Source organism: Marmota monax, unplaced genomic scaffold (assembly GCF_021218885.2).
Source record: "Marmota monax isolate L192 unplaced genomic scaffold, Marmota_monax_Labrador192_F-V1.1 WCK01_AAM20220418_F8-fsc00074, whole genome shotgun sequence".
Taxonomy (NCBI): Eukaryota; Metazoa; Chordata; class Mammalia; order Rodentia; family Sciuridae; genus Marmota; species Marmota monax.
Window position 1 is genome coordinate 7,051,516 of NW_026694232.1, and position 60,948 is coordinate 7,112,463.

A 60,948-nucleotide genomic window follows, 5' to 3' on the forward strand; every position below is an offset into this window, starting at 1 on the left:
CTAAAGAATATGTACAGAAGATAAATAAACTATATATATATATATATATATATATATATATATATATATATATATATATAAATGGGCTACACACCCTATGAATACAATTACATGATATTCTAGAAAGACCAGAATAGAGAGAGAAATCAGAGCTGTGCAAATAAGGAGTGAGGAGGGAAAATTGTGCAAAGAAGCATGAGGAAACTATTAATGATAAAATCTATTTAAAGTAAGGAAGAAGAAAGGCTAGAATAACCTTTGTGGGTCTGGAGTAGAATTGGAGTTTTTAATAATAAAAATAATAAGTGTGTGTGTGTGTGTGTGTGTTTTCATACACATAATTCCTAGATTTTTTTGGTTGGTTGATTGGTACTGAGAATTGAATCCAGGGGCACTTTACCACTGAGCTACATCCCAGACCCTTTTGACTTTTTATTTTGAGACAGGGTCTCCCCATATTCCTGAGGCTAACCTGGAACTTAATATCTTCCTACCTCAGCCTCCCAAGTCACTGGGAGTGTAGGCATTTGCCACAGGTCCAGCCAATTCCTAGGTTCATCTGCTGAGAAGCCTCAGAGGCAATGACACCCCAGTACTAATGGATATTAGCAGAAAGTTAGAAATTACTCAAAATGATGGGAACTTGTCAAAGAGACAGAAGAACTGGGCACAGTGTTGTGCACCTGTAATTCCAGCTACTTTGAAGCCTGAGACTGAAGGATCAAGGTTTAAGGATGACCGTGGTAACATAGCAATAACCCATCTTAAAAAAAAAAAAAAAAAAAAAAAGCCATTTGAAGGGATCCCCAGTGGCCAAATCAGGAACAATATGAGTAATGAAATAAATAATGACAGTAATGGGCTATAACTCCCAAATTAAAATAAGTATCCATGAGTCATACTGATATAAATAATTGAATTTATAAATAAAGGGAGAGAGGCAAAAGTTGTTGCTTATGACAGAATCCCACCAACAAATGTTAAAGCAAAATTGAAATAGAAAAACATTTGGCAAACCACAGAGTAATGATTGTCTCAGGCAGGAATCATCAATGAATGCTAAAATTTATGGGCAAAAATATGATGAAAGGGCTGGGGTTGTGGCTCTGCAGTAGAGCGCTTGCCTAGCATGTTTGAGGCACTGGGTTCGATCCTCAGCACCACACAAAAATAAATAAATAAAATAAAGATAGTGTGTCCAAGTACAAAAAATATTTTCAAAAATCAATAAATATAATGAAAAACAAGATTTATGTAATTTTTTCCCTTTTTTATTTGTTTATTTATTTAGGTACCAGGGAATGAACCCAGCAGCATTTGACCATTGAGCCACATCCCCAGGCATTTTTTTTTTTTTTTTTTTGAGACAGGTTTTCACTAAATTGCTTAGGGCCTTGCTAAGTTGCTGAGGCTGACTTTAAACTTGCAATCCTCCTGCCTCAGCCTCCAGAGCTGCTGGATTCCAGGCATGTGCCACCATGCCTGGCTAAGATTTTTGTAGTTTAAGATTTGTTAATTATAAAGAGGAACTATTATACTTAGAACAGAGAAGACCTGTCAGACACCACCTGAAGAGATCAGAATTAGGATTTTAAACAAGTGTGACAAAATGCTATCCTGATACAGTGTACTAAAATGGAACACCAGCACATTTTTGGGTATTTTTGACAAAATAAGAAGGAAATATGAAGCAAATTGAAATCAAGAAGCTTTTTACAAAATAACTAGCCTGTATCCAAAAATGTCTGAGATATGTAACACTAAGAAGGACAATGTTACAGATTAAAGGAGATGAAGAAGATGTGATCCCCCAGCAGAAAGAGGAGAGTAGTCAGAACTTTGGTGAAATTTGATAAAGTTTGGAGATTTGGGAATAGTACCAGATTGGCAATAAAGTCCTGCTTTTGAAAATTGAACAGTGGTTATTGTTGAGAGAGAATTCTCCATGTCTTTTGAACAGAGGCACTGTCTTTGTTTTGAAATATCTTTTCAAAAAGGTTTATATGGTAAACAATCTTGGAAGATGGAGATTGTCTCTCCCTTGGGGGCAAAAGCAAGCATGCTACTGTGCACGATGGGAGATCCAGTTTCCCTAAACTTAAAATTCTTTACCTGTAATGCCAAATGCTGAATATGCAGGCATCTGTCTATCCAGCCCTCCTCGCATGACCCTGCAGGGACCAGGGCAATGGAACCTATGCAATATTGATAATCTGACTGTCACCATTGCTATAAGGAGTTAACTTTCCTGAAACTCTGACCTAGAAGTTACATCTCATTTACCAGCATGAGACTGACAAGTTCAAGGAACTATGGGAAGGTTTTAGGAGCTGAGACAGCCCCGGGCTCACAGCCAAAAGAGAAAATGGTGACCTAAGGTCTGCAACCATAGTGGTCTGAATTCTGCCAACAAGTGAGCTTGGAAGGGAACCCTGAGCTCCAGCAAGGAACATGTGTGAGCCAACACTGGGTCCTGCCTTACGGGACTTGGAGCATACGACCTAGCTAAGCCACATCCAGTCTCTTGGCTTACAGACACTGTGAGTGATACATTTGTGGTAATTTTTTTTTTTTTTGGTACCAGGAATTGAACTGAGGGGCACTCACTCAACCACTGAGCCACATCCCCAGCCCTATTTTGTATTTTGTTTAGAGACAGGGTCTCACTGAGTTGCTTTGTGCCTTGCCATTGCTGAGGCTGGCTTTGAACTAGCAATCCTCCTGTCTCAACCTCCCAAACTGCTGGGATTACAGACGTACACCATTGTCCCCACCCTTCATGGTAATTTGTTACAAAATATTTTTTTAAAAAAACCACTTATTACCCCATGAAATTGAACTCCACTCTATCAAAATCCTTAAAAACCTACAGAGCAAGCAGAGCATAGAGGCATATCCCTGTCATTCTCGCTGCTCAGGAAACTAAGGTATAGCAGAAACACAATTTCAAGGACATCCAGGACAATTCTGTCTTGATATAAAAATTTAAAAAGGACTGGAGATGTAACTCAGTGGCAGAGCATCACTGGGTTCAATTCCTAGAAGCAGAAAAAGAAAAGAAAAGAAACCCCACAAACCTGCAGGCTAGCATGTTCCACAAGGAGTTCTTTCATCTGAAAGGAATCTGCTCTTCAGGAGTTAAGAAGCCTCAGTCCTAGTCAAGGTGTTAATGGTAAAATCAGTGTTGCTTGGTTGGCTTCTTTCCTTCTGTCCCCATATTTTTCCCTTTGGTGCATTTTAGTACATAATGGTGGGATTTGTTGCTACATATTTGTAGATGCACAAAATATAATGATATAATTTGGTCAATATCATTCCCCAATCTCCCTTCCTCTCTTCCCCTGGTCCCTCTCCTCTGCTTTACTGATCTGCCTTCAATTTTCATGAGATTCCCCCTTGCCACCTTTCTTTTCCTTTTTCCTCTCTAGTTTCACATAGGAGAGAAAACATACAATTCTTGTCCTTCTGAGTTTGGTTTATTTTGCTTAATATAATGCTCTCAAGTTCCATCCATTTCTCTGCAAATGACACAATTTCGATCTTCTTTATGGCTGAATAAAACTCCATTGTGCATATAAACCATATTTTCTTTATCCATCCATCCACTGGTTTACTACTTTAACACCTCCATGCAGACTGCTATGTGCTGTGATTTCAGATGTACAATAATTTATACAATGGTTTATTCTCAAGTATGCTTTAAGCTGAACCAATGTTATTTTTTCTGTATAGTTGCTTATCTAAACAAATGTATAATATAGACTTAAAGAGGCTTCTATTTTCTATATTTGTCAAAGTTTAAAAAAAAATTTTTCAAGTTTACATTTTGCATACTGAAGGTGAGAATCAAGCTTTCAATAAATCTATAATATTTTATCTAGGAAAAAATTAAGTCTCTGAAAATATTTCATGAGCAATACGTATGTATATGCTCTCCACAGTAAAAATTCTCAGTAATTATACCTTCTCATCCACTGCTCCACGGGGAAGGAACAATGCTTTTCTTCTTTGTGTTTGTTTGTATGAGCATGGACTACTTATTTAGCAATGCTTCTGAGTAGCTGGAATGAAAATTACATTAAAAAAAGAAGCAAGGAAGCCAAGTTTATTGAGATGGGTTTTTTTTGATAGCCCACTTCTGGATAGACTCAAGCCTGAGAAGGCTTCAGTCTGCATGGGGAAATGCTATTTTTCAAGGGAAGGAAAAAAAACTGCTTTGAAAAATAAAACTGTGTGTGGTAAGAAGAGAAAAATAATGATTAAAAGTTTGTTGGAGCAGATCAGGACAGGGAATGGAACAGAAGATACACAGAGTAACTTGTAGTTAGAGAAAATTCCTGAGAGAAGAAATGGTTCATGATGATATTCTTCTGGAGAAATTCTGAGTTTTTGTGTAAGAACCCTTTCATGTGAGTTCACAGATCTCCAGTGAAAGAGGCAAACATTTTTACTGGAGTTGGCTAGACTGGATTTCTTGTGAATGCCTCAAGATTAGTTGATGAAGATACATATGGTCAGTCAACATCCAGCTACTGTTTGTGGGTTTTTAGATGAAAAAGATCTGGAGGTATACATACAGTGGCTACAGTTGACCCAGCATTTTTACCATGGGTAACTTTAAAGATATGACAATGTTGAAAAACAGTAGCCTTTTCTCCTCTATCCTCTTTATATCAATTTTATGTATTTATGGAACCCAGGGCCTGGTGCATGAGAAGCAAGTACTTTATGCTGAACTACACCCCCCCAGTCTTCAGCTTTCATCTTCAGAGAAATAAAAGCAGAGAAGCTTTCCTCAATCTAGGGAACCCCTTATAGTTTTTAATGTCTTTTGTGATGGTAAAAATGGAGGGAAAAAGAGCAGGAGAAATCAATGAGTGTCTCTATACCACCTGAGACTGATAGAGTTTACATTCAACAAATTTCATTCTCAATTTTAGTTGAGACGCTACCCCTGACCCCGACCCCATCCACTTCCTTTTTGGAAAGCAAGTCTTCCAGGTCTTCTTGGCATCACATCCTGAACACATAATTACTTCCTTCTGTTTTACTAAAATATGATAGTGCCTTCAATTCTCAAATTTGTCCTTGCGTTATTTGTGAAAATAAATAGATAAAACATGCAATGTGTAACCTTAATTAGTAAACTTGCAATTATTACTTAAACAAACTATACTTTTAATATATCAAAATGGATTTTTTTATGAAATCAAGTTTTGAACCACATTCTGTTTCCAAAATTTATTTGTATATCCTTTTGGAGTATGTGTCGAATAATTTCCATTCTATCTACCCTTCTTTCCATTTCTTTTGGATGAAAAGGAAATCGTGTTTTTTGAGGTTTCAACTTATCCAAAAAATTCTATAATATTCCCATCCCACTCAACCTCATTCCACCTTACCTTCATCTCTCCATTTAGCCATTCATTTTTCTTAAAATACACTCTGGAAGTCAAATGATAGCATGAGGCTCCTAGCTTAAGAAAAATGCCAAGTTCCAGCCATATGGCATGATAAGGCTAATACGGGTACCACCACTGAATCTCAAAGAGAAGGATTTTTTTTTTCTGATATGGAGATTGAACCCAGGCACATTCTGCCTCTGAGCTACATCCCTTTTAAATTTTCTTTTGAGATAGGATCTTGCTAAATTGCCCAGGCTGGCCTTGAACTTGCAATCCTCCTGCCTCATCTCCCAAGTAGATGGGATTACAGGTGTGCACCATCTCAGCAAGCTAGATTTTTTTTCAATTAAGATTTATATTATAATTATAACCTGTTATAACTGATTATACAAAAACCCATCTAAACTTAAAAGGTAGTTTAATTAGAAAATTGAAACCTTTTCTTGCCTAGCATGGATGAGGTCCTAGGTCCCACTCCCAGCATCGAAAAACCAAAAATGTCCAAGAAAATTGAGATCTTTCTGTAAAGTAATAAAAATTTCACTTTAAGACCTCCCTTTAAAAGTTGTTGTAAACATTGCAGTTTCTAGTTGAAAATATAAAAAAGTACAGATGAATAGACTTAACCAAGATTTATGCTTACAGCCTTGTACTCTTTCCTCTTTGTGAATTTTAGAGTCTAATCTTTTAGAGATTATAACCTGTTATAATTTTTGGTTTTTCGATGCTGGGAGTGGGACCTAGGACCTCATCCATGCTAGGCAAGAAAAGGTTTCAATTTTCTAATTAAACTACCTTTTAAGTTTAGATGGGTTTTTGTATAATCAGTTATAACAGGTTATAATTATAATATAAATCTTTAGAGAATTTTAGAGTCTGGTGACAACTTCTATAAGAATAGAAAAGTGTGACACAGACCCCCCTTTTCATAATGCTGTTTTTCTTTAGAAAATGCAAATTGAAATGATTTAGATAGGCATGGAATAGCCTTCACTCTTTCTGCCCTGGTCTCACTGAATGAGCCCATGTGAAGTTTTATATATATATATATTTTTTCCATTTGTTTCTCTATCTCACAAATATTAAATAATCATCTTGGAAATAACAAAGTGATACCATGAGTATGACCTTCTACATCTTCTACCTTCAGCTTTAATTTTCTTTTTTTTTTCCAGCCTACTTTCATTTTTTTTTTCTATTTGATTCATGAAGAAACGAAAGGACGAGCGAGCATGGATGTTGCTCCTTTATGTCCCTGCTGTCTTTTATGCTACACAACACCAACCGACCTCAGGCTACCCTCATTTGAAGAAATAGTGTCTATTTGCAACGCACTCCTGCCCCAAGACCTACAGTAGAATTTGAGTCTTGTCTAACAACAGACAAAGAAAACGCCTTGGATTCACTATACATGAGCTATGACTATCAATCTGAAGGAAACACTGTAAATGATTTTTTTCTTTGTCTTCTTCTAGTAAAATTTCTTGTTTTAAGATCAAAAGACCCACGTAAATTTTTATAAATCCAATGAAGTTTAAAAAAATAATAATATTTTTTGCCACCAAAATTCTGGTGAAAATAACTTCTTCCTCCTAGTTTTTTTTTTTTTTAAGCAAAGATTAGATAATAATAGACTGTAGTCTTGGCAGAGGGGAAATAGGAAGAACCACAATGGCTACTCATGAGGTAGGTCTACTCCCAAATATAGTGTTACTGGGATGGCATTACTAGGAGAGCATTACTATTCTAGTACTTTTTTCTCTTTGGCAACAGCTTGTAGTATTCCATAAATAACTGCCACCTAGGGAAAGTCATGTACCTCTGTGTGCCAAGTGGGCCTGCCAATCTGTCTGCTTGTGTCTGATTCGTCCATCAGCCTAACCTCAGGGTCTGATATTCCTTGTGGTTTGAGATACAATAAGAAGATGGGAGAATGTTGAGAACATAAAATAGTTCTGAGGGGTTTTTTTTATTGTTTTCATCATTGTTCAAAACTCATCACAAATAGTACTGGGTTTGTTGTTGTTGTTGTTGCTGTTTTATTGTTTTATTGTTTCAACTTTATATTTATTTAAAACCTGCCGTGGGCATGCTTATACTTAGAGGATCAATGTGCTTTCACAGAATATTAGCCCCGTGAAATGCTCCATGAAATTCTTTTTAAGAATTCTTCAGTCACATAAACTTGAGAAATAGTACAATTATATCTCTATAGAAGTTCCTGAGAATAATAACTTAAGAGTTTCAGAGTAGTCTGATAGGAAAGAAAAGTGTTTAATTTACTAACTCAGGGTCACTCAAAATTAGTTGATCACAGAGCACTGTTCTTTCACATACCACTCAATATCAAGCTAATGTTCAAAGGCTACACTTTGGGAAATATTGATTTTATAGGCTCATAGTCAGCAGGTTTTATCATTTACTGGATAAGAGTTATTTTTCACCAGGCACAGTAGTGTACGCCTGTAACCACAGCAGCTTGGGAGGCTGAGGCAGGAGGATCTCAAGTTCAAAGTCAGCCTCCAAACCAGCAAGGTGCTAAGCAACTCTGTGAGACCCTGTCTCTAAATAAACTACAAAATAGGACAATTGGGAATGTGGTTCAGTGGTCAAGTGCCCCTGAGTTCAATCCCCAGTACCAAAGAAAAAGAGTTCTTTTTCTTCACATGTGATGCCCATGTGTATTTATTTGTAAACTCATTAAAATAAATCTGGGGTAGTGGTTCTTAACCACAGATGATCTTGTCCACCAGGAAGCAGTTGGTAATATATAAAGACACTGCTGGGTGTTTTAACTTGGGAGTTGCTGTTAGCAGGTATAGGTAGAGATCAGGATAATGCAAAACATTCTAAAGTGGGTAGGACAGCTCCCTACAACAAAAAAATTATCTGGCCTATATGCCAATAGTGCCAAGATTTTGAAATTCTGACCTAGACAGTGATTAACTATAAGAAGTGAGATTAGAAGCAGGGGGTGAAAAGATAGTTTCACTTTTGTACAAATATTATTTAATGATGTTTGTAGTTAAAAATAAAATTAAGCAGGCCTGGGGTCACAGCTCAGTGGCAGAATGCTTGCCTCGCATGTGTGAAGCACTAGGTTCAATACTCAGCACTGCATATAAAAAAAATATTAAATAAAATTAAGCAATCAATATAAATGACAATAATATAGTCAAAGTATAATTAAGTAAACTAACGTTAATGCTTTATAAAAAAATCTTTAAAAATATACCAAATGCTAATTAAAATTACCCAGATATAACCACTGTTAAAATGCTAGTAGAAATACTTACTGAATGCACATTCTAACTGCACATCCCATCCCAGATTTCTAGAAATAAAAAAATAATATGAATAAATCCATAACAGCCTAGGATAAAAACAAGAGGTGGTAATACTAGTCTAGAAATCATATAATATCTCTGAACTATGGGAGGCAAAATAGGTACTGAAGGAGGAAATTACAGCCTCCGATGAGAAGGAAAAGATGTGCAGATGCAGTTCAAAGGGGGTTTCAAGACAGAAGTGGTGTACACAGACAGCTAGAGGAGGCCTGGAGAAAACCATCAGGTGATAATTTAGAAGTCCACAGAAAAAGCAGCTGGGTAAGTCTAACTTTTCCTATTCTACCCCTAGTTATCTAAGGTGGAGCAGCAGAGGACTCAGTCCCCAGACAAGAACTATGGTAGTCCAGATGTGCACGTTAGTGTCCAGTGAAGATGGCAATTCTCTGAAAGTGTGAAGAGCTCCCATACCTAAAGTATGCCACTCTGCAACCCATGCTGCCCCTTCACTAGATGAAAGTTGGAAAAGAAAATTCACAGCATTCATGGAAAAGGGGATAATGAAAAATAAGATTCCAAGAAATATACATCAAGTATTTGAGCAAAACCAATTCTAGTCCTCACAATGACAGAAGCAAAAGTAAAGTCACTTCAGAGGGATACACCTTCACCACAGGCTATGGATGAGTGGCCCCCAATTTGACGAAATACAGAAGTTACTTTTGAAAAAGGTGTGGTTTTAAATTTAAAGTACTACAGTTGTGATACATTTTAGGAGTATCTTAACCAATTTTTCTTGATACTATTTTTTTCTGTGTATAAGAGTAACAAATAATAAAATCTATGTTTAAAGAAGCCAAAAAAGAGTTATCCCAACAAACATGAAATAAAAAGAATGAAAACAATGTATTGTGTCATAGTTTAGTTGGCAACATTTTTGTTTTCATAGTGCCTTAAAATAATGGTATCTTATATTCAAAATTTGCAATCTAAGTATTGGCACACTAAATCAATCAATACACATAAAATGCTAATTTATCATGTCTAAATTGGGTTTTAATTCCACAAATGTAAAATTTTTTTAACCTAAAGTCAATTAATGTGATTCATCACATTAACAAATTAAGAAAAACAGTTCTGTCTCGTGTGTGTGTGTGTGTGTGTGTGTGTGTGTGTGTGTGATGGGAGGGATTGAATTCAGGGCTTTCACATGCAAAGTAGACATTCTACCACTAAGCTACATCTCCAGCCCAAGAGAAATAGCATTCAATCTTCTACTTAAATGCAGAAAAAAGCTTTGATAAAATTTAACATTGCAAACTAAAAATGATGAGAGTTTCTTTAACCTAAGAGTATTTACAAATAAATAAGTAAACTATTGCAAATAAAATGTATAATACTCTTGAAAGTTTCCCCTTTGATCAGAAATACGACAAATGTGTCTACTATCATCACTCCAATTTGACACTGTATGAGGATCCAGCACAGCAAGGCACAAAAAAAAGTAAAGTAAGATAGGAATTAATAATTAGTTGCTCAGACAGGAAGACACAAAACTGTTGTTATTCACACATACGATATAATTATCAAGGTTAAAAATCCAAAAATCTAGGCAAGTTTAAATTTGGAGAATTTAACAGAATTACTGAAAATGAATCAATTTATAGAGATAAATTGTAATACTCTTCTACACCTTCAAATTTATAACAGTATTAAGCAAACCAAGTCCCTAACATCAAAGAAGTTTTTGAGATTTTTATGGAGAAAATTATAAGACTGTATTAATATATATAAAGGAAGACCTAAATTAATGGTGAGATATACCATATTCATTGAGTAGAACACTCAATATTTAAAGATGTAAATTTTCCAAAATTAATTTATAGATTTAATAAAAAAAACCAATTAAAATCTCAATTCATTTCTGTGAATTACTTACATGTGTGCATGTGATGCTGGGGATTAAACTCAAGACCTGGCACTTGCTAGGCCAACATTCTACCTCTGTGTTACATCCCCAGCCCTATATTTGTGAATCTAGGCAAACTGATTCTAAAATTTATGTAGAAATATATAGAACCAAGTATAGCCAAGACATTCTTAAAAAGAACAAAGTAAATTTGCTTTACTAAATAGCAAAACTTACAAAAAATTAATGTAATAAAAGAAATGTAAGTATTGGTACAGAAACAAAAAAAGCAGATTAATGAACAGAATAAAGCTCATACATACTATACGTGGATTTGAATACTTGGACTTGAATCACTCCATATCATGGTAGAAATTGCAGATTTTTTCAATGCATGGTGGTTAGCCCACTGAGTAAACATATGGATTTATTTATTTATTTGTTTGTTTATTTATTTATTTATTTTGGTACTGGGGATTGAACTCAGAGGTACTTGACCACTCAGCCACATTCCCAGCCCTATTTTGTATTTATTTAGAGACAGGGTCTTAGCGCCTCACAGTTGCTGAGGCTGGCTTTGCACTCGTGATTCTCCTGTCTTAGCCTCCCAAGCTGCTGAGATTACAGGGGTACATCACATATGGAAAAAAAGTAAAATTGTGTGCCTACCTCACACCATACACAAAAATCAACTCCAGAAGTACTAAAAACCTAAGCATAATGAACAAACTAAAATGCTCTGAGAAGTGAGGAAAATGACTTCATAACTTTGGATTAGGGAATTATTTCATTACTAGGACATGAAGAAAATTAAATGTAAGGAAAAAATATTAATAAGTCAGATAATATTAGAAATTTTGCCTAGGCATAGTGACACATCTCTATAATCCCAGCAACTCAGGAGGCTGAGGCAGAAGGATCACAAGATTGAGATCAGTCTGAGCAACTTAGACTTTCTCAAAAAAAAAAGTAAAAGGACTGGCTGGGGATGTAACTTGGTGGTAAAGCACCCCTGGGTTCATCTTCAGTGTGTGTGCACACACACAAAAGAAAACAAGAACTTTTGTTCATCAAATGCCACCATACAGTGTCAAAATAAAACTACAGAGTAGGCTAAGATATTTGCAGCACATATAACTAAAAAAGTTTTTATATTCAGAAAATTTAAGCAATTCCTAAAATTCATTGTACAAATGGGCAAGCTAATTATACACTCATAAAGGGTCTCCCTCAAGACTATTTATTAGTTGTAAAGAGAATAGCAGTTACTATATAGGGGAGAAAGTAGACAATACCTTAATTGCATGATCAAAATCTACATCAATGAGAGATGACATATGTGCTTCCAAATGTCATATCTTAAGAGGAGTACAATGTTACATATGTAGTAGTCCAGCCTGCAATGCATAACCTGAACTAAGTCATAAGGAAATTGCCAGGGCTCTCACCCAGGGTTCCACAGCAGAATTAACTCTTAGAGAAAATGACCTGAATGACTATTTTCTCAATCCTCCATTCCAGATTCATAAGAAAGAAATTCGTTCATTCTATACACTGGATGTTCCAGATCTTAATTTGCTTGAGAAACCCCAATTGAGAAGAGACATCTTAGGCAAATTCCAATCCAGGCATTTTATTGTAAATAATTAGCCATATTCTTCAAATATGTAATCTCAAGAATGACAGAGAAATATTGAGGAACTAGGAGCTAGGAAAATCAAATGCTATATGTGATCCTAGATTGGATTCTCTCTTGGAGAATAAATAAATATAAACAATCTGGGTGCTGTGGTTCATGCCTATAATCCTAGCAATTCCAGAGGTTAAGGCAGGAGGATTGCAAGTTTGAGGACAGCCTTAGAAATTTAGTGATACCTTGGCTAAAAAGAAAAAGGTTTTGAAAAGACTGGGAATGTAGCCCCATAGTAAAGTACCCCACGTGTTAAATCCCCAGTACAAAGCTACACACACAGCTGGACATGGTGGTGCACGCCTGTAATCCCAGCAACTCAGGAGGCTGATGCAGGAGGCTTATGAGTTCAAAGCCAGCCTCAGCAACTTATCGAGGCCCTGTGAAACTTAAAAAGACCCTCTCTCAAAATAAAACATAAAAAGGGCTGGAGATGCAGCTAGTAGTCAAGCAGCCCTGGGTTAAATCCCCAATACAAATAATAAATAATAATAATAATAATAATAATAATAATACACACGAGAGAAATATTGGGACAGTTTACAAAATGGAATATAGACAGTAGATTAGATAAAATACTATACCTATTTAATTTTTTTCATTTGATAGCTGAACTGCTGTCATAAAAATAGGATATTGTTCATAATAAATACGTACTGAAATAGTAAGATAGTAAAGGGGTAATGATGTAAGCAGCCTACTCTCAAATAGTTCAGAATATAATGACACAGACTGACACACATATAAAATCAAATATATTCTTAAAAAGAAGTACAGTAATGACATTAGACTCCTCCATTTATCTTGGAAATGCAAATTAAAACAAAGAAATACTTTACCTATAATAGCAGTAAATATTAGAAAATCAGATAATACCAGATGTTGTTGAGGCTGTGGAAAAGGGGGAGCCACATGCCCGGCTCTGAGAGCACAGGTAACAGAGAAATTCCGGAGAGAAGACTGACAATACTTAGTAACACATACCTTGATCCATTAAAAATTCAAATATATCACCAGTTCCAATGTATCTAAAAGGACTAACTTCTCCAAGATCAAAAAACTACTCCAATGTCTAATAACAACAAAGTAAAAAATAAATCTAAGTAAAGTGCTATAGTAATGTTGTATAGTAACAAAGACAAATTAATTACAGCTATGCACATTGATACAGGACAATTTTAAAGACACTTGAGGAAAGCTAGGCACAGTGGCATGCAGCTTGGGAAGCTGAGGCAGAAGAATCGCCAAGTTCAAAGCCAGACTCAGCAATTTAGTAAGGTCCTGAGCAGCTTACTGAGACCTTGTCTCAAAAAAAATGAAAAAAAGGGATGGAGATGTGGCTCAGTGATTAAGCACCCCTGGATTCAATTCCTACTACCAAAAACAAAATAATTAAAATACATAATAATAACAGACAAATATGTAATAATAATCCAACAGGTAGAAAATTTATCTTAGAATCACTGTCATTTACTGCTTTTAAAGACTAATTTCCTACTACCCTTTTTCTTATTCTTTTGTAATTTTTATCCTTTTTTATTTATTTATTTATCTATTTATTTATTTATTTATTTGGTACTGGGAAATGAACCCTGGGGAGTTTTACCACTGAGATACACCCCCAGCCCTCTTTTTTTTTTTTTTTTTTTTTTTTTTTTTGAGACAGGGTCCCACTAAGTTGTTGAGGCAGGCCTCAAACTTGTGTTGCTGTTTCCTCAGCCTCCCAGGTTCCTGGGATTGCAGGCATGGGTCACTGGGCCTAGCCTTTATCCTATTTTTTAACAATTGATGAAGAGTGTAAAGGTGTTCACTGCACTGCTCTTTAAAATATTCTGTATGTTTGAATCTTTAAAAATAAAAAGTTCAAGGAAAAAATATAATATTAAATATATTAATCAAATTGAATGTAAAACTGTTAGGCCCTGTGTGTATGAAATGAAAAAAGTTACCTAATTATATTCTCAAATATAATTTTCTCAGAATTTTAAAGAAAATTATATTTAGGCTTGAAATAGGGAGATGTTAATTAAATACTCCATGAATTGCAAAATCATAAAGAAAAAACATTGGAAAATGCTGATAAACATGATTATATGAATATGGAAATCTGCTGGGCAGAAAATAATCTCAAGTAAGTTAAAAAACAAGTTGCAAATGGCAACCAAAAAAAAAAAGGATAAATTGGAGAAATCAGGAAACATGCACTATCTACATGAGAAAAACTTTAAAATATATCAATGAAACATAGCGGGAAACACAGATGTGTTGCTACACCATGTTCTTGGATATGAATACTGAACTTCCAAAAGATGGTTAACTCTTCTAAAATGATTATTTCAAGAAAAATAAATGCTGATAAAATAAAATAAAAATAAATTCTAATGCTTATTTTTAACAAAATAAGCTAAAATTCATTCAGAGAAAATACAGAAGCCAGATTAGACAGAAATTATTTTAGAAAAAGATAAGACTGGTCCTTCTTGATATGTGTATTAGGAGGGAATGTTATATTTATACATGAATAAACATACAACTCAGTAGAATAGAAGAAGTAGTTCAGAAGTACAGCAAAAAGCATTAAGAAATTTCGTATATGATTACAGTGGCATTTTAAGTCAGTAGATAAACAACAAGCTAGAGTCACCTCAGTACCAATGCATGTAATAGGGAGGAGGAGAGTAAGTCCTAATTCACTTCTCACATGCTAGTCCAAGATAGAGTCCAGATGATTCAGAGGTTTAAATGTAAGAAATAAAGAATCAAATATATATATATATATATATATATATATATATATATATATAAGAAATAAGAACCCAGTGGAATTTTTTCTTCATAATTGCAGAGTTAAGGATGGTCTTTCATGTTTTACAAAACACATAAGTCCTTAAAGGAAAATTAATGAGCTTGATAATGTCAAAATTTTAAAAGTACTTCATGGGAAAAATATAGCACAATGACAAACTGGAAAAAAATCCTTAAAATTCGTATCAGTGGAAAAGAATAAATTTCATAATTCAATAACAAAAGGAAAAATAGGAAAGAACATCAATAGTTTATATTAAAGTAAATACAGGAACTGGGGTTGTGGCTCAGTGGTAGAGTGCTTACCTGGCATGTGTGAGGTCCTGGGTTCCATCCTCAGCACCACACATAATAAACTAAAAAATTCACTGGAAACTGAAAAATATTTATAAAAAAGTAAATAGAGATTGCTCTTTAACACATGGAAAGATGCTTATTCACTCATCACAAGAGAAATGCAAATTAAAACTATGTCAAGATAAAATATTTCACCTATTTGGCAAAGGTTAAAAAAAAATTGACACTTTGGAGATGCTATAGGAAATAGCACTCTCAAACATGACTGGGGAACATTACATAGAGGGCAATTTAATATCGTCCAAGTAGTACACATCTTTAATTCTAGGAATATATCCATGCAAAAGGATATCAATACAAGATTATTAAATACACAATTTTTTTATAATAACAAATCACTGCAAACAAACCAAATATCCCCAAAAGGATACTAGTAAAATAAATTGCAGTGCAATTTTTTTATATATTGGGGTCTCACTATGTTACCCAAGCTGGCCTCAAACTCCATTTATAAACTCAAGCAGTCCTTCTGCCTCAGCCTCCTGAGTAGCTGGTACCACAGATGTGACTCCTGTACTTGGCTCTAATGACCCTATGCAGCCACAAAAACAAGAGGTTACATACTGGTATGGTGCAATCTCAAAGATTATTTTTTAAGTAAAGCAAAGTTGAAAACTATGTGCATAGATTACAACTATTTGGAAATATGTTTGGATATGCAGCGTCTCTCTCCAGACGTGTATGCACAAGGAAAACAACATATTTTCATAGGTTGCTTCCTGAAAGGAGCAAGTGCCCAGGGAACAGGGTTGGGATGACAGGGAGACTTTTTAAAACTGATGCCATGTGAATGTTATTGAAATAATATTTAATTTGAATACACATTTATGTTCAGATTAAATGTTATGTAAGGTTCTAGAATAAGAATGAATAGAAAATGTGTTCAGAACATATTATACAAAGGGATTATTGTTCAAATACATAAAGAATTACCATAAATCAATTAAAAATGGCATACCACTAGTAGAAAATTATTTGCAAAAGAGTTTAACCCATTTATTTCATTATAGAAGATGTATAATACATCAACTAAACAGTGAAAACATGTTCCATCTCTCTAGTAATCATGAAAATGAAAATTAAACCAACCAAAAAATGTCTTTTATTCATCACATTAGCACACATTTTTCATTTATGTGGAAAATAAATACATTCATATACTTTTGGTGAGAGTAAAAATTCATACAGTTGCTTGGAAGCAACTAGAAAATGGGAACATGGAAGTAACTAAAAGAGTTTAAAAAACACATCAGCTTTTTTTTTTTTTTTTTGGTACTGAAGATTGAACTAGGGGTGTTCTACCACTGAGGTATATCCCCAGTCATTTTTTATTTTTTTGTTTAGAGACAAGCTCTCATTAAATTGCTGATAATCTCAGTAAATTGCTGAGGCTGGCCTTAAATTTATAATCCTCCTGCCTCAGCCTCCCAAATTGTTATGATTACAGGAATGCCCCACAGTGCCTGGCTACATGATCATTTTTAATGAGAATAATCTTTACTCAACAATTCCACATTTAGGAATTCATTCTAGGGACATAATTCAATACCCAAACAAAACAATATATGCTAAGTTTTTGATTATTGTTTCAATCATTGTACAATATTTAACTGTAATTACCTTACCTATATGTGAGATTTTTAGTAACTTTGACTTCCTTCTTAATGCTATTTTGTTTGAAATTTCACAATAAGCAAGTTTCGTTTTATACAGAAAACAATAAGCTGCTTTCATTTATTAAGACAATTACAGCCAGACATATACACCAAATGTAATAAATTCAATAGAACTCCAGATAAGTGCTTCATCAATTAATAAAATTTATTGAATACAATTGGCAGACATAGTTCTAAGCATAGGGATCAAACACACACAGATGCCCTCCAGACAATTATGTATTCTCATTAGGAAAAATATATATATAAACTAAATAATAAGTAAGAAAGTTCAATTGTTAAAGAAAATAGAATTAAGTGATATGATAGAGGGTGGGAGTGGAATACTGCCTTATCTACAGTGCTTAGAAAAGGTATCTCTTGGGATCCACATTTTTACTACGTCAAATGTCATATAAAGATGAGTGTTGATCCCCAGCACTGCAAAAGAAAAAAGAAAAGAAAAAAAAAAAGATGGGGGGGGGTGTTTCAAGTAAAAGGAATAACGAGGTAAAAGTCTTGGGAAGAATAAACTTAGAACATTGAGAGGCGAGATGAAGCCCAATGACCCAAGTACAGCGAACAAGGGAGAAATGGAGAGAGATTATGTCCTGAGACAGGCAGGAGCCCAACCATGCAGACCTTGGGTAAGAGTCCAGATTTTATTCTGGTCACAGATGTAAACTGTGTTAGTCAACTTTTCATCCCTATGACCAAAAGACCTGGCAAGAACAATTTAAAGAAGGAAAAATTTATTTCAGCTCATGGTGTCAGAGATTCAGTCTACGGTTGGTCCACTTCATATCTCTGGGCCTGAATGAGGCCTAACATATGACAAAAGAATGATGGTCAGTTCATGACAGCCAGGAAGCAGAGAGGGCTTGCGTGCAAGTCTATAATCCCCAAAATACTATAATCCCCAAGGGCCCACCCCAGGGACCTACTTCCTCCAGCCACATCCTACCTGCCTACAGTTACCACTCATTTATCCACTCAGATTATTAATCCATCAAATTAGGTTACAGCTCTCATGATCGAATCTTTCAACTCTGAACATTCCTGCATTGTCTCACACGTGGGTTTTCTGGGTGACACCTTATATCCAAATCACAACAGAAGCCATTACAAGGTTTATGTTAGTGAGCTAAAGGATGGTATTTTCACTTTGGAAATACCTCTTCATTTGCTATTGAATAATGGATAGCATAAAGGTGAAGATGTCTCTGACATCTCTAGTTTAACCAACAGTTGCTGAATTGAACTAAAATTGTAGCAGAGGTGATGGTAAAAAGAGGTTAGATTCAAAATCTATTTCAAAGTCAATACTATTGAGAAGATAAAGAGAGGAATTAAGAATAACTACCTAGTTTTGGGTGCAAACAATTGATAGATGATGGGACCATTTACTGTAATGGCAAAGCCACAGAGAAAGTGAGAGTTGGAGTGGAATAAAATGCATAGTTCTCTTTTGGACACATTGAGTTTGAGACACCCAAGAGGAAATGTGTTTGCTATATGAGCCTATAGCATAGGGATGAAGTCCTGGCTGAAATTAATAATAAAATGTGAGAGTTGTCTTGAGTATTCATAGTATTTAAAGCCAATGGTCTGGATGGAATTATTTAAGCAGAGGGTTGAGATAAGCAGATAAGAGGGCTGTATTCAGAGCTCTGAACACTCCAATATGTGGAAGTCTGGTAAAGAAGGACTAGCCACCAAGTGAGTAGGAAAATAGCAAGAGACTACAAAGGAAGTCCTTTTCAAAAACATGGGAATGATCAACAGTATCAAGTATTAATGGGAAATGGAGTAAAATAAGCATAGAAAATAGACCATATGTGTTGGCAGAATACATAAAATCATGGCTGTATCATTAACTGCCTGAATGCCCTCACTTGGAGATAAGCTAGGTGTCATATAATTTCTCTTTGATACAATATTAAGAAGAATGAGGGTGGGGGCATAGGGAAGAATGGAGGAACATTGGTTTGTGTGGAGTGGTGGGGATGGGAAGGACAGTAAAAAGAGACAGACATTATTTCCCTATATTGTGGATGATTACACTATGGAGTGACCCTAAACCATGTACAACCAGAGAAATGAGAAGCTCTGTTCCATTTGTGTACTGCATGACCTAATGCATTGTAAGTAAATTAAATATAGTAAAAATAATACTGTAAAATACTGTATTTAAATAAATACAGTAAAATAAATGTAGGAATAAAGGGGAAAAAAGGGAAAAAGTAAGTTAATTAATTAATTAATGGTGTAGAGTCCAGATGAATGGAGCATCCCTTGTAATCCCAGGGACTTGGGAGGTTGAGGCAAGGGGACCAAAAGTTTGAGGGCAGTCTGGGCATTTTGAGCAAGACTCTGTCTCAAAACAGAAGAATGAAACGGGTTGTGGATATATTAGTGGTCGAGTGCCCCTGGACTCAATCCCTAGTACCAAAATTAATAATAACAATAATGAGGTGGTAGTGGTGATAAGAACAAATCAGAAAGGTACAGATAGAAATTGTTATTGAGATAGGTCATGAAGCCTGGTGCAGTGGCGCATGCCTGTAATCCCTGCGACTCAGGAGGCTGAAGCAGGAGGATTGAAAGTTCGAGGACAGCCTCAGCAAGTTAGTGAGGCCCTAAACAACTTAATGAGACAATGTCTCAAAATAAAATAAAATAAGAAAGGAGTGGGGATGTAGCTTAGTGGTAAAGCACCCCTGGGTTCAATTCTTAGTACTCCACCCCCCCAAAAAAAAAGACAATGAAAGATGAGAAAGTGGCTGCAAGGAGTTTGGGCAATAACTAGGAAAGTATTTTTTTGTTACTGTATTTAAGGTAGGTGTTAGGATACAACTGCAATAAATCTATAATGGAACAGTAATTGACATCACCCTCAAAGCTTCTTGGAAAAAAGAATGGAGAGAGGAAGAAAGGAAAGAAATTTTGTGATAATTCATTTAAATTGGTGCTATTAATAACCACTGAAAAAATTCCAATTATTGTTTCTGTTCTGTTTGGGTTTTTGTTGTTGTTTATTTATTTATTTATTTATTTTTAGCTATTGTTGAACTTAGATCAGTTAGCAATCATGTTTTTTTTCCCTAATGGTACCTCATAGTCAAAGGTTGTTATTAATGAAGATTGACATCATTGTGTATATTTGTGATTATAAAACTTTCTGGTCATATAAATTTTATTTTCATTTAGCTAATCTGTAGCCATTCCTTAGGACTCCCGTGGTGTGTAGCTGCTGTTCCTCTGATTTGCAAGCCATTCACTAAGCCAACATAGCCTATGTGACACCGTTATTTATCAGGAATAAATATCAGTGGCTTGGCTTTTTAACTCCCCGCCTTTTTCCGTTGTTGTTCTTCTACTATTGGTGCCACTTAAAAGGCTTATGTTACTATTGTTATCATCTAACTAGCCATGTATTTAACGACTCCATGCTGCGAATACAGATATCCCAGGTTCAATGCTGGTAGCACGCCTGCACTTAAGAACTTTATTATGGCTGTTCAGATATGCCATCTAGTAATAGGTGTGGTTAAGTGATGTTGCTGACAGTAGTAATAGCAAAGTCAAGTCTCAACACCACAGTGCAATTCAAGGATAGCAAACTCAAGTCTCAACATTGTGGTAGAGTTTGAGCTGCAGGCTACACTGTTTGCCTGATTTTATGCCATTACAATAATATTCACATTAAATTCTTTTGAGAACAAAGAGAAACTCATAAAATGTTAAATATAATATTTTTATTTTTTCTTTAACAAACATCTATGGAATGTCTCCTTAGCATAAAGTCCTAGTGGAGATAGACATATAATTAAGCAATTTCCATAAAATGAAAAAAGATGTTCTTTTAGGCAAGTTCTGGGAGTACAAATGAGAGGACCCTTGTAGCAGGTCTTTTCGTGTATTGATACTGAAGTCCCATAGGATGTCATCATTGGTGGAGTTCAAAGCAAAGTCTTTCTGAAAGTCAGCCATTGAGCAACTAAACTAGATAAATCCTCAAATATTTATAATTCTGTTGCCACTTGAATATGAATGCATTCATCCTGAACTACCCCAACCTAGAAATAGATGAAATGGCTGCTTGCAGGCTCACTGTTATAGTCTATTTTCTGTTGCTATAACAAAATACCTGAGGCTGGATACTTTATGAAAGAAAGAGGTTTGTGATGGCTTACAGTTGTGGAGGCAGGAAAGTTCAAGAAGATGGCATTAGCATCTTTCCTGCTTCTAGTGAGACTCCATGGCGGCTCAACTCATGGACAAAAAGAGGAAGTAGGCATGTGCAGAACAGCACGTGTGTGAGAGGAGACTGAGGAGAGGTACCAGGCTCACTTTATACCAACCCATTCTCCAGGTAGCCAATCCAGTCTTGCAACAGTGAGAACTCACTCCCACAAGAAAAGCATGAATTCCTCTTAAAGATCCAATACCTCTCAACACTATTATATTGGGGACAAAGTGTGAGTTTTGGTAGATACAAACCACACTGAAACCATAACACTCACTAATGCTGAAATGCCCCCAAACAGTTCATACAGTTTGTTCATCCTTTACATCTGAGTATGAGTGTGTCAGATCCTGTCCAGAGAGACTTTTTTTTTTTTTTGGGTACCAGGGATTGAACTCAGGAGCACTTGACCACTGAGCCACGTCCCCAGCCCATTTTTGTATTTTATTTAGAGACAGGGTCTCATTGAGTTTTTTAGCACCTCGCCGTTGCTGAAGTTGGCTTTGAACTCGTGATCCTCCTGTCTCAGCCTCCCAAGCCACTGGGATTACAGGTGTGTGGCCAGAGAGAACTATTTTATGAGAAAGAAAAGAACATATTTTCAGAAGAAAATGTGTTAAGAGAAAAAGGAACTTTAAAAGAGAGAAGACAGAAAACACTCAAGACAAATACTATTCACAGCTGAGCCTGAAACAGATGATGGGTGCGTTGCCAAATTCACAAATACATCAGGAAATCCCACCTGTGCTGGCCTGATTGGCTAAACTGCTCTGCTTCTGACTGAATCTGAACTCTGGGTGGCTTGCTTGAGGTCTGTCCTTTGCTTCACTTTTACTCTAGATGGCAGTAGCAGAACAAAATAGAGGAGAAAAATCTGTTTTCAATGAAATGTAACCTTCTGTGTCTATCACGTAAAAAAGATCTCAGAATGTCATTTAAAATAAACTATGCCTTTTAAAATTTTACTTTCGGTGTGGAAGTACTTCAATAAAATTAAAAATAATATTAAAAATTTTAAAAATAAATAATTAAAAATCAATGTATACCAGAGCTGGAGACATAGCTCAGTGGCAGAGAGCTTGCCTAGCATGCATAAGACCCTGAGTTCAATCCCTAAGTATCACAAAAAAAAAAAACACCAATGTACAGATGTCCTCACAACTGTTCAACTTGTCAGCCCACTGTTAATATGTTAATTATAGAGAATTTTTATAATAATAATAATATCTCTTGAAAGACACTGTTTTTATCTACAAGTTTACATTTGAAAGCTGAGATGTCAAAATTGAATATCAAATATACTTCTGGAATTGATGAAGACTCATCCTATAAAGGGTCAAGTAATGAGATGGAGAACACAAATTCTCTGACTCCACATATTAGAAAAACAAAATATTTCTCTAATAAATTCAAATTTTGAAAAAAATGTTTCAAATAAAGACACACATGAAACTTACTTTTACAATACTAAAATCATAGTTATAAGTCATTTTCTTTTCTTGAGAATGAATGGTTTATTATTGTTTTATTATTTTATCATTTTACTTTTGAACTTTTTTTATTTGTTCTTTTTAGTTACACTTGACAGTAGAATGTATTTTGACATATTATACATACATGGAGTCTAACTTCCCATTCTTGTGGTTGTACATGATGTGGGGTTTCACTGGTCGTGTATTCATATATGAACATAGGAAAGTTACGTCTGATTTATTCTACTTCCTTTCCCATTCCCACAACCTCTCCCTTCCCCCTATTCACCCCTGTCACCCCATTGTGCCTCCACTCCTTCCTCCTCTCCACCCACTCCACCTCCAACCTTCTGTGAGTCAGCAACTGCATATCAGAGAGAACACTTGGCCTTTGGTTTTTGGGATTCGGCTTATTTCGCAAAGCGTTATTTTATTATATAATGATATTTTCTGACATCACTCTCAACTGAGAGAATTTATGATACCAGAATAGAAATGGAGAAGTAGATGAAATTGGAGAACAATGGAAACATTAAAGAGAGAGAGAGAGAGAGAGAGAGAGAGAGAGAGAGAGAGAGAGACCGGAAGAGAAGTCAAGAGATTAAAAGAAGGGCAAGAGTTGTCCGAATTTTCATAAAAGGGGCTTCCAGAAACCATGGTTTACTTAGCTTGACATTACATCCTCACACAATTCTAGGCTGGGTTTTGTTTGTTTTTAATTATTTGTTTTTAATTTGGTCTAATTAGTTATACATGACAGTAGGAGGCATTTTGACACATTGTGCACAAGTGGAGCACAACTTCTCTTTCCTCTGGCTGAACATGATGTATAGTCACACGGGTAGCATAGTCATACCTGTAGGATAATGATGTTCATCTCACTCCTCCACCCTTCCCATGTTTGTTTGTTTTTCTGTGGTGCTAAGGATTGAACCCAGGGCAAGTTGGCAAACTCTCCATTGCTGAGCCACATCCCCAGCCCTCTAGGCTGGTTTAAACAGTGGATTCCCAAGGGCTTAGAAAATGCAGTCATCCAGGTTTTGTGTCCTATGGCTGTAGAGGGTATAATTCCCACCTCTGCATTCATAGATGAATTCATTAAGATAATTTTCCTACACAGTGTATTGAATATCTTAGAGAAGGATGATCTTTTTCTGCTTTAAACAAAGGTACTATTTGGACTAATAGTGGTTCTGTTATCATGAGTCAGAATGGCTTTATTAAGTTAAAGCCCCAACAAACTAACCCTTTCTTCTTTGTGCCAGAATTACTGGCTTGATAAGTCAGAATTAATTAATCAGAATCCTTAGATTACCAATGTTCAATCAGTTATTTAATTGGATTGATGGAGAGGCAGCACAGAATAGTGTCAAGGACCCAGTGTTGAGAACCCAAGTTTAGTTGCATCTGTCGCTCTGCCATTTACTCATAGACCCTGCTGATGGCCGTGTGAATTGGAAGGCAGTCAGGCAACATGTAATTGGTATTTCTTATTCCCTTTGATCTAATCATTGCATTTGAGAAATATATCATGACGGAGAAATCAGAAAGGTGGAAAAAGATTTATGTATGCACAAGGAAGCTCATCATTATGTGGTTTACAATAGTGAACAAACTGGAAAATGGGAATGGTTACATAAATAACAAGATAAAGATTCAGCAATTGAATTCCTATTTGTCAGGAGTTTATTACTTGCCATGTATTTTGCTGGGTACTAGAGATTCAGCATGGAGCCTGAGAGATACAGAAACTGACTTTCCTATAGTGAGAATTCAATGTCAAGTTAAAAAAAAAGAAAGAAAGAAAGAAATCAACCCCCAAACACTATATCCTATCTGCTATATAAATTACACACACACACACACACACACACACACATATATATATATATATATATATATATATATATATATAGAGAGAGAGAGAGAGAGAGAGAGAGAGAGAAAGAAAACTAGAGGAAAACACATCAAAATGCTTATAATCATCTTCTTTGTTATAATAATTATTTTATACTTTCTGTATTTTGTATAATGAGTATGTTACTGTTAATTTTTTTTTAATTATACAAAATGATATTATAGAAAAGATGGGGTAAGATAAAAAGAGAATGTTATCTAATAATGTACCAAAAGTCAAGATCACTTCATGGTACAAAAATCCCTAGAGATATAAAGACAAATTACAAATTACTCTTTTGTGTGTTTTGATATCCATCACAGTGTCCTTTGCAAAGCCATCTTTCTCCTCAGCTTTGGGAAGATCTATTTTTATGCAAGGAAGGAATGCTGGCAGCTCATACCACCCAGGTGACACAAGGGGGTGCACAGGCCCTGCTTCCAAACGCTTCTTTGTCTTCCTGGAAGAAGAAAATGATATTTGCTTTGGTGACCAGTTAAAATGTTTTAATAGGCTTATGTATACAATCTACAGCGTGTTTCTCACCTGAGAGGTCTCTGAGAGCATGGTCCTCCATACAAAAAACCTCTGCTTCCCCACTTTTATTTCACAAGAAAAAATATTGCAGGGTGGTTTTTATTTTTTTTAAACACATATTAAACACATATTTATTCTTCAGAGCTGCCCTTTTTTTAAGCATGTGGACAGAATGAGAATCTATGGCAGGTTATCAAAATATTTTATAAACAATATACATGAATGTATAAGGTGTCACTATAAAATGCCACCCAAGTATTATGAGCATGTTTAATGTTCTAAGTTGTTATAGTAGCAGGGAATGAAAAAAAAATTATGACTGGATACTCAGGAAACAAAATAAATATTAGGAAGTAGGAATATAAAAGAAAATTCTAGGTAAAAAATAATAGAGAAGTAAGAAACGACCATCATTAATAGTTTCTTTAGAAAATGAGAGAATGATGGTTCTTCAAACCATGATTCATTCTTCATTCCACAAAGAGACCAGGAACAGATTAGCATGCCATTGAACAGGGAAGAAGACATGACGTCTAATAAACATATGGTTTTAATTTAAGCAAAAAAAATAATTTATTCTTGTGACTCTAGACTAATATATTTGATTACCTCCCCCTGGGCAAAAGATGTCTCATTCCAAAAGATAGACTGCTCCCAAATTGATGTAAATGGAATTAGAGTTCATGAATAAAACAACTTGCTGAAATAGCAAAAGTCAGAAGCCCTCTCCACTAAAACATTCTGAGTGGCTCTTTAAAGCACAATTAGCAAGACTAGAAAATGCCTAAATGGCCAAGAATAGGGATTGTTAAACAAATTATGGCACATAAGTAAATTAGAAAATAACTATTTAAAATGGTATTGACATGAAAAGACATTTAAAAGCAATTTATACAATGATATGTACAATATAGTCTAATTTTTATTTAAATATAAGCATAAATAGAAAAACCTGGAAAGATATGTGTCAAAACAGTAATAGTCATTATCCTTGAGAGGTGAGTGACTGATTATTTGTTTTAGTGTCTTCTCTTTTTTTAGAGAGAGAGAGAGAGAGAGAATTTTTAATATTTATTGTTTAGTTTTCGGCGGACACAGCATCTATTTTATTTGTATGTGGTGCGGAGGATGGAACCCAGCGCCACTTGCATGCCAGGCGAACACACTACCGCTTGAGCCACATCCCCAGCCCAATGTGTCTTCTTTATGTATATCTATATTTTATCATTTTGTCTACAATGAATAAATATTTGTTTTTAAAACAAAATAAAAAATAAGGATTCTCAAATAAAAGTCAGTACCAGTTCTTATGACCTTTGTTAATTTAATAGATACGTAAGTCTTTACAAACCACCAGAGATATGGTGACGATATAACCGTTTGCCAAAAATAGTTCCACTTTTGACTTCTGTTCCACTATTAATAGTGTCCCTTTCACTCTCAAAAGTTTGAATGAGCCAAGTGTGAGGATGTGTGCCTGTAATTTCAACAAGACTCAGGAGCCTAAGGCAGGAGGATCACAAGTTCAAGGGCAGCCTCAGCAACATCCTAAGCAATTTAGCAACTTGTCTCCAAATTTAAAATGAAAGGGTTGGGGATGTGGATTGGTACTGGGTTAAATGCCCCTGGGTTCAATCTTCAGAAACAAACAAAAGTTTGAATGATAAGTCACCCTGTAGGTGAATTTTTAAAAGTTTTCCCAGGAAGTTAGCAAGCCTCACAGCTATTCCCCTTTATATATACTGCCTGCCTCCAATCCAAAGGATCCTAATCCTTTTCTCTACAAATGTGCCAAGAGGTAAAACTGGTACAGAAATTCTGAGGACAGTATCCAGGTCACTGTGGGGCCAGGGTACATCCCAAGACCAACTTGGATCACAGTCAAGACAGAAAATAGTTGACCCCTTGGCTGGACTGCCCATAAGGACTGATTTATACACAAAGCATCAGGAACAGTGACATGACACCCTACCTCCACACCACCTTCTAACATGTCTTTTGGGACAAAATCCTGGCACTTCCAGGATGGACAGTACTTTTCAAAGTACCACTCACTATTTCTGTACAATAAACAAACTACTACTTTGGTTAAATTCTTTGTATTAGAAGTTTAGAAAGGAAAATAAAAAGACTCCAATAGCAAGTAAAAATGGAAAAAAGAAAATTCTTCCTTTCTACAATGCTGGGAATGGAACCCAGGGCCTTGGTAGGTTCAGCTCTACCACTAAGCCAAAACCCCCAGTCCATCATTGAAGGTTTTTACAATTAACTTAAGGGTGTCTCTGCAGACAAAGAGCACAGAACCTGACCAGGCCCTATAGGCGAACAGAGCCTTAGTGGAAAGCCCGGGCAGCTCTTCCTCTCTTTCTCTTCCCTACCCCCCTTTCCCTCTCCCTATGGATGGCATGGTTTCTTGTCTCTGCTTAATGGGGCACATTTGTATCATTCTTCTCACTCTGCAGATGTGCTTATTCTCCTTCTTCATACTCAGAGTCAAAGATGGCCACCCTAAGTGCCACTACATGTCCTCTCGGGTCCAGCTCCAGCAGCAATTAATCAGTACTAGCCCTTCTTGGCCCTAATCACCAAGGGACAGACTCTCGTTGATTCAGTACAATGAAGGAATTGGTTCCTCCTGAGTAAATTGTCCACCACTAACTAATTATGGCCAGAAAGGAGTAGATAACAGTACTAAAACGGCTCACCCATGTGGATGAGGGAAAAGGAAAGAAAGTCTAAGCAGACATCTACCCCAGGAATCTGTTAGTTTTTCCCTCCTTCTGAAAACTTGGCAAGTTCCTTTTTCTTCAGTGACATACTCTGACAACACAGGGAAAAAAACGAAGACACTCCTGCCTACACATCACAAGCATTGTGTCTAAACTTCCAATGAAATCTCATAGTTTTTTCCATAATTGCCTCATAGTTTTTTTTCCCCTTTCTTTTAATTTTTGAGGTGCTGGGGATTGAACCCAGGGCCTTGCACATGCTAGCCAAGTGCTCTAACCCTGAGCAACATCCCCAGCCATTTTTATTGAGACAGGGTCTTAGTTAAGTTGCCCAGTCTGGCTTCAAACTTGAGATCCTCCTACATCGGCCTCCTGAATAGCTAGGATACAGGCATGTGCCACTGCACGTGGCCCTGCTGCATATTTTCTTAATTCTATTGCAAACTTCAGAGGAAACTAGGACCATAAGTCCTCATCAATTTTCTTCTGTACCTTAAATCCTATAATAAGGAATCATGAGGAAGTCACAGCTCACCTATTTGAAGAGTGAAACCTTTTCACTTTCGCTTTTTTAAAATCCATTCACTCATAACATTCATTGCATTGCTATCATATGTCAGGACCTGTGCTTAGCACTGTGGCAGAGATAAAACACGGTCTTTATTTACAGGGATTCACGTGTACCTAGAAAATCAACCATATAAAAAAATCGCTTTGTTACAATATGATATGACCTACAACAGAAATATATTTAAAGTGCACATGGTGAAGAGAAAATGGGTCTAACTCATCCTTGAAGAAATTTTAAAAGACACGGAAAAGAAGATTGTGTATTTCATGTGGAGGCTGAAAGACAACCTTTCCCAATGGAGATGAAGGGGAAGATTGCAAGTTAAAATATCAATAATAATAGTTACCAATACACTTAGCATTTACTACTTATAGACACTCTGCCACATGCTAGGCATGGAGTGTCTTGTTTAAATCTTGCAAACCAGCTGGTCTTCCTGTCACTGCACTCTCCATGGGTATCTCAGGGTCATTTAGTCATTTAGAATAAAATATACTCAGGAGGACAGAACTATGAGTACATAGGAATTTCAGTAAATGCCAACTGATGAACTGAAAACCCTGCATGTAAATGTGCGTTTGAGGAAACAAGAACCCCTATACGCTGCTGGTGGGAGTAACTCCCTGGAAGACAATTGTCAACATGTATCAAAACTCCCTCCAGGACATTTGCCTTAAGGAAAGAATTGAAAATTTAGGCAAAGTTACTGAGATGTTCCTCTCAGTATTGTTCATGGTGACAATTTAAAACATCAAAAATGTTGTCATAAAAATGCTGTGGTAGAAGTGTATGTATTGAATGGAAAGATGTCCATGACAATTTTTTAAAAAATCAACATATAAGCAGAATAGTTTCAACTATTTTGTATATATATATATATATATATATATATATATATATATATATATACATTTATGTGTATTTAAGATGTACAAAATTTTAAGTGTGTATATAAAATTTCAAATGTGTTTATACAGTATATATTTGTGGATATGATTTACTATATATATATATATATATATATATATATATATACAGATGCTTACAAAGTTAAATTTATATCCCAGTAAATTCATCATAAATTGAAAATATCACAAGTGGAAAATGCATGTAGTAGACCTAGCCTGCTGACATCGTAGCCAAGCAACACAGTACACTGAAGCATATCCACTGCTTCCCCTGGTGACTTTGAGGCCAAGAGCTACAGCTCTTTTCTGCTGCCCCGCATCACACAAGAGACATCATACCACATAATACTAGCCTGAGAAAAGATCAAAATTCAAAGTACAGGGATGCTGGGGTTGTGGCTCAGTGGTAGAGCGTCACCTCACACATGTGAGACCCTGGCTTCGATCCTCAGCACCACATAAAAATAAATAAGTGAAATAAAGGTATTGTGCCCAATTACAACTAAAATAATAATAATAAATATTTTAAAGTTCAAAGTACGGCTTATACTCAATATATATTGCATTCCCACCATTATAAAGTTGAAAAACTAAGTTGAACCATCCTTAGTATATGAAACTAGAAAGATGAGATGGGTATGGTGGTGCACACCTATAATCCCAGCATCTTCAGAGACCAAGGCAGGAGGATTACAAGGTCAAAGTCAGCCTCAGCAACTGAGCAACCCTATTTAAAAATTTAAAAAAAAAAAAAAAGTGCTGGGGATGTGGTTAAAAAAAAAAAGTGCTGGGGATGTGGTTCAGTGGTTAAGAGGCTCTGGGTTCAATCTCTGTACCCAACAGCAACAACAAAGAAAAAAAAAACTAGAAAGATACATTAAAGCTTATCAGTGATTTCTTTCTTTCTTTTTTTATTTTTAAGAGAGAGAGAATTTTTTTTTAATATTTATTTTTTAGTTTTTCGGTGGACACAACATCTTTGTTTGTATGTGCTGCTGAGGATCGAATCCGGGCCACACGCATGCCAGGCGAGCGCGCTACCGCTTGAGCCACATCCCCAGCCCTTATCAGTTATTTCTCTGGTAAAGAATTGGGGAGTTAGATAATCTTTATTTTGGTTTATCTCTATTTTCAAAAAGTTTTTACAATAAAATCACATTACAAATGTAAATAAAACAAAAATGAGTTTGATAGTAACTAATAATCTAATAATTTGTTTAAAGTTACCAAGACAGAGAACAAGGTATCGCTCACACTCAACATAAAATCATTAGTTACTTCTTTACATGAAAACAGAAACTCTGAAACCTGTGGTAAATTTTTGCATCTTTTGAACAATATTTTCATAGAGATTATTTACATATCCAAATTATGTTCTATTCCAGTGAAGCTGAAGAATCCAAAAGGAGGTGTACTCAGTCTGCCACTTAGCAGTAATTGCAGTTTGGGTAAGTCACTTCATTTCCCTGACTTTTGGACTGATTATCTATGAAAGAAAGAAAGGGGGGGGGGCAGTAAGGATAAAGAGAAAGAAAAGGAAAAAAGAAAAAGAAATAATAACCTATCTTACCAGTTTTTATACAGATGAAAAGAATATACCCATACATACTTTATAAAACTTTCTACAGCAGGTGGTTGGAATTCTAATACCAGATTAAGTCCTTCAGTTCTCTGTTTGAGAATCTTCTCATTTTTCCTAGAGCTTTACAGACAAATTATTCTCTGTTTTTCAATCATACAAAACTTGTGAGACATTACCAACCTAGGAAAATTGCTTTGCTCTCATTAAGGGGTTGGACCACGGCTCCTATGGCTTTAGAGATGTACCTTAAAGAAGGAATTTCACGTTGCTACTTGAAATCTTTTGAGAGACTGATTCAAGCTTCTGAATACATTTAATTGCCCCCATACAGAAAGCTGCTAAGCCTGACAGAATAGTCAATAATAATACTCACGCTCATTTTAACTCTCTGGTCTTTCTGTAATCATGTGCCCAAGGATCCAAAACTAAAGTCTTTCTGCTCCCTAGAGTGGTCAAAAAAGTCAGTTATTTTAGTCACTGAAATACCTTTTCCATCTAGCTCCTTATGCCCTCCTTAATATAGAAACCACTTTTAAACCTGCTGACGATGAGATTTTATTTAACCCCCATTTCATCTGTTGAGTTCTGTCTCTGTCTCAAACAGCTTCAAAAGACACCTGTTTCCTGTACATTCTTAGAAGCCACAATTTACAACAATCGTCTTCAGTTATAAAAAATCATTTTCTTTTAAATAAAATTATTTTCTACTTTTCACAAGCATAGGCCTTCCCTCAGGTCAGCTTTTGACAAATACTCATAAAATCATTATTAGCAAAACTGGTAAGCATATTCACTTGGAAAGACCCATAAGATCCTAATTTTGGAATCTTGATCTTTTGGCATCTCTGAATTTGAAAGATGATCTGAGAGGTGAGCTTATAACAGTGTGTTCTAATCTTCTCTGGGTCTATGACACCATCATGAATGTACAAGGACACACTACGGGGTGCCCCCCTTTCCCATCCTGCCTGTCATCCACCAGCCCAGCCAATAGTTTTGATATCTCTTATTCGTTACCCTTAACACAGAGTGGACAGGAATAGCAACTGCAAAGGGGATCTGAACTCAAGTGTCTTTGTCTATTAAACTGTACTTCAATGGTCATAGCATTCACTATTTTTATTCTAATTGCTTATTATAAATTATTGTATTTGCTGGGCACAGTGGCACACGCCTATAATCCAAGTGGCACGGGAGGCTGAGAAAGGAGGCTCATGGGTTCAAAGCCAGCCTCAGCAACAGTGAGGCCCTAAGCAACTCAGTGAGACCCTGTCTCTAAATAAAATACGAAAAAGAGCTGGGGATGTGGCTCAGTTGTTGAGTGCCCCCGGGTTCAATCCCTGATACCTAAAAAATAGATAAATAAATAATAAATTGTTGTATTTGGGGCTGGGGTTGTGGCTCAGTAGTAGGGTGCTTGCCTCGCATGCGTGGGGCACTGGGTTCAATCCTCAGCAGCACATAAATTAAAAAATAAAAATAAATAAAAGATATTGTGTCCATCTACAACTAAAAATAAAAAAAAAATCTTGTTGTATTTGCTTCCCCTTTAGACAATACATTCTGCCATTGTTTTCCCATTATCTAAGATAGTGCTCACTACAAAGTAGGTGCCAAGTAATCATTTATTAAATGAATGAATTCTTTCTATTATGGTTCCCATTTTATCAACAAAATTAATCAGTCAAAAGAAGATGGTAAAGAGGGTGGCTGTATGAATCAACCCCAGAAAACACAGTTCACCAATGCTAGGCAAAGTTTGGGCTCCGGAATGTGAATAAAGATGCAGGTCACATACAGTAAATATTTCCAAAATGACAAATGAGTGATATTCTAGTAAAATGTTAAAATGCATCATGCTGGATGGATGTCAAGGAATCCGTCACACTCCTCTTATTTTATTTATTTATTTATTAGTTTTTCGGCAGATACAACATCTTTGTTTGTATGTGGTGATGAGGGTCAAACCCGGGCCGCATGCATGCCAGGCAAGCACACTACCGCTTGAGCCACATCCCCAGCCCCCATTCCTCTTATTTTAAATCCAAACAGGGGTTCCTGCCTTTGTTATCAACAATCTTACCTTAAGTGGGCTTCCAGAACCTCATAATAATAGCCAAGGTACATCGAACACATGAGAGGTAAACTCTCCCAGGCAATTTACTCTCTTTATGTAAATATGATAATAGTGTAAGACATAGATAATTATTAGGCCCATTTTACAAATTAGAAAATAAAACAACTATAAATCTAATAAATTGTCCAAGCTTCCAAAACATATAAATAAATACAACCAAAATTCAAATTCTTTTCTATTCAAATCCAGAGCCCAAGGTCTTACCTACAAACTCTACCTTTACCATTTAAAATTCAAGATTGGGACTGGGGCTGGGGCTCAGTGGTAGCACATGGCCTGGCATGAGGCCCTGGGTTCTATTCTCAGCACTGTATGTAAATAAATAAAATAAAGGTTTATCAACAACTAAATAAATAAATAAATAAAATTCAAGATTACTGGGCTATTTTGGTTTAATTCTGTTATACTTACAGAACATACTTTGTATGATTTCCATTTCCAAGAAATTGCTGAGTTTTATTTTATGACCCAAGATACTATCTTGGTTAGTAGTCTCAGCACAACAAATTCTGTTGTCATTGGATGGAGTCTAACAAGTTGGTTATTGGTGGATTGGTGGTTCTTATTAGAGCCAGGTATTTAAGGATGTTTTGCTAGTTTTCACTCTATTTGTGCCATCAAAGACTGAGGTGAACCATGTATGGTGGCATGCACCTGAAATCCCAGCTACTCAGGAGGGTGAGGAAGGAGAATAGTGAGTTCAAAGTCAGCCCTGGAAAATTAACTAGGTCCTGTCTGAAAACAAAACAGCCTGGGGACATAGCTCAGGGGTAGAACGCCCATGGGTTCAATCCTGGGTAGCACTCAAAAAAAATTTTTTTTTAAAGGACAGGGTTTATACATTGCCTCTAGATTATTTTGGAATACAAATAAGCTCTTAATAAAAATCAGTGGTCATTTTCTAGTTTTAAAATTAATTTTATAGTCTCATTACTCTATCTTCATTTGAGTATTACAGCAGAAGGAAAGCATATTCCTGACATATTCAGGAAAAAACAAAGTAGTGTTACTGCCAGGTGCAGTGACACCCACCTGTAATCCCAGCAATTTAGAAGACTGAGGCAGGAGAATGGCAAGTTCAAAGCCAGCCTCACAAATGAGCCAGACTCTAAGCAAATTGGCAAGACCTTGTCTCCAAATCAAAAATAAAAAAGGGCTGGGGATGTGGCTCAATGGTTAAGTGCCCTGGGTTCAATCCCCAGTGCCAAAAAATAAAATAACAAGTCAAACTCTGAGAAGGAGCAATGTCATGGGGGGGGGGGGGGAATCTCCCTTTAAGAAAGTAATCAGCTTCCATTAATGGGAAACAAGTCACTTGCTAGTAGCTATTTTTTTCCTAACACTTTGTTATAAGGCTTGGTGTTGATAAGACTAAAAGTTACAGACTAGCTATCACCTAAGGCAAAAAATATTCAGCCAACTCTGTCTCTGCCACAAGAGTAATATTACCACTCAGAGGAGTTTTAGATAAAGTGACCTGGGATGATGGCTATGAAAAGTGACTGGGGTGTAGAGTCAGGAAGCAGATCAGTGTCTTGCAGGGGATAGGGCTGACTTTGGGGGTGCGGAGCAATGTTCTGGGGTAGTGGAACTGTCCCATGATTTTGTCGCGGTACACTTGTGTATGTTTGTCAGACCTGTAGAATGAGGATTACTGTACTTCAGTTGTACCTGAATAAAAACTATTTCAAGTGCCTAGGATATAGTAGGTAGTCAACAAGAGAAATACAGAAATTAGTTTTCACTTCAAATACTGTGTATATTCTCAAAAATGAAATAAATGTGTGGTCTAATGCATACAGCTGAGTGTGTCTAAATTTCATACAGCATAACTTCTTTATTTTATGGTCCCAGATTGAACCCAGGGGTGAGCCACAACCCCCAGCCCTTTTTCATATTTTATTTAGAGACAGGGTCTTGCTGAGTTGCTCAGGGCCTCATTCAGTTGCTGGCTTTGAACTTGTGATCTTCCTGTCTCAGCCTCCCAAGCCACTAGGGTCATAGGTGGGCACTGCTGCACCCAGCCATACTCCATATTTTGAAAATTGACATGCTCAGTCTCATGAGAGTTTGGATATCTGTAAACCTTATTTCTGTCATTCCTCACTGATATGATATTGGAATAGGATTCTAAATGATTGTGGCCTGGTAGGCCCTGCCAGTAGTCTCTAATATGGAAGTAGTGAAACTTCACACTCAGCAAAAATGTATTTAATAGGACTTTTTTTAATTGAGAAAAAAAATAAACTAGAAGGCAAAAAGATACAGTCATGATAAGCTCTGGGTCACAGTCATACTGGCCAGGGACATTTGAATAAATTAAACATGATATTTCCCCACCATTCTTAGTGATTTTGAAGGCCATGATTCCAGAGATATTTATCTGTAGAGGCACTAGAACATGACATGTGTGTTGGCCACTGAAGCAGACAGCATGGAAGAGGGTTACACGGTGTGAGAAAATTTTGCAAGATAAAAGCTTTCAAATGTTATAAGTTCATTCACTTCAAATAATGGCAAAAAGTAAATGTTTCTCGAGTTCTTATATGTAACAGCAGGAACCTTACCAAATGTTTTACATTTGTTACCCAGAATAATCTACTGTATTGTTGCCTCCATTTTACAGATAAGAAAGTTGAGGCAAGTCTGTGATTCAGGAGGCTGAGGCAGGAGGATCACAAGTTCAGCAATTTAGCAAGACCCTCTCTCAAAAATAAAAAATAAAAAGCAGCTAAGGATGTGGCTCAGAAGTTAAGTGCCTCTGGGTTTAATCCCTGCTACCAAAAAAGAAGAGAGAGAGAGAAGAAAAAGGAAGGAAGGAAGGAAGGAAGGAAGGAAGGAAGGAAGGAAGGAAGGAAGGAAGGAAGGAAGGAGAGAGAGAGAGAGAGAGAGAAAGTAAAGAAAGGAGGTTGAGTTATTTGCCCCACACTATTAAAGTGTGGCAGAGCTGGAATTTGAGTCCAGTCCCAAATTTTCCTACTCCTAACCACTACCCTATGATGAATATTTGTCAGTGGAAATGCTTTTGGTCATGTCTTCTGCTAGCAGTATAGTATTTACTGAAGAAAAATATTTCTTTGTTTAATATTATAAAAAGACCTTTGAAGGATGGCAGGGAAGATGGATTAATATTCAAGGTGTTTTAGATTATCAAATAAGTGCCCAAGCTTTTGCATGTGTAGTCTGAGGTTTTAATTAAATATGGATATTTTTTCTTTCTTTCTTTCTTCCTTTTTTTTTGAAGCAAATAGAAAAACATCATGGAGAAGACTGGCAGCAAGGACTGCACTCACAACCTTCACACAGGGTACTTTGACCTTGCCTGAAACGGACAGGACCAGGCAGTAACCAAGGGTTGGAAAACTGTGCCTTGTAAAAATGGGATTGAACAAATCAGAGCCTTGAAAGATGGCTGAGCAAATATTGAGGTCAAGAACCCTATATGAGTCTTATTCTAAGTTCAATCCGACTCCTGAAAATCGAACTCTTTATTTCTTAAGCCTGACAATGATCCTATACTTTTTGAGGCCAATTCATGGAATGATAATGTGTCATGAGCCACCAGGACACAAGAGTCTTTATTATTCCATGGTTCAACTTTGATGAAAGAAAAGTTCTGAAGAATCAAGGTTACTCTCCTTTGTTCAAGAAAAATCGAGTTTTATTTCAGAAACTGTACTTTCTCTGTTAAAAGGACCATGTTAAATTTGAGCTCACAATCATTCAATAAAATTGTTTTCACCTTTCTAGAAGGTAAAAAACTAAAGTCTACAGTTATTTCATTCCTGGCCTAATAACACTCACTTCAGCTCTTAAATATATGCAGCTTAAATATCTCCTTCATACTACTCTTTAATTGCTTTGTCTTTTTTGATCTTTCTTAAGTTCTGTATGGGAAGAAAGAATCACATATTTTTGCAGTGACATTATAAATAATCACATTAAGTGGAATAGGTTGACTATAAACAGTTGAAATTAAATTTTACTACAGATTACTTGCAAAATATTTTTGTTTTTTAGGATATTTTTGCATTTATGAACAACAGATGCCAGTTTGTGAACCTTTTATGCCAAGTTGGAAAGAACTGTATTTGCTTCTATTGCATAAATGTTATCTTTTAAGTTAAATAAATTAGCAACCCTAAACTTGAAAATATAAATAAGCATAGTTACAAATTTCAAAAATTATTTTCCTTACCTAAAGGGCTTAAAAAGAGCATGCTTATTTGCGATATTGAACCAGAAATTTATTTTGAGGCTGTTGATGATGCTAGCAAGACAAATTTGTTATATCCATATATTAATATATTTTGTCAAGCAATATTATTATTTACTATCACATTGATTTTTTTTTTTTGGGGGGGGGGGCACTTAGAACCCAAGAGCGCTTTACCACTGAGCTACATCCCCAGTCCTTTTTATTTATGTATTTAGTTTTAGTTTTAGTTTAAGAAAGGGCCTCACTAAGTTACAGAGACTGACCTCAAATTTGTGATCCTCCTGCCTTAGTCCTGCAGAACTAAGTGTGAGTCACCACACTGGCATTATGTTGACTGCACAACTCTATAAGATAAACAAAACAAAAACTATTCCTTTTTTTAAAAAATCACATTAACTTTTATCTGATTTACCAAAGTAGAATAGATTTCTTGCAAATAGCATAGCTAATAGAAAGAAGGAAAAACTTGGGAGATTTTCCTCCCACATTTCACTGAAGAAGAAATTGAGAGTCAGATTCAATGACTCTATCAGTTAGAAACTGGCAGAGTTGGGGTTGAAATCCAGCCTGACTCCAAGAGTTCTGAGTTATTCTTTCAAAAATATCTAGTGTGGGCTGGGTGTAGTGGTGCATGCCTATAACTCCAACAACTATGCTTGAGGCTGAGGCAGGAGGATTCAAAGTTCAAGGCCAGCCTCAGCAACTTTGCAAGGCCTTAAGCAACTTAGTGAGACCCCACCCCAAAATAAAAAATAAAAAGGGGCTTGGGATGTGGCTCAGTGGTTAAGCACCCCTGGGTTCAATCAACAGCACCAAGGAAAAAAATATATATATATTACCTAGTGTGAGCCAACTTGGTGTCAAGCTTTCCTTGTCAGGTTTTGTTCCCTAACAAACAGCAGAAAAGACACAGACTTTCACAACTGAAAACATCCATGGGAATCTAGATCTGAATAAAGTCATATGGATTTCTTTAATCTTAAGGGAAATGTTTAACTCACTACATAAGGCAGAATCTTTCTTCCTAAAACTCTGATTGAATTAACTGATGGTTCCTTGAATTCAACTCGCTTTACTGCTAATTGGAGGCCTGATCACTGCTGTGGATTGTAGCTACCTAAGGCCATAAATTCTCATGCTTATTTTGTAGGATGTGAACTTTAACTTGTACAGCTACTAGCATGAAGGGATGGATGTAGGCCAGTTTAGTGAACTATTAAAAACTATTTTGGAAAACTTAATCTTGCCCCTGACACTGGTGAGATGATTATTGATAAACTGTTCTTAAGAGGTTTTTTAGAAAACTGACCTTTAGTTGGGAGGGGAGGGGAGGGGAGGGAAAGGAGGGAAAGGAAGGACAGCAGAATAAAATAGACATTATTATTGCTGTGACCAATGTGATTCTGCAACCTGTACACCCAGAAAAATGAGAAATTATACCCCATCTGATTCAAATGTATGATATGTCAAGATCATTGTACTGTCATGTGTAACTAATTAAAACAAATTAAAAAATTAAAATTAAAAAAAAGAAAGGAAAAAAAAAAGAAAACTGACCTTTAGTGAATTGACCTATAAACATCAACTTTATAATAAAGGGCCTCCAACTTAGATTTTTTTAATATCTTCAACTGAAGTCATACATACAGTCTATACTGGTTTTCTTGGGCTGCTGGGTCAAGTAACACAAACTGCGTGGTTAAAAACCATTGAAACTTATTGTTTCACAGTTTTGGTGCCTAAGTCTCAACTCAAGGTGTTAGCAGAGTGGGTTCACATTCTGAGATGATGAGGGTCAGAACTTCAAGACATCATTATTGTGGGGTATGAAGGTTAATTTTATGTATCATCTTGAAGATTGTTTTAGTATGAGATTAACACTTAAATTAGTAAATTTTGCATAAAGCAGATTGCCCTCCAGAACGTGATTGGGGCTCATCCAATCATTTAATGGAACAAAACACTGACATTCCCTAGCAAGAGGGAGTTCTCCAGGAGACAGCCTTCAGATTTTATCTGCACCATCAACTTCTTCGAGTCTCCAGCCTGCTGGCCCACACTTCAAATTTTGGACTTGGACAGCTACGTAATTGCATGAACCAATTACTTATATAAAATCATAAACAGACCGGGTGGAGTGGTACACACCTGTGATCCCACGAAGGAGGATCACAAGTTCGAGGCTTTCCTAGACAACTAAGTAAGACCGTGCCTCAAAATAAAAAATAAAAATGACTGAGATGTAGCTCCAGGGTAAAGCACCCCTGGGTTCAATTCCCAATACTAAAATCAATAAGTCATAAACACCACAACACACACATACACACACACACACACACACTATTTGTTCTGTTTCTCCAAAGAACCCTGGCAAATCCAGAGGAGGACACGATTCACCATCTTAAGGACACTCTAGTAATACTGAAAAGAAACATACATCGTAGAACTTTAAAACCTGGGTTCTGTTGCCACAGCACATCTTCTGTGGTGTGTTATAAACTAATATCTTTTTGTAAATCCTGTAATCATCTTCTGAATGATGGAATTATGTTGCAAATTGATGTTACAAGTATCAAACAGATGTCTTTGAAATACACCATAAATTTTGCTGCCCTGTTTTGGAATTTTTTTAATTATAACATTCTGCAAACCTCAAAAATTGGAAAGAGCTGTGGTTTTTCTCAGCCTCTTAGAGACTCCACATAGTAGTTCCTTCTGCACCTTGAACCTCTCCCATTCGCTTCCTATTGCCAAGATATTCTTGCTACTTCCTTTTACATTCTTCTACTTTCTCTCTACCAGCTCATGTTTATCACCTGTTTTAAGACATCTTCCCAAATAAACTGTAAACTAACTTAACCATTGTCTAATTAATTACATATTTAACCTGTGCTAGTATAAGAAAATTCTCTTTGTCCTCCATTTCTACACTATATTTCCAAGCTTCCTATATGGTTAAATGTGTTTTGTGACAAAGTTCTCTGCCAAGGCCTATAGGTCAGATTAAGGAAGAATTGGATTCTAAAGGATGATGGGAAACTACTTTAGCATCTAGAGCAGGTGAATGATATGATTCCATTTTTCTTGGAAAAATTGGACTGAGTGATCTGTAAAGAATGAATTAAGGAAGGCAACAATTTTGGATGCAGGGAGAAAAAAATAGGAAGATTAATTATTAATCCAGATAAGAGGATTGTAGCATCACCTGGAATGGTAGCAATTGAGACTGAAAAAGAAAAAGAAATCCTTGGTAATGAGCTAGATATGAGGAATGGGGGGCAAAGAAGATATCAGTCATGCCAGATATAAAAAGATGATCAACCTCACTCATACTAACATAAATGTAGATGTGATCTATAATGAGATAATAATTCTCACCTATTTGGGGGAAAAGAATCTAAAATCTTAAGAATATGCTCTGATAGTAAGATTCAGGGAAACACTCTTGTGTTTAGTGATAATGCCAAATGATACCGCTTTTCTAGAAAATAATTTCACAGTATCACATTTATCCTTTGACTCAATAATTCCACATCTGAGATTCTGGGCCAACAATACATTGGCAATTACTGAAAACTGACACATGTACAAAACTATTCATCACAGAAATATTTGTAATAGCAACCAAGTGAAAATACTAGAGCTGGCTTCTCTCCACTTGTGAGAACCAGCCGTGAAACTGTCAGTAATTTAGCAAGCTGTTTGTTAAAATACAGCCAGCATTGGAAATTAAATTACATAAACTTATAACAATTAAATAATATTAAAAGCAAAAGTAATAAGCATTCAAAATTCCTCATTTCCTAATTGATTTACTAGGCTTTATTACGCATAGTAAGGTAACCTACATGTATTGTATTTGAAGGATGTGCCACTGTACATCACTCCCGAACTTCACCTTCAGGGGCATCATGGTAGGAGCTTGAAAGCAACCATGGTGGGAATGTTTATACCACAGAAATTTGCAAATACTCCAAATCAGGACTTTTTCCTTTATATAGAGCTGGTTGTGGAACGCTGATCAGCACACACCTGGGAACAAAGCAAACATCCGTCAGAAAGTGTTCTGGTTGAATAGCATGATGTAGCCACTCAATTAAGTGTTAGGAAACTATAAAAGGAAATAAAGCTGTTATTATACACTGCTATAAAAGTGATCTCCACGATATACAAGTAAATGAAAAGAACAAGTTCAAGGACTGTTATGGTTACCATTTTTTATGTTTATTATTATTATTATTTTTAATGGAAAGCTAAAGCAAAAGAGTTTTTAAATGACCATATACAGGGAGAGAGGATAAACTGTGAGAAGATAGGGACAGATAAAGTGAAAGAACTGAGTATTTTGTCTTTCCTATGTGGTAGGTACTGGAAGGTAACCAAAATTTGTGAGCAGAGTCTCTGTACAAAAATATTTCAGCTAATACATGAAACTGTTATAAAAAGAATATTAACATTTCATAACAATTAATGGTATGATGGGCCTACTCTAAACAATGGCCATAAACAGATGTTAATATCACAAATAAAGAGAGGACAACCAGACCTCTGTGCTTCCCGATGAAAATGCTCAACATTTCCCATGCAGAAATCTTGTCAAAGAATAACCTAAAAAAAAAAAAAAAAAAAGCCAAGACTTTAACTCTAAGGACCACTTCATAGGAAACTCTGGGGACTGAGAAAAACTACAAGGAGAATGACTCTTTCTTCAACAAAAATGTTTGGGGAGGGAAGATTCAGAATGAGAAGGATGAAGAGAAACAAAAGTTTATCAATCATTGCCACTTGGGGTTCTAATTGAAATCAACAGCAAATAAAGCACAATTTTGAAGCAATTCACTATATTTTGGTAAAAGTATTAAGTGTCTTTAAAAAATGAAAAAATAAAATAATCGTTTTACAGATAACATAAAAAATATATATGTATAATATGGTGTTTGGGATTCACTTCCAAAAACTCTCTAGTTTGGGCATGGTGGAGGAGATGGCAATATAAATAAAAAAACATCAACTATGCTAATTGCTGAAAACAGTTTTTTTCCTCCTCCTTTTAAAAATTTTTTATGAAGTTTTCATATTCAAAATTTAAATTTTTTTGCTCACCATCTCTAGCAATCAGAGAAATGCAAATCAAAACCACCCTAAGATACCATCTCACTCCAGTAAGATTGGCAGCCATTATGAAGTCAAACAACAACAAGTGCTGGCGAGGATGTGGGGAAAAGGGTACACTTGTACATTGCTGGTGGGACTGCAAATTGGTGCAGCCAATTTGGAAAGCAGTATGGAGATTTCTTGGAAAGCTGGGAATGGAACCACCATTTGACCCAGCTATTGCCCTTCTCGGACTATTCCCTGAAGACCTTAAAAGAGCCTACTACAGGGATACTGCCACATCGATGTTCATAGCAGCACAATTCACAATACCAAGAATTTCTTAAGGGTCTGTTTATTATTGTCCCACATGGGGAAAGAGTCAAATATAGTTAGAAGAGAGCAGTTATGTGCTGCTTACTGGTACCAACTACATTAGTTCAAGTTCCCTCTGCTTTCACATCTTGCCTCAGTCATTAAGTAGGTCCTTCTTCTAATGAGTGGACCTCAGTGTCAATAATTCTTTACTCCTGATGAAACAACTCTGTGGCAAAGAGAGCAGTGAGAAGCTGACCCGTTCTTCTGACCACTAAAAGAGAGAAGTCAAACCATTACAATCTTAAACTCTAGTCCAGAAATTCTCAAAGTGCAATCTGCATTCTCCTGGGGTCTCCAAGCTCCCTGTAAAAAGTCTGCAAGAACAAAGCTATTTTTATAATAAATTTAAGATGTTAGTTTTTTTCCTTCACTGTGTTAATAATTACCAATGGTGTAAAATCAATGGGCGGGAGGAGTGGTCCTTAGGAAGATTCAAGGACTGATATCAAACTACATTGGTAGTATCACATACTTCACCATCAGACAGGCACACCAATAAGAAAATGCCAGTTTCTTTTTTTTTTTTTTTGACACCCAGATGTCCCCCTGGTGGCAGTTCCACCCCCATGGTCCTCCCTTGCAGGGGCCTTGGGGGGTCCCACGTGGAGGTTTTCCTCAGGGAACACAGGCCATTCTTTCTTTCTTTTTTAAAAAATATTTATTTTTTAGTTGTAGTTATTTTATTTATATGTGGTGCTGAGAATCGAACCCAGGGCCCCGCACATGCCAGGCAAGCGCTCTACCACAGAGTCACAACCCCAGCCCTAAAATGCCAGTTTCATTCAAGAATGTCTTTTATAGCCAGGAGCATTGACACACACACCTATAACTTCAGTGACCTGGGAGGCTGAAGCAACAGGAATGCAAGTTTGAGGTCAGTCTCAGCAATTTAGTGAGGCCCTAAGCAACTTAGTGAGATCTTATCTCAAAATAAAAAATAAAAAAGGGCTGGGGATGTAGCTTGGTGCAAAGCATCCCTGAGTTCAATCTGCAATTCCACCCCACACCCCACCCCCTGCCCCCGCCAAAAAAAAAGAAAGAGTAAGAAAAAAAAAGCAATAAAAATATTACTTTAATAAATCTAGACCCTTGAGTACATGTCTTATTAGCATTCTGCATAATGAAATGAAAAGTGTTCATGAAACACTATTGCTGCATATTGAAGTAACATGGTTGTCTCTGGGAAAAAAAAAAAAAAAAACTGGGGCTGGGGTGGTGGCTCAGTGGTAGAGCGCTCGCCTAGCATGCATGAGGCACTGGGTTCAATCCTCAGCACCACAGAAATGTAAAGTAAACATATTAAAAAAAAAAAAAAAAAAAACTGACACAATTGAGTTAGAGGCGGAATCAACCTGTTTTCACGGAACATTATTTTTGCTTGAGAAAAAGACCAGTAAACAAATGTGGATTCTCACATCAAGTATTTGGCAGACCTTTTGATATTTATAGGTAAACAAAAAGAAAGGGTATTTCTTGCCTAAAATAAAATTTGAACCTGTAAGATAAAAGTAACATATTTGGAAGACTTTAATCTGTCATCATGAATTTGTTGGGTTTTTTTTTTTTCTTTTTTTCTTCACATTTACAGGTTTTCCTGACAGGATTGGTGGTGGTTTTAACAAAAAGATCTCTTGGTATAGTAATAATGAAATGAATCAGCATTCAGAAAAATCAAACTAAGTCAGTGAATCAACTTTTTTTCAACAATAAATGAATGATATTACAAAATCATGCATGAGTAAAAGATCCATTCAGTTTGAAAAATATCAGTGAATTTTAGCATAATCCTGTAGAAAAAAAATATTTATATAGTTTCAGATTCCACATTACAATTAACCTTTAAAAATTCAGCACAGAGTTGGGCATGATGGCACACACCCAAAATTCCAGCTGCTTTGGAGACTGAGGTAGGAGAACCCCAAGTTCAAAATTTAAAAATTTTAGAAAGGTCTGGGGATATAGCTCAGTGGTAGAGTGCCCCTGGATTCAATCTCCAGTGTCAAACTAGCATTTGTAGATGTTTGGAGAATTGCCTAATACCAGAAATGGATTGGCAAGGGTCTAAATTAGAAACTTGATTTCTAAATTTCTACTTCCTAAGAAAATATTTCTAATAATGTCACCCCCATATTGGTGGTGTTTAGTTTCTGAAGAACATGATCCCCTCTAAATCTCAATCATCAGAGCTTAAAATTTAGAAAGAATCCATATACAAAATAGTTTCCATTTAGTGATAAAATATTTTTAAGACTTCTACATGTAATGCTGATATTTTAAGCACCCATTGACAAACCACTACAAGTAATTATATTTAGTCTACAGGCAGTGTGTGGCATGCATTTTGATTCATGATACCCCTCCCAAGAATTGAAATACCACAAACTGGAATTTAAAGATCTCATTCTAAACCTTTGAAGGTGCTAATAACAGGGGGTAGCACTCAAATTCAGACATACACAGAAGGCAACATTTGTCTCATCAGCTGTGAAGAAATCTGATATGTGTGAACGTGTGTGTGTGTGTGTGTGTGTGTGAGAGAGAGAGAGAGAGAGAGAGAGAGAGAGAGAGAGAGAATTTTCTCAAGAAGAGCCTGTCTGGTGTCTTTTCCAAACTCTTGCAGTTTGGGACTATGGAAAAAAATGAGACTCTGTCTGGGCTCTTTTGTGAAGCAGTACTACATCATATTATTCCATTGCCAAACTAAACCTGAAATTGTAGCAGGCAGGAGACACAAAGGAAAAAGAAATGGCTATATGTAAACACAAAGTATGGCATTTAGAATTTGAGAATTTCTGATTCAGCAGAAGTTTTACATACCATACAATTAATCCTTCCTTTTCAAAGATGAGGAAACTGTGGCCCAGAAAAAAATTGAGTCTCTTGCTCCAGTTTTTACAGTGAATTAATGTGAAAGATAGGATTGAAAAACCACAGGCTTTTCTCTATACCACAACTTGATGATCTAATTGCTTTTTTCCTTGATTGTCAGTTCCCTATCACTAAACCTAGATTGAGGTTTTCCTAACCACAACCAAAAAGACACAGCATGCTAAAGAACTGGTTAAATAGAATCAAGGAACCCTATTTACTTTTTTAAAAAATGAAAGAAACTTTTGTTAAATGCTAAAAAGTTCATGATAGTCTAGTCAGTTTATACAAGCTCTTAGGTTTCAATTACAGAAAAAAACATTATTGCCAGAGTCCACCAGTACTATCCTAATTTATCAGATTACTTCCTTAGAAAGAGTGCTTTTGATCTGCTCTTCTGAAAAAGAACAAATGTGTGGACTTCAATGCTTAATAAAATTGAAAGCTTCTCTCTGGGGTAACTGAAATTTTTGTCAAAGGGGCGATAGACCTGGTTACAGCTGCAACAAAGAAGTGCCATATAAAGCCAAGTGGAAAGAAGTTATACATCATTGGTGATACAGGGCCATTGAACATGGTCATATTAATTGGAATCTATTGCACAGGACATTCCACTACATGCTGGGCAAATGACCCTGAAAGTTTTGAGTCTCTCTGGTGTATAAAAAAAAAGTTCAGATGTAAAAATAATCACACGGATGGCAGATTCTCTATCCTTGAATGGACATAGCTACCCTGAGATCTGGGTGGCTACAAAATTTCTTTTTTAAATAATGCCCTTTGAGTGAGTCCCCACATATGCATCTTCTTTTACCACCATTTGAAAACTTGTCTTCTAATAATTTCACACAGAGCTTTCAGGGTAGCAACATTCAAAAAGAATGAAACTAATGAAACACAGCAACTTTTACACTTTTTACTTTTGTGCTTTGGGAAAATTCCAATTAAAAGATAAACGTGGAAGTTCAAATTGGAATTTCTTTATTACCCTCAAAATGAATAACTCCCAATTCAATAGAAAAATTACAGATTTTTGAAAGCTGAGGTAGTACAAAACATGGTTCAGGTGTATCAGGATTCAAACCTTATGCACTTGTGATTTAAATTCCTGTACCTTTAGATGCTGGTATTGTTCTTGATTTCAGGTTATGTGTAAAGAGCAATCACTGTGTTTGTTTTCTAGGCAAAGGCTATTCATGAGATTCATCATAGCCTCTTTATCTTATTCTTTAAACTAAATACTAAAATAAAACCTCACAAGATATCATAATGTCAGTGAATAATAGGTATAAAATATCATAAACCTTGCCAAGATATGCCATCTGAGAAGAATTATCCCTAAGATTCCCAAATTTTACCTAATTTTGCAAATAAATTATCTAGAATGTAAGGCAAAAAGTTTAAAACCTGGCTAGATTCCAGTCAAAGGATGAATGACCTTTAAAAGTCTCCTACTCTTAGGGCTAGGGATATAGCTCAGTAGAGTGCCTGTCTAGCATGTATGAGGCCCTGGGGTCAATCTGCAGTGCCACACACACAAAAAAAAAGTATCAAACTTTTAGAATTTTCACTGGGCACTTACATGTTGTATACTTATTCACTATTTAAAATAATAACTTTAAATTCACAGTGTAAGAAAAAGTATAGACTTTAAGCCAACTTTTATTACTCTAAACTGGAATCCCCCAAATCTAAAGTATATCTTTTCTCCTAAGCCATGCATCACATGCTAAAAACTGCCATGTTTATATTATATCCAAATTCTGTTTTCCACCAAGGATCAATAGGTAATGTTGACTGAATTGCTTAAATTAATTTTTTAATTGACTGGTAAAAGTTATACATATTCATGATGCACAACATGATGCTTTAATATATGTATACGTTGTAGAATGAATATATTGAACTATTTAGTATATGCATTACCTCACATACTTTTTTTTGTGATGAGAATATTTAAAATCTACTCTTAGCAATTTTCAAATACATGGTATGTTATTAATTGTAGTCACTGGGGTTTACAATAGATCTCTTAAAATTATTGCTCCTAAATGAAATTCTATGTCCTTCAACCAACAATACCCCCCTACATTCCCCTGCATCTCCATCTTCACCCCCACCCTCATCACCACGCTCTGGTAACCACCATTTTATGCTATTTTTGCGAGTCTGACTTTTTTATATTTCACATCTAAGCAATATCATGCAGTATTTGTCTTTCTATGCCTAGCTTATTTCACTTAACATAATGTCTTGTAGATCTATTCACATTATTATAAATGTCAGGATTTCCTTCTTTTCTCAAGGCAGAAGAATATTCCTTTGTATGTATAGACCATAGTTTTTAATGCATTTGGACTTTAATAGACACTTGGCTGTTTTGGGTAGTGCCACATCTTACATGGGAGCACTGATATCTCTTCCACATTATGATTCACTTCCTTTGAACATATACCCAGTAGGGGCATTGCTGGATCATATCATAGTCCTAATTTTTTTTTTGGAAGAATCTCAATCCTGTTCTTCATGATGGCTGTACTAATTTACATTCCCACCAACAGTATACAAGTGTTCCCTTTTCTTAACATTCTCACCAGTTTTGGTTATCATTTGATGATGGCCATTCTAACAAATGTAGGGTGATTTCACATTGTGATTTTGATCTGGACTTCCATGATGATTAGTGATGTTGAACAATTTTTCATATGCTTGTTGGCTTTTATATATGTATACCACTGACCACAACCCCAGCCCTTTATATTTTATTTTGAGACGAAGCTCACTGAGTTTCTCATGGCCTCCCTAAATTGCTAAGATTGGCTTCGAACTTGCCATCCTCTTGCCTCAGCTTCCAGAGTCACTGGGATTACAGGTGGGCGCCATCACGCCCAGCAACTTGTTGGATGTTTTTTTTTTTTTTTTTAATTTTTTATTGTTGGCTGTTCAAAACATTACATAGTTTTGTTGGATGTTTTATGTATTTTTTTTAGTTGTCAATGGACATTTATTTTATTTATTGATGTGTGGTACTCAGAATCAAACCCAATGCCTCACACATGCTAGGCAAGCACTCAGCCTCTAAGCCACAACCCCAGCCAACGTTTTATATATATATTTTTTTAGAAATATCTATTCATGTACTTTACCCATTTTTAAATCAGGTTATTTGTTTTCTGGCTATTGATTATTTGTTTTTTGGCTATTGAACTGTTTGAGTTCCTTCTATATTTTGGATATTAATCACTTATTCACGTATGGACTGCAAATATTTTTTTTCTATATTGTAAGTTGTCTCTTCAAGCCTTTAGGCTTGTTTTTGTTTTTGGTTGGTTGGTTTTTGTTTTTTGGTTTTGAGACAAGTTCTCGATAAATTGCTGCAACTGGCCTCAAATTTGAAATCCTCCTGTCTCAGCCTTCCAAACAGCTGGGATGATAGGAATGGGCCACCAAGCCCAGAAGACTTTTATTTAGATATGATCTTTTTTTTTTTTTTTTTTTTTTTGGTGCTGGGGATTGAACCCAGGGCCTTATGCATACAAGGTAAGCACTCTACCAAATGAGCTATATCCCCAGCCCCTAGATATGATTGTTTAAAAGACATTGGACATTAGGTAACAAAAGGATAGTACTATCTGAGAAGCAGAAAACAAAGTGAACTAATTTTACAACTGCCCATTTTAATGCCTGCAAGAGTTTCCAGGCTGTGGCACAAGGAGAGGAATCCAAGTGGTTTCCTGGATTTGAAGAGTTGGAGCTGAGAATCTGAGGGACAAAGCAAGCTAGAGTTCATAATGCAGATTACCAGACAGAAGAGATCTCTATTGAATGAACTCAGGAAGTTTATCAGTGCATATGTAAGGAAATGACTAGAAACAAGAGAAAAAAAAACAGTCAAAGATTTAAAGGTACAATAAGCAAGCATCAGATTTAATATAGGACTAAAAACAGTTCCTGCTTTCATGGCTCAAACTGGCAAACTTTATAATTTCTGAATTATAAGGAAGAGTACACAGAAGAGTCTTGCCTCAGAAGTCGGGTAAAATTGGTCCTAGAGCAAATGCTACTCTTATATCACCTAACCAAATTTGATCCAGGAGGATCAAGTTGTTTCCATGTAACTTAACTATATCCCAGAGCAAAGTTCAAGAATTTTCATAAGGATGGCAAAATAATCCGTGTACCCAATAAGATAAAACTCCACTGCTGGGCATACTGGGAAAATTTACCAAGCACGCAGACAAGAAGGAAAATAATGACTCATAATTAAGAAGAAAAATTAATAGAAAATTACCCCAAATTTTCAAAGATGAGAGAAATCCTACAGAAAGACATTAAAATCTGTATTTCCAGCATTCTAACTATATTTCACATTTAGCAAGTTTAAGGAAAGATTGAATGTGTATGAAATCTACTATATCTGAAGTGAAAAAATATACTGAATGAAATTAACCAAAGCAAGACAGCACAGAAGAAAAGATTAATGAGTGAAATAGCCTAGAAATAGAAACTAAAACACAGAAGTGGGGAAGAACAGAATAATAGGACATTTGTAAGCTACAGAAGAGCTTCAAGTGATCAGGGTCTACAAAGGGAAGGAGAGATGAGATGGCAAAAAAAAAAAAAAAAAACTTAGAAGAAATAAAACCTGAATTATTTTTCCAAATTTCATAAGTGCTATAAACCCATATATCCAAATATCTGAGCCGTGAGCATAAGTGATATGAAAAAAAAAAATAGAAAGACATATCATAAACAAATTGCTTAAGATCATTTAAAAGAGAAAAACTTTAAAAGAAGCTGAGGAAAAAAGATATATTATATGCAGAGGGATAAGATTTTTAAAAAAGATTATAGAATTTTTGCTGGGTTCCATGGTGCATGTTGGTGATCCCAGCAACTCAGATGCTGAGGCAGGAGGATTGCACGTTTGAAGCCACTCTCAGCAACTTAGGGAGGCACTAAACAACTTAGTGAGACCCTGTCTCAAAATAAATAATGAAAAGTTCTTGGGATGTAACTCAATGGTAAGGTGTCCCTTGCTTCAATCCCCAGTACCAAAAAAAAAAAAAAAAGGAGGAGGAGGAGGAGGAGAGGAAAGATTATAGATTTCTCATTGTAGATAATGCAAGCTGGAAGACAGGGTAGGACTATCTTTTAAATACTATAAGGAATAAGCTATTGACCTACAATTCTATACTCAGGAAAAAAATAATAATTTAAAAAAGAAGGGGCCAGGTGGGCGGTGGCACACTCCTGTAATCCCAGTGGCTTGGGAGGCTGAGACAGGAAGATTGCAAACTCAAAGCCAGCCTCAGCAAAAGCCAGGCACTAAGCAACTCAGTGAGACCCTGAATCTAGATAAAATACAAAAAAGGACTGGGAGTGTGGCTTAGTGGTTGAGTGCTCCTGAGTTCAATCCCTGGTACCCCATCCCCACCTACCAAAAAAGAAAGGAAATAAAAACTCTTTCATAGATACAAAAGCTAACAGAATTTATCATTAGCAAACAGAACTTTACTATATAAAATGTTAAATGAAATTCTTCAATCAGAAAGAAAATGATACCAAATGGAAATCTCTATCTACACAAAGGAAAGAAAAGCACCAGCAATGGTAAGTGCATGGGTAATTATACAGTTATTATCTCTTGTTTTTTAAATGTCTTTAAATGATAACTAACTGGCTAAAGCAGAACAGCATATTCTGGGACCTGTAAATATAAAAAGGTAAAATGTGTAGCCCAAAAGCTGGAAGGAAACAAATGAGAGTATAATGTTACAAGGTATTATACTGCATGAAAAGTGATTTAATATCACTTTAAGATAGAACATAAAAAAAAAGATAGACCATGGTAAATTAAAGATGTGTATTATAAATCTCAAAGCAAAAAAATAAACTACCAAAAATAAAAAGAATTATAGTTAATAAACCAACAAGAGAGACAAAACTGAATAACAGTATTTAATAATCCAAAATAGGAAAAGTAAACTAGAAAAAAAAAGTTAGCAAAAACAGAAAATGAAGAGCAATGTGATTTATTTAAGCCCAAATGTTTCAATACTCAAAACAATTGTAGATAATCTAAAAACACCATTTAAAAGGGGTAGGGGGGGAGCTGGTGTTGTGACAAGCTGTGGCTCAGTGGTAGAGCACTTGCCTAGCACAGCTGAGGCACTGGGTTCGATCCCCAGAATCACATAAAAATTAATTAATTAAAGGTATTGTGTAAAAAAAAAAATTTAAAGGGCTGGGGATATGGCTTAGTGGTAAAACACCTCTGGGTTCAATCCCCAATATCAGAAAACAACAACAACAACAAAAAGCTATACAGACTTTAATTAATATAAGACAAGCAGATTTCAGAGCAAAGAATGTTTTCAGGGATTGAGGGGATAATTTTAGAATGATAAATGAGTCAATTCATCAAGAGGATATAATAATCCTAAACATTTACATATCTAATAATAGTGCATTAGTATACATGAAGCAAAAATTAATGAACTTAAAGGAGATCTAGAGATGTCAACCATTAATGTCAGAGATTTCAATTCCCCTCTCTCAATAATTGATAGAAGAAGAGATAAAATCCATAAAGTTATAGAAGACATGCTAGCATGGTGGTACACACACTGCAATCCTAGTTTGGGAGGCTAAGGCAGAAGGATTGAAAATTCAAAACGAGCAACTTTGTGAGACCCTGTTTCAAAATCAAAAATAAAAAGGGTTGGGAATGTGGCTCATTGGTAAAGTGTTCCTGGATTCAACCCCAATACGAAAACAAACAAAGGTATAGAAGATTGAGCAATAGTATTAACCAATTATCTATCTATTTATTTATTTAATTTTGGTAACAGGACACTTAATCACTGAGCCACATACCTATCCCTTTCTATTTTTTGAGACAGGGTCTCACTAAGTTGCTTGGGGCCTCCCTAAATTGCTGAGTCTGACTTTGAACTTATGATTCTCCTGCCTCAGCTTCTTGAGCTTCTGGGCTTGTAGGCATGTACCACAACACCCAGCAGTAGTAACCAATTTGACCAATTGTCATTTATAGAACAATCCACCCAACAGCAATAAAATACACTCTCCTTAGTGCACCCAAAATGTTGATGAAATTAGCCATATTTCCTGGTTCAAAAGCCAAAACTTAAAAATTTAAATGAATGGAAATCATACAAAGTATGTGCTGCTAAATTCTACAACTCTAATGAAATATTAAAACCTTGAGAGACACAAACTACCAAAACATTCCCAGAAATGGCAGTTCTGCTCAGTAGGCAAACACAGGTGAGCATATAATTGAAAGCGACCAAAAGCAAGCATGGAAAATTATAAGGCATAGTCATAATGACAGTTTGAACACCCAGAAATTTTTAGTTCCTTTATGATCAGTTCTTTAGCAAAAAAAAGGCATCAGTAGAATCTGAGAATATAATTTTAAATGTGTCAAAGATGTTATGGAAAATATCTGACATTTTTTAAGGTCTAAATACAAGAAGTTACTGAGTTTTATATACTTTTAACTAAGATCTTAAGAAGAAAGTAATTTTGACGCCATGTGAGGCAAAGTGAATGATTTCTTGTATTCTCTAGAATACTGTTTTTAAAATTTTTTTAAAGATGTTTTTAGTAGTAGATGGACACACAATATCTTTATTTATTTTTAAGTGATGCTGAGGATCCAACCCAGTGTCTGTCTCACACATGCGAGGCAAGCACTTTACCAGTGAGCTATAGCCTCAGCCTCCAGAATACCTTTTTATGTTCTTTGACATAGTATCTGTAATTGTCATAAATGGCATGGAGTAAATAGCTATAATTTATAAAAATTTTTACAAATTAACAAAAAATTACAAACAAGGTTAAAGTGAAATTATGAAATTATGCAATTAACAAGAAAAAATTATGAATATCTATAAATAAAAAAATATTAAGCTGTGCACCTTGGCACATGTCTGTAATCCTAAGGCAGGAGAATCTCCAGTTCAAAGCCAACCTCAACAATTTAGCAAGGCCCTAAGCACATAGCGAAACCCAGTTTCAAAATAAAATAATAAAAAAGGGGTGTCTTAGTGACTAAGCTCCCCTGAGTTCCATTTCTGATAGGAATGCAGTGGAATACACTTATAATCCCAGCAACTCGGAAGGCTAAGGTAGGAAGATAGCAAGTTCCAGGCCAGCCTTAGCAATGTAGCAAGGCCATAATCAATTTAGTGAGACCCTGTCTCAAAATAAAAAATAAAAAATGCTGGGGATGTAGTCCAGTGGTTAAAAGTAAAACAATAAGTAGTTTTCAACTGATAAATTAAGAAGTATTTAATAATAACCATTGCTGGGCTGGGGATATAGCTCAGTTTGTAGACTGCTTGCATTACATGCATAAGGCTGTGGATTCAATCTCCAGCACCATAAAAGAAAAATGAGATCAGTAATAACCATTGCTGGTAATGAGCAAATAAAAATTTTATAATTTCTCTTCAGAATATAATTTGTTACAATTTTTAAAGATAATTTAGTGTTATATATCAAATTCAAAATACTTACATACTGAATAAAGAATAAAGAATAAAGTCCACATGATTATTTCAAGAGATTCAGAAAAAATTTGCCAAAATCAAATGCCCTTTCATGATAAAATCACTTAACAAATTAGGTACAGAAGGAAACTTATTCAGTCAGATAAACGGCATCTACAAAAATCCCCACAGCTGACAATTGATGGTGAAAGACTGTATACTTTGCCCTAAGATTGAGAGTGACAGCTGGGTGCAGTCTTGTATGCCGGTATTCCCAATGACTCAGGAGACTAAGGCAGGAGGATGCAATTTCAAAGCCAGCCTCAGCAATTTAGGGAGGCCCTCAGCAATTTAGTGAGAACCTGTCTCAAAATAAAAAAAAACAAAAAGGGCTGGGGATATGGCTCAGTGGTTAAACGCACTAAGTACCAAAAAATAAAAAAAGTGATAGTATATCTGTTTTTATCACTTTCATTCAACATCAAACCAAAGGCCTGATCAGGGCAATTAGGCAAAAAAAAAAAAAAGGGGGGGGGGAATAAGAGTTATCCAGATTGAGAAGAAAGAAGCAAAACTACCTCTATTTGATATTATCTTTTTTCTGTACCAGGGATTGAATTCACGGGTGCTCAACCACTAAGTAACATCCCCAGCCCTTTTTTATTTATCTTGAGATTTTGAGACAGAGTCTTGTTAAGTTGCTTAGGACCTCGCTGAATTGCTGAGGCTGGCTTTGAATTTGGGATCTTCCGTCCCCAGCCTCCCCAGCCACTGGAATTACAGACATGAGCCACCATACCCAGTGATGATACAATCTTGTATGTAGAAAATCCAAAGGATTCCACTAAAAATCTACAAGTACCAACAAATAAGTTCAGCACAATTGCAAGATACAAGATCATTACAGATGCTTCTCAACTTAGGATGGGGATATATCCCCATAAACTCATTGTAAATTGAAAATATAGTAAGTTGGGATGGGCACAGTGGCACCCAATTCCTTGGAAGGCTGAGGCAGGAGGACTGTAAATTCCAGGCCAGTCTCAGCAATTTAACAAGACCCTGTCTCAAAAATAAAAAATAGTACGAAGGGCTAGGTATGTAGCTCAGTGGTAAAATGCCCCTGGGTTCAACCTCTGTTACCAAAAAAAAAAAAAAAGAAAAGTAAGTAAAAAGTGCATTTAATTATGTATCTATATCCTAGCAATGAATAATCTGAAACAAAGATAAAGACAATTTCATTTATAATTACATCAAAAGGAATAAAATACTGGGCTGGGGTTGTAGCTCAGCGGTAGCGCTCGCCTAGTAAGTACAAGGCCATGGGTTCGATGCTCAGCACTGCGTAAAAATAAATAAAATAAAGATATTGTGTCCAACCACAACTTAAAAAATAAATATTTAAAAAAGGAGTAAAATACTAAGGAGTAAATATAATAAGAAAAGTCTAAAACACAGATACTGAAAATTATAAAACATTATTGAAAGAGATTAAGATGATCTAAGTAAATGGAAACACATCTTATGTTCATAGATTGAAAGACAGTATAATTAGGGTGGCAGTATTCCCCTAATTAATCTAGATTCAACACAATCCCTATCAAATTTTCAACTGGAGTTGTTATAGAAATTGGCAAACTGATCTTTTTTTTTGTATTGCTTTTTTAAAATTTTTTTTATTAGCTACACATGACATTAGGACAAACTGATCTTAAAAGTAATATGGAAATTCAAGTAACCTAAAATAAACAAGCAGTCTTAGTTTAAAAAAAAAAGAACAAAATTGAAGGTTCATCCCTGCAGCTTTTGAAATTTACTATAAACTAAGGTAATAAAAGCCAGGAATGGTGGCACACACCTGTAATCCCAGCTACTCTGAGGGATGAGACAAGAGGATCTCAAGTTTGAAGCCAGCCTGGACATCTTAGTGAGACCCTATCTTAAAAGAAAAGGTGAGGGCACTAGGATTGTAGCTCAATGGGTGAGTGGAGCCTCTGGGATTCGTCCTTAGTACAGCAAAGCTAAGGTAATAAAGACAGTGTGGTTAATGGAACAAAGACAGGCATACAGAACAGCCCACTTGAATTGACGTTACAAAAATATTCCTACATTTATAGTCAGCTGACTTTTTAACAGATTGTCAAGAGATTTGGAGTAAAATTCAATGAGTAAAATAACAAATAGTTACAAATGGTACTGAGACCATTTGGTACTAGAAGGAATATAGACACCAACCCCACATCACTTACAAAGCTTAACATGAAATGTATCATGGGTATAAATGTAAAACCTTAAAAGGCTATAAAATTGTTAGAATAAAATATAGAAGTAAAATCTTTACCTTGATTTTTATTAATTTTTCTTCAGATTGGTTTGCTTGATGATTTCTCATATACAACACTAAAAACACAGGCAACCAAAGAAAAATTTGACAAATTATACCATCAAAATAGAAAACATGAGGCTGGGGATGTAGCTTAGTGGTAGATAGCTTGCCCAGCATGTGGGAGGCCTTGGGTTCGATCCCCAGCACTGCAAAATCATCATCATCATCATTATCATTTATGCATCAAAGAACACTATTAAGAAAATGAACAGACAACCTACAGAGTAAGAAAAATACTTGTAGGTTATATACCTGATAAAGATCTAGTAATCAGAATGGATAAAGAATAGTTAAAATTCAATAACAAAAAGATGAGACTGGAGGTGGCATGGGAAATTACTACAAGTAGGCATGGAATACATTTTGGGGGTGACAAAAATGTTTTACAATTTATTGCAGTGATGTTTGCATAACCATGAATAGAGTAAAGCACATTGAATGTCACACGGCTTTAAATAAGTGAACTACATGATACATGTGAATTATATCTCAATAAACCTTGGTGGTAGTGCTGCTGCTGTTTTGTTTTGTTTTGTTTTAGTATTGGGGATCAAACCCAGGGACGTTCTATCTCTGAGATACATCACAGCTCTTTTTATTTAGCTTTTGAGACACAGTCTTACTAAGTTGCTGAGACTGGTCTTGAACTTGTGATTCTCTGGCCTCTATCTCCCAAGTCTCTGGGATTACAGGCATGAACCACTGTGTCTAGCTAAATCTGTTTGTTTGTTTTAATATTTTTTAGTTGTAGATGAATATAATACCTTTATTTTATTTATGTATTTTCACGTTTTGCTTGGAGATCGAACCCAGTGCCTCATGCCTGCTAGGCAAGCACTCTACTACTGAGCAACAATCCAGACCCCTTGATTTGATTTTGATTTGTTTTTTTGTTTTTGGGGTTTGTTTGTTTTTTTTTCACTGTGGATTGAACCCAGGGGTGCTTTTTCACTGAGCTATATAGTCCCAGTTCTTTCTATTTTATATTTCCACATAGGGTCTCACTAAGTTGCTAAGGGCCTCACTAAGTTGTAGTATGATGTAGTTTATAGTAACAAATATTAGAAATTATAAATCTTACAAGAGTGTGTTCATTGTGGTAATAGGACCAGAAACTGGGTTTCACAGCAGTCCTTCCAAACTCTGAGTAGCAATCTGAAGTAAGTATTCTAATTGTCACTGCATGTGCCATAGGCGCATTCCTTAGACCAGTTGCTGTTCATAGATATTGGCCACTGTGTTTTGCGGTGTCAGAATCATGTGCCTGCTGCTGAGATCAGGAATTCAGTGTTCTGGAACTGACCTGACAGACCTCTGACACACAGCCAATTATTTTTCTGTAAATTTGACCCTAAAGAGGAAGAAGGGCTGGGGTATAGCTCAGTGGCAGGTCACAAGCCTACAATGCCAGAGACCCTGGGTTTGATTCCTGAACCACTCTCAGTGGCGGGATAACAACAAATCCCATCAATATGTACAATTACAATGCACTGATAAAAAAAATGGGGAAAAAAAATCTGCTCTCAAAAGAAAAAAAAGGCAGGGGGACTATATCAATATAACTAGATCAGAACTGGGAGAGGAAGAGGTTTTATATTTGATAATGATGATGGTGGTGGTGGTGTTGCTACTGGGAATTGAACCCAGGGTGCTTTACCACTGGACCACATCCTCAGCTCTTTTTATTTTTTATTTTGAAACAGGGTCTCACTAAGTTGCTTAGGGCCAGTAAATTGCTGAGGCTGCCCTCTCACTTGCAATCCTTCTGCCTCAGTCTCCCAAATTGCTGGGATTACAAGCATGTACCACTACACCCAGTTCTGAGGAGGATTCTTTTTTCTTTCTTTCTTTCTTTTTTTTTTCTTTTTTTTTCTTTTTTTTAAGAATAGAGGAGGAAGGGGAGGGGGCATGGGGTTAGCAATGATGGTGGAATATGATGGACATTATTATCCAAAGTACATGTATGAAGACACGAATTGGTGTGAATATACTTTGTATACAACCAGAGATATGAAAAATTGTGCTCTAGATGTGTAATAAGAATTGTAATGCATTCTGCTTTCATATATAAATTTTAAAAATAATTTTTAAAATAAAGTAAAATAAAACACAAAAAAAGGGCTGTGAAAAAAAATAGAATAGAGGTGACTGCACATGTTTAACTGCTTGTGCACAGAGGCAAATAGGGAGGGAGCCTAATCAGAGAACTTAAGAGATAATTATTTTCCTTTCTCCCTCAGAAAAATATATTTAATATATTTTAATATTTAATATATTTAATAAAGAAACCTCTTCCAAGGTCCTTGGAAAATAACCTAGGCTCTCCTTTAACTGTCCTCCTCATGCTTAGGAAATAAAAAGTTAAATTGCTGTTTTAAATCACATTGCACAGACTAGAAGATGAAACTCCAAAGCCCAGACAGTGATGTTAATCAACATTTCAGCTTTCATTAAAAACAGGATTCCCACACACACACACTCACTACTTTCCGCAGTTAGGTCGTAACTGTGGGCAGGCCACCGGACTTGGCAAAACACAATGTGGTGAGCTGCTTCTTTCATGTTTGTTCACTCCTCTCACATTCTCAGCTGCTGTTGCTGACCCCTCTTTGTTGGAGCACTAGAGGCAGGAGAGAAAAGGGAAGCAGAAAGTTCTTCTGACTGATACTATTTTAAGATGGCTTTGCACTCTCTGGTTTTGGCAGATGTGTAAAGCTGAGTCATTTTTTAAAGATGGTTTCACGGATTCTTTGGAGACCATCCTGCTGGAACCTTCCAACGGCAACCCTCATGACATGGGTCTTGCCTTCTGTTATAGCTCTGGATCCACTATTTAGCTACTGCTAGAAATGAAAAGATGACTTCTCAGAATCTCTGTTAGAGCCCCGTCACCTTCCCAGAGAATCCTCTTGGAAAAAATTCTTGCTACATGAAATTATGCATTTTCTGTATTGTTAAAGTCAATCGAGTCATAGTTTTAGGTTATCTGCAGCTAAGTGCACTGATAGTTCAAGTCTATGTAACTGCGGGGTATGGTGGCATAGGCCTATAATCCCATGTTTCTAGAAGCTGAGACAGAAGGATGGCAAGTTCAAAGCCAGCCTCAGTAAGTGGAGACCCTAAGCAATTTAGTGAGACCCTGTCTTGAAATAAAAAGAGCTAGGGATGTGGCTCAGTAGCTAAAGCCCTCTAGATTCAATCCCCATAACACCCTCCCCACAAAAATTATAATTAATTGATGCTTAAATTCTATTTTTCTCTTCCTGGTATCCTGCTTACTGTATGGGGGGAGAGTTGCTAATTTTGTGCTTGATTCCTCTTTAAAAAATTTCAGTGGTCCTGGTTAAGAAGGTGAAGTTTAGTGTTTTCACAGCCTCAGAGAAAAGCTTCCTGCATAAGAATGTTCAGAAACCTACAGAATTGATGGATTAGGAATAAAGATAGTAATAAGGAATTATTCTTAAAAATACTAAGGGCTGTGGGTTTGGCTCAGTGGTAAATACTGGCTTAGTATGTACAAGGGCCAGAGTTCAATTCCCAGCACTGCAAAATGTAAAATAAATGTATTGAGAAACTTATCCCAAAACCAAGGACAGAATTCTCAGATTCTTCTCTTTAAACCTCCCTAAGTGAGTTTTTTTCAGAGATTTATAGATTTTATTTTCTGGAAATTAAAAAAAAAAATTAGATGGAATGCTCATATGGTTAAGGTAGTAACTGTAATGTATCTGCCTTAAAACTAACAAGAAACAAAACAACTCGAAAAAAGAGCAATGATTTTGTACCCAGAAGCAAACTAAACACACCATGAACCAATTTGAACCCAAATGTAACTGCTATTTTCGAGTTAGTAAGTAACTCATGAATACATATTATATTACAAAACATCCTAAAAGTTCTTTTCCTTTTTGTATGTATTTGCATACACATACACTATAACTTTACAATGTTACTAAGTCAATGATTGTATACCTACTGTTCTGTGACTCCCACTTTTAGTTTATAAATTTGTTTTGAAGTTTTTCTAAGTCTTCACAGAGCTCATTTTTTAAAAAAGACAACTAATCTTTATCATTATGACAATTACTATTATCATTATTATTGGAAGTAGTAGTTCTCAGGATTTAATCCATGGTGTTTTACTGCTGAACTATATCTCCAGCTCCTTTTGTTTTTTGAGAAAGGGTTTCACCAAGTTGCTGAGGGCCTTGTTAACTTTCTGAGGCCGGCTTCAAACTTGATCCTCCTTTCTCAGCCCTGAGTCACTGGGATGTACCATCACACCTGGCTATAA

General features: G+C 35.9%; 1 long non-coding RNA gene across 5 annotated transcripts; it reads right to left on the reverse strand.

Annotated features, from left to right (window-relative positions):
• Window positions 1-24,874: 24,874 nt before the first annotated feature.
• On the reverse strand, window positions 24,875-59,334 carry LOC124108424 (uncharacterized). Of its 5 annotated transcripts, XR_009228818.1 has the most exons (8): window positions 59,138-59,334; window positions 56,610-56,668; window positions 41,956-42,017; window positions 41,308-41,441; window positions 31,427-31,496; window positions 30,832-30,957; window positions 28,528-28,676; window positions 24,875-25,186 (listed from the first exon to the last, which is right to left on the reverse strand). It is a non-coding gene; the product is annotated as an uncharacterized LOC124108424 (long non-coding RNA). The 5 variants fall into 5 exon arrangements; XR_009228819.1 differs by lacking the exons at window positions 24,875-25,186; window positions 28,528-28,676 and adding an exon at window positions 38,249-38,297 and having other exon boundaries at window positions 30,209-30,957; window positions 59,138-59,330; XR_006856679.2 differs by lacking the exons at window positions 24,875-25,186; window positions 28,528-28,676 and having other exon boundaries at window positions 30,213-30,957; window positions 59,138-59,328.
• Window positions 59,335-60,948: the final 1,614 nt, after the last annotated feature.